The 72089-nt window shown below is 31.7% G+C and overlaps 2 long non-coding RNA genes across 5 annotated transcripts; one reads left to right on the forward strand and one right to left on the reverse strand.

The window, feature by feature from the left end:
* Positions 1-33535: 33535 nt before the first annotated feature.
* Positions 33536-41504, reverse strand: LOC147800791 (uncharacterized). Of its 4 annotated transcripts, none has more exons than XR_015431189.1 (4): positions 41219-41504; positions 38081-38114; positions 37408-37452; positions 33536-33705 (listed from the first exon to the last, which is right to left on the reverse strand). It is a non-coding gene; the product is annotated as an uncharacterized LOC147800791 (long non-coding RNA). The 4 variants fall into 4 exon arrangements; XR_015431190.1 differs by having other exon boundaries at positions 38081-39506; XR_015431191.1 differs by lacking the exon at positions 41219-41504 and adding an exon at positions 40808-41123.
* A 7431-nt stretch (positions 41505-48935) lies between these two features.
* LOC147800792 (uncharacterized) lies at positions 48936-57248 on the forward strand. The gene is made up of 4 exons (XR_015431187.1): positions 48936-49011; positions 50191-50272; positions 53627-53716; positions 57127-57248. It is a non-coding gene; the product is annotated as an uncharacterized LOC147800792 (long non-coding RNA).
* The last annotated feature ends 14841 nt before the right edge of the window (positions 57249-72089 follow it).

Here is a 72089-nt window from a genome sequence, read left to right on the forward strand (position 1 = left end):
GCTTCTCAGAACACTCTATTTCGCATAGGCATACATAGTAAATTTTAGGGTCACGCTGTGTACCACCTAATTGACCTATAATTATTTCCTGTGGTAAGGTACACTATTACCTTGTAATAAAATACGTGGTACAATTTAAAAATTATAGGTCAATCTTAAGGTCCGATACCGTGCCGTTAGTTAACATAGAAAAGTGTCTTCGTATTTCCTTGTTTTAATGCACTATTTAAAATATACATAGGGTACCCCCTAATTGACCTATAATTATTTCCTGTGGTAGGGTACACTATTACCCTGTAATATAATACCTGGTCCAATTTAAATATTATGGGTCAATATTAAGGTCTGATATTGCGCCTTGCGCTAGTTAACCATTGAAAGATGTCTTTGAATTTTTAAAACATTTTAGAACGCTTATTTCTTCATTTTAAGCTTCTCAGAACACTCTATTTCGCATAAGCATACATAGTAAAATTTAGGGTCACGCTGTGTACCCCCTAAATGACCTATAATTATTTCCTGTATTAGGGTACACTATTACCCTGTAATATAATACGTGGTCCAATTTAAAAATTATAGGTCAATATTAAGGACCGATACCGTGCCGTTAGTTAACATTGAAAAATGTCTTTGAATTTTTAAAGCATTTTAGAACGCTTATTTCCTCATTTTCAGCTTCTCAGAACACTTTATTTCGCATAGGCATACATAGTAAACTTTAGGGTCTCTCTGTGTACCCCCTAATTGACCTATAATTATTTCCTGTGGTAGGGTACACTATAACCCTGTAATATAATACGTGGTCCAATTTAAAAATTATAGGTCAATATTAAGGTCCGATACCGTGCCGTTAGTTAACATAGAAAAGTGTATTCGTATTTCCTTGTTTTAATGCACTATTTAAAATATACATAGTGTACCCCCTAATTGACCTATAATTATTTCCTGTGGTAGGGTACACTATTACCCTGTAATATAATACCTATTCGAATTTAAATATTATGGGTCAATATTAAGGTCTGATATTGCGCCTTGCGTTAGTTAACCATTGAAAGATGTCTTTGAATTTTTAAAGCATTTTAGAACGCTTATTTCTTCATTTTAAGCATCTCAGAACACTCTATTTCGCATAGGCATACATAGTAAAATTTAGGGTCACGCTGTGTACCCCCTAAATGACCTATAATTATATCCTGTGGTAGGGTACACTATTACCCTGTAATATAATACGTGGTCCAATTTAAAAATTATAGGTCAATATTAAGGTCCGAAACCGTGTCGTTAGTTAACATAAAAAAATGTCTTTGAATTTTTAAAGCATTTTAGAACGCTTATTTCCTCATTTTAAGCTTCTCAGAACACTTTATTTCGCATAGGCATACATAGTAAACTTTAGGGTCACGCTGTGTACCCCCTAATTGACCTATAATTATTTGCTTTGGTGGGGTACACTATTACCCTGTAATATAATACCTGGTCCAATTTAAATATTATGGGTCAATATTAAGTTCCGATACCGTGCCTTGCGTTAGTTAACCATTGAAAGATGTCTTTGAATTTTTAAAGCATTTTAGAACGCTTATTTCTTCATTTTAAGCTTCTCAGAGCACTCTATTTCGCATAGGCATACATAGTAAAATTTAGGGTCACGCTGTGTACCCCCTAAATGACCTATAATTATTTCCTGTGGTAGGGCACACTATTACCCTGTAATATAATACGTGGTCCAATTTAAAAATTATAGGTCAATATTAAGTTCCGATACCGTGCCGTTAGTTAACATTGAAAAATGTCTTCGTATTTCCTTGTTTTAATGCACTATTTAAAATATACATAGTGTACCCCCTAATTGACCTATAATTATTTCCTGTGGTAGGGTACACTATTACCCTGTAATACAATACCTGGTTCAATTTAAATATTATGGGTCAATATTAAGGTTTGATATTGCGCCTTGCGTTAGTTAACCATTGAAAGATGTCTTTGAATTTTTAAAGCATTTTAGAACGCTTATTTCTTCATTTTAAGCTTCTCAGAACACTTTATTTCGCATAGGCATACATAGTAAACTTTAGGGTCACGCTGTGTACCCCCTAATTGACCTATAATTATTTCCTGTGGTAAGGTACACTATTACCCTGTAATATAATAGGTGGTCCAACTTAAAACTCATAGGTCAATATTAAGGTCCGATACCGTGCCGTTAGTTAGCATAGAAAAATGTCATTGAATTTTTAAAGCATTTTAGAACGCTTATTTCCTCATTTTAAGCTTCTCAGAACACTTTATTTCGCATAGGCATACATAGTAAACTTTAGGGTCACTCTGCGTACCCCCTAATTGACCTATAATTATTTCCTGTGGTAGGGTACACTATAACCCTGTAATATAATACGTGGTCCAATTTAAAAATTATAGGTCACTATTAAGGTCCGATACCGTGCCGTTAGTTAACATAGAAAAGTGTCTTCGTATTTCCTTGTTTTAATGCACTATTTAAAATATACATAGTGTACCCCCTAATTGACCTATAATTATTTCCTGTGGTAGGGTACACTATTACCCTGTAATATAATACCTATTCGAATTTAAATATTATGGGTCAATATTAAGGTCTGATATTGCGCCTTGCGTTAGTTAACCAGTGAAAGATGTCTTTGAATTTTTAAAGCATTTTAGAACGCTTATTTCTTCATTTTAAGCATCTCAGAACACTCTATTTCGCATAGGCATACATAGTAAAATTTAGGGTCACGCTGTGTACCACCTAATTGACCTATAATTATTTCCTGTGGTAAGGTACACTATTACCTTGTAATAAAATACGTGGTACAATTTAAAAATTATAGGTCAATCTTAAGGTCCGATACCGTGCCGTTAGTTAACATAGAAAAGTGTCTTCGTATTTCCTTGTTTTAATGCACTATTTAAAATATACATAGTGTACCCCCTAATTGACCTATAATTATTTCCTGTAAAAGGGTACACTATTACCCTGTAATATAATACCTAGTCCAATTTAAATAATATGGGTCAATATTAAGGTCTGATATTGCGCCTTGCGCTAGTTAACCATTGAAAGATGTCTTTGAATTTTTAAAACATTTTAGAACGCTTATTTCTTCATTTTAAGCTTCTCAGAACACTCTATTTCGCATAAGCATACATAGTAAAATTTAGGGTCACGCTGTGTACCCCCTAAATGACCTATAATTATTTCCTGTATTAGGGTACACTATTACCCTGTAATATAATACGTGGTCCAATTTAAAAATTATAGGTCAATATTAAGGACCGATACCGTGCCGTTAGTTAACATTGAAAAATGTCTTTGAATTTTTAAAGCATTTTAGAACGCTTATTCCTCATTTTAAGCTTCTCAGAACACTTTATTTCGCATAGGCATACATAGTAAACTTTAGGGTCTCTCTGTGTACCCCCTAATTGACCTATAATTATTTCCTGTGGTAGGGTACACTATAACCCTGTAATATAATACGTGGTCCAATTTAAAAATTATAGGTCAATATTAAGGTCCGATACCGTGCCGTTAGTTAACATAGAAAAGTGTATTCGTATTTCCTTGTTTTAATGCACTATTTAAAAATATACATAGTGTACCCCCTAATTGACCTATAATTATTTCCTGTGGTAGGGTACACTATTACCCTGTAATATAATACCTATTCGAATTTAAATATTATGGGTCAATATTAAGGTCTGATATTGCGCCTTGCGTTAGTTAACCATTGAAAGATGTCTTTGAATTTTTAAAGCATTTTAGAACGCTTATTTCTTCATTTTAAGCATCTCAGAACACTCTATTTCGCATAGGCATACATAGTAAAATTTAGGGTCACGCTGTGTACCCCCTAAATGACCTATAATTATATCCTGTGGTAGGGTACACTATTACCCTGTAATATAATACGTGGTCCAATTTAAAAATTATAGGTCAATATTAAGGTCCGAAACCGTGTCGTTAGTTAACATAAAAAAAATGTCTTTGAATTTTTAAAAGCATTTTAGAACGCTTATTTCCTCATTTTAAGCTTCTCAGAACACTTTATTTCGCATAGGCATACATAGTAAACTTTAGGGTCACGCTGTGTACCCCCTAATTGACCTATAATTATTTGCTTTGGTGGGGTACACTATTACCCTGTAATATAATACCTGCTCCAATTTAAATATTATGGGTCAATATTAAGGTCTGATATTGCGCCTTGCGTTAGTTAACCATTGAAAGATGTCTTTGAATTTTTAAAGCATTTTAGAACGCTTATTTCTTCATTTTAAGCTTCTCAGAGCACTCTATTTCGCATAGGCATACATAGTAAAATTTAGGGTCACGCTGTGTACCCCCTAAATGACCTATAATTATTTCCTGTGGTAGGGCACACTATTACCCTGTAATATAATACGTGGTCCAATTTAAAAATTATAGGTCAATATTAAGTTCCGATACCGTGCCGTTAGTTAACATTGAAAAATGTCTTCGTATTTCCTTGTTTTAATGCACTATTTAAAATATACATAGTGTACCCCCTAATTGACCTATAATTATTTCCTGTGGTAGGGTACACTATTACCCTGTAATACAATACCTGGTTCAATTTAAATATTATGGGTCAATATTAAGGTTTGATATTGCGCCTTGCGTTAGTTAACCATTGAAAGATGTCTTTGAATTTTTAAAGCATTTTAGAACGCTTATTTCTTCATTTAAGCTTCTCAGAACACTTTATTTCGCATAGGCATACATAGTAAACTTTAGGGTCACGCTGTGTACCCCCTAATTGACCTATAATTATTTCCTGTGGTAAGGTACACTATTACCCTGTAATATAATAGGTGGTCCAATTTAAAACTCATAGGTCAATATTAAGGTCCGATACCGTGCCGTTAGTTAGCATAGAAAAATGTCATTGAATTTTTAAAGCATTTTAGAACGCTTATTTCCTCATTTTAAGCTTCTCAGAACACTTTATTTCGCATAGGCATACATAGTAAACTTTAGGGTCACTCTGCGTACCCCCCTAATTGACCTATAATTATTTCCTGTGGTAGGGTACACTATAACCCTGTAATATAATACGTGGTCCAATTTAAAAATTATAGGTCACTATTAAGGTCCGATACCGTGCCGTTAGTTAACATAGAAAAGTGTCTTCGTATTTCCTTGTTTTAATGCACTATTTAAGTTTTAATGCACTATTTAAAATATACATAGTGTACCCCCTAATTGACCTATAATTATTTTCTGTGGTAGGGTACACTATTACCCTGTAATATAATACCTGGTCCAATTTAAATATTATGGGTCAATATTAAGGTCTGATATTGCGCCTTGCGTTAGTTAACCATTGAAAGATGTCTTTGAATTTTTAAAGCATTTTAGAACGCTTATTTCTTCATTTTAAGCATCTCAGAACACTCTATTTCGCATAGGCATACATAGTAAAATTTAGGGTCACGCTGTGTACCCCCTAAATGACCTATAATTATTTCCTGTGGTAGGGTGCACTATTACCCTGTAATATAATACGTGGTCCAATTTAAAAATTATAGGTCAATAATAAGGTCCGATACCGTGCCGTTAGTTAACATAGAAAAATGTCTTTGAATTTTTAAAGCATTTTAGAACGCTTATTTCCTCATTTTAAGCTTCTCAGAACACTTTATTTCGCAACGGCATACATAGTAAACTTTAGGGTCACTCTGTGTACCCCCTAATTGACCTATAATTATTTCCTGTGGTAGGGTACACTATAACCCTGTAATATAATACGTGGTCCAATTTAAAAATTATAGGTCAATATTAAGGTCCGATACCGTGCCGTTAGTTAACATAGAAAAGTGTCTTCGTATTTTCTTGTTTTAATGCACTATTTAAAACATACATAGTGTACCCCCTAATTGACCTATAATTATTTCCTGTGGTAGGGTACACTATTACCCTGTAATATAATACCTGGTCCAATTTAAATATTATGGGTCAATATTAAGGTCTGATATTGCGCCTTGCGTTAGTTAACCATTGAAAGATGTCTTTGAATTTTTAAAGCATTTTAGAACGCTTATTTCTTCATTTTAAGCATCTCAGAACACTCTATTTCGCATAGGCATACATAGTAAAATTTAGGGTCACGCTGTGTACCCCCTAAATGACCTATAATTATTCCCTGTGGTAGGGTGCACTATTACCCTGTAATATAATACGTGGTCCAATTTAAAAATTATAGGTCAATAATAAGGTCCGATACCGTGCCGTTAGTTAACATAGAAAAATGTCTTTGAATTTTTAAAGCATTTTAGAACGCTTATTTCCTCATTTTAAGCTTCTCAGAACACGTTATTTCGCAACGGCATACATAGTAAACTTTAGGGTCACTCTGTGTACCCCCTAATTGACCTATAATTATTTCCTGTGGTAGGGTACACTATAACCCTGTAATATAATACGTGGTCCAATTTAAAAATTATAGGTCAATATTAAGGTCCGATACCGTGCCGTTAGTTAACATAGAAAAGTGTCTTCGTATTTTCTTGTTTTAATGCACTATTTAAAACATACATAGTGTACCCCCTAATTGACCTATAATTATTTCCTGTTGTAGGGTACACAATTACCCTGTATTATAATACCTGGTCCAATTGAAATATTATGGTTCCATATTAAGGTCTGATATCGCGCCTTGCGTTAGTTAACCATTGAAAGATGTCTTTGAATTTTTAAAGCATTTTAGAACGCTTATTTCTTCATTTTAAGCTTCTCAGAACACTCTATTTCGCATAGGCGTACATAGTAAATTTTAGGGTCACGCTGTGTACCACCTAATTGACCTATAATTATTTCCTGTGGTAAGGTACACTATTACCCTGTAATATAATACGTGGTACAATTTAAAAATTATAGGTCAATATTAAGGTCCGATACCGTGCCGTTAGTTAACATAGAAAAGTGTTTTCGTATTTCCTTGTTTTAATGCACTATTTAAAATATACATAGTGTACCCCCTAAATGACCTATAATTATTTCCTGTGGTAGGGTACACTATTACCCTGTAATATAATAGGTGGTCCAATTTAAAAATTATAGGTCAATATTAAGGTCCGATACCGTGAAGTTAGTTAACATAGAAAATCTTTCATCAAAGACATCTTTCAATGGTTAACTAACGCAAGGCGCAATATCAAACCTTAATATTGACCCATAATATTTAAATTGAACCAGGTATTGTATTACAGGGTAATAGTGTACCCTACCACAGGAAATAATTATAGGTCAATTAGGGGGTACACTATGTATATTTTAAAGAGTGCATTAAAACAAGGAAATACGAAGACATTTTTCAATGTTAACTAACGGCACGGTATCGTAACTTAATATTGACCTATAATTTTTAAATTGGACCACGTATTATATTACAGGGTAATAGTGTACCCTACTTAGGAAATAATTATAGGTCATTTAGGGGGTACACAGCGTGACCCTAAATTTTACTATGTATGCCTATGCGAAATAGAGTGTTCTGAGAAGCTTAAAATGAAGAAATAAGCGTTCTAAAATGCTTTAAAAATTCAAAGACATCTTTCAATGGTTAACTAACGCAAGGCGCAATATAAGACCTTAATATTGACCCATAAAATTTAAATTGGACCAGGTATTATATTACAGGGTAATAGCGTACCCTACCAAAGGAAATAATTATAGGTCAATTAGGGGGTACACAGCGTGACCCTAAAGTTTACTATGTATGCCTATGCGAAATAAAGTGTTCTGAGAAGCTTCAAATGAGGAAATAAGCGTTCTAAAATGCTTTAAAAATTCAAAGACATTTTTCTATGTTAACTAACGGCACGGTATCGGACCTTAATATTGACCTAATAATTTTTAAATTGGACCACGTATTATATTACAGGGTAATAGTGTACCCTACCACAGGAAATAATTATAGGTCATTTAGCGTTTACACAGCGTGACCCTAAATTTTACTATGTATGCCTATGCGAAATAGAGTGTTCTGAGATGCTTAAAATGAAGAAATAAGCGTTCTGAAATGCTTTAAAAATTCAAAGACATCTTCCAATGGTTAACTAACGCAAGGCGCAATATCAGACCTTAATATTGACCCATAATATTTAAATTGGACCAGGTATTATATTACAGGGTAATAGTGTACCCTACCACAGGATATAATTATAGGTCAATTAGGGGGTACACTATGTATATTTTAAATAGTGCATTAAAACAAGGAAATACGAAGACACTTTTCTATGTTAACTAACGGCACGGTATCGGACCTTAATATTGACCTATAATTTTTTAATTGGACCACGTATTATATTACAGGGTTATAGTGTACCCTACCACAGGAAATAATTATAGGTCAATTAGGGGGTACACAGAGTGACCCTAAAGTTTACTATATATGCCTATGCGAAATAGAGTGTTCTGAGATGCTTAAAATGAAGAAATAAGCGTTCTAAAATGCTTTAAAAATTCAAAGACATCTTTCAATGGTTAACTAACGCAAGGCGCAATATCAGACCTTAATATTGACCCATAATATTTAATTTGGACCAGGTATTATATTACAGGGTAATAGTGTACCCCTACCACAGGAAATAATTATAGGTCAATAAGGGGGTACACTATGTATATTTTAAATAGTGCATTAATACAAGGAAATACGAAGACATTTTTCAATGTTAACTAACGGCACGGTATCGGAACTTAATATTGACCTATAATTTTTAAATTGGACCACGTATTATATTACAGGGTAATAGTGTACCCTACCACAGGAAATAATTATAGGTCATTTAGGGGGTACACAGCGTGACCCTAAATTTTACTATGTATGCCTATGCGAAATAGAGTGTTCTGAGAAGCTTAAAATGAAGAAATAAGCGTTCTAAAATGCTTTAAAAATTCAAAGACATCTTTCAATGGTTAACTAACGCAAGGCGCAATATCAGACCTTAATATTGACCCATAAAATTTAAATTGGACCAGGTATTATATTACAGGGTAATAGTGTACCCTACCAAAGGAAATAATTGTAGGTCAATTAGGGGGTACACAGCGTGACCCTAAAGTTTACTATGTATGCCTATGCAAAATAAAGTGTTCTGAGAAGCTTAAAATGAGGAAATAAGCGTTCTAAAATGCTTTAAAGATTCAAAGACATTTTTCTATGTAACTAACGGCACGGTATCGGACCTTAATATTGACCCATAATATTTAAATTGGACCAGGTATTATATTACAGGGTAATAGTGTACCCTACCACAGGAAATTATTATAGGTCAATTAGGGGGTACACTATGTATATTTTAAATAGTGCATTAAAACAAGGAAATACGAAGACACTTTTCTATGTTAACTAACGGAACGGTATCGGACCTTAATATTGACCTATAATTTTTAAATTGGACCACGTATTATATTACAGGGTTATAGTGTACCCTACCACAGGAAATAATTATAGGTCAATTAGGGGGTACACAGAGTGACCCTAAAGTTTACTATGTATGCCTATGCGAAATAAAGTGTTCTGAGAAGCTTAAAATGAGGAAATAAGCGTTCTAAAATGATTTAAAAATTCAAAGACATTTTTCTATGTTAACTAACTTCACGGTATCGGACCTTAATATTGACCTATAATTTTTAAATTGGACCACCTATTATATTACAGGGGTAATAGTGTACCCTACCACAGGAAATAATTATAGGTCATTTAGGGGGTACACTATGTATATTTTAAATAGTGCATTAAAACAAGGAAATACGAAAACACTTTTCTATGTTAACTAACGGCACGGTATCGGACCTTAATATTGACCTATAATTTTTAAATTGTACCACGTATTATATTACAGGGTAATAGTGTACCTTACCACAGGAAATAATTATAGGTCATTTAGGTGGTACACAGCGTGACCCTAAAATTTACTATGTATGCCTATGCGAAATAGAGTGTTCTGAGAAGCTTAAAATGAAGAAATAAGCGTTCTAAAATGCTTTAAAAATTCAAAGACATCTTTCAATGGTTAACTAACGCAAGGCGCGATATCAGACCTTAATATGGAACCATAATATTTCAATTGGACCAGGTATTATAATACAGGGTAATTGTGTACCCTACAACAGGAAATAATTATAGGTCAATTAGGGGGTACACTATGTATGTTTTAAATAGTGCATTAAAACAAGAAAATACGAAGACACTTTTCTATGTTAACTAACGGCACGGTATCGGACCTTAATATTGACCTATAATTTTTAAATTGACCACGTATTATATTACAGGGTTATAGTGTACCCTACCACAGGAAATAATTATAGGTCAATTAGGGGGTACACAGAGTGACCCTAAAGTTTACTATGTATGCCGTTGCGAAATAAAGTGTTCTGAGAAGCTTAAAATGAGGAAATAAGCGTTCTAAAATGCTTTAAAAATTCAAAGACATTTTTCTATGTTAACTAACGGTATCGGACCTTATTATTGACCTATAATTTTTAAATTGGACCACGTATTATATTACAGGGTAATAGTGCACCCTACCACAGGAAATAATTATAGGTCATTTAGGGGGTACACAGCGTGACCCTAAATTTTACTATGTATGCCTATGCGAAATAGAGTGTTCTGAGATGCTTAAAATGAAGAAATAAGCGTTCTAAAATGCTTTAAAAATTCAAAGACATCTTTCAATGGTTAACTAACGCAAGGCGCAATATCAGACCTTAATATTGACCCATAATATTTAAATTGGACCAGGTATTATATTATAGGGTAATAGTGTACCCTACCACAGGAAATAATTATAGGTCAATTAGGGGGTACACTATGTATATTTTAAATAGTGCATTAAAACAAGGAAATACGAAGACACTTTTCTATGTTAACTAACGGCACGGTATCGGACCTTAATAGTGACCTATAATTTTTAAATTGGACCACGTATTATATTACAGGGTTATAGTGTACCCTACCACAGGAAATAATTATAGGTCAATTAGGGGGTACGCAGAGTGACCCTAAAGTTTACTATGTATGCCTATGCGAAATAAAGTGTTCTGAGAAGCTTAAAATGAGGAAATAAGCGTTCTAAAATGCTTTAAAAATTCAATGACATTTTTCTATGCTAACTAACGGCACGGTATCGGACCTTAATATTGACCTATGAGTTTTAAATTGGACCACCTATTATATTACAGGGTAATAGTGTACCTTACCACAGGAAATAATTATAGGTCAATTAGGGGGTACACTATGTATATTTTAAATAGTGCATTAAAACAAGGAAATACGAAGACATTTTTCAATGTTAACTAACGGCACGGTATCGGAACTTAATATTGACCTATAATTTTTAAATTGGACCACGTATTATATTACAGGGTAATAGTGTGCCCTACCGCAGGAAATAATTATAGGTCATTTAGGGGGTACACAGCGTGACCCTAAATTTTACTATGTATGCCTATGCGAAATAGAGTGCTCTGAGAAGCTTAAAATGAAGAAATAAGCGTTCTAAAATGCTTTAAAAATTCAAAGACATCTTTCAATGGTTAACTAACGCAAGGCGCAATATCAGACCTTAATATTGACCCATAATATTTAAATTGGACCAGGTATTATATTACAGGGTAATAGTGTACCCCACCAAAGCAAATAATTATAGGTCAATTAGGGGGTACACAGCGTGACCCTAAAGTTTACTATGTATGCCTATGCGAAATAAAGTGTTCTGAGAAGCTTAAAATGAGGAAATAAGCGTTCTAAAATGCTTTAAAAATTCAAAGACATTTTTTTATGTTAACTAACGACACGGTTTTGGACCTTAATATTGACCTATAATTTTAAATTGGACCACGTATTATATTACAGGGTAATAGTGTACCCTACCACAGGATATAATTATAGGTCATTTAGGGGGTACACAGCGTGACCCTAAATTTTACTATGTATGCCTATGCGAAATAGAGTGTTCTGAGATGCGTAAAATGAAGAAATAAGCGTTCTAAAATGCTTTAAAAATTCAAAGACATCTTTCAATGGTTAACTAACGCAAGGCGCAATATCAGACCTTAATATGGACCCATAATATTTAAATTCGAATAGGTATTATATTACAGGGTAATAGTGTACCCTACCACAGGAAATAATTATAGGTCAATTAGGGGGTACACTATGTATATTTTAAATAGTGCATTAAAACAAGGAAATACGAAGACACTTTTCTATGTTAACTAACGGCACGGTATCGGACCTTAAGATTGACCTATAATTTTTAAATTGTACCACGTATTTTATTACAAGGTAATAGTGTACCTTACCACAGGAAATAATTATAGGTCAATTAGGTGGTACACAGCGTGACCCTAAAATTTACTATGTATGCCTATGCGAAATAGAGTGTTCTGAGAAGCTTAAAATGAAGAAATAAGCGTTCTAAAATGCTTTAAAAATTCAAAGACATCTTTCAATGGTTAACTAACGCAAGGCACGATATCAGACCTTAATATGGAACCATAATATTTCAATTGGACCAGGTATTATATTACAGGGTAATAGTGTACCCTACAACAGGAAATATTTATAGGTCAATAAGGGGTACACTATGTATGTTTTAAATAGTGCATTAAAACAAGAAAATACGAAGACACTTTTCTATGTTAACTAACGGCACGGTATTGCACCTTAATATTGACCTATAATTTTTAAATTGGACCACGTATTATATTACAGGATTATAGTGTACCCTACCACAGGAAATAATTATAGGTCAATTAGGGGGTACACAGAGTGACCCTAAAGTTTACTATGTATGCCTATGCGAAATAAAGTGTTCTGAGAAGCTTAAAATGAGGAAATAAGCGTTCTAAAATGCTTTAAAAATTCAAAGACATTTTTCTATATTAACTAACGGCACTGTATCGGACCTTAATATTGACCTATAATTTTAAATTGGACCACGTATTATATTAGAGGGTAATAGTGTACCCTACCACAGGAAATAATTATAGGTCATTTAGGGGGTACACAGCGTGACCCTAAATTTTACTATGTATGCCTATGCGAAATAGAGTGTTCTGAGAAGCTTAAAATGAAGAAATAAGCGTTCTAAAATGCTTTAAAATTCAAAGACATCTTTCAATGGTTAACTAACGCAAGGCGCAATATCAAACCTTAATATTGACCCATAATATTTAAATTGAACCAGGTATTGTATTACAGGGTAATAGTGTACCCTACCACAGGAAATAATTATAGGTCAATTAGGGGGTACACTATGTATATTTTAAATAGTGCATTAAAACAAGGAAATACGAAGACATTTTTCAATGTTAACTAACGGCACGGTATCGGAACTTAATATTAACCTATAATTTTTAAATTGGACCACGTATTATATTACAGGGTAATAGTGTACCCTACCACAGGATATAATTATAGGTCATTTAGGGGGTACACAGCGTGACCCTAAATTTTACTATGTATGCCTATGCGAAATAGAGTGTTCTGAGATGCGTAAAATGAAGAAATAAGCGTTCTAAAATGCTTTAAAAAATTCAAAGACATCTTTCAATGGTTAACTAACGCAAGGCGCAATATCAGACCTTAATATGGACCCATAATATTTAAATTCGAATAGGTATTATATTACAGGGTAATAGTGTACCCTACCACAGGAAATAATTATAGGTCAATTAGGGGGTACACTATGTATATTTTAAATAGTGCATTAAAACAAAGGAAATACGAATACACTTTTCTATGTTAACTAACGGCACGGTATCGGACCTTAATATTGACCTATAATTTTTAAATTGGACCACGTATTATATTACAGGGTTATAGTGTACCCTACCACAGGAAATAATTATAGGTCAATTAGGGGGTACACAGAGTGACCCTAAAGTTTACTATGTATGCCTATGCGAAATAAAGTGTTCTGAGAAGCTTAAAATGAGGAAATAAGCGTTCTAAAATGCTTTAAAAATTCAAAGACATTTTTCTATATTAACTAACGGCACTGTATCGGACCTTAATATTGACCTATAATTTTTAAATTGAACCACGTATTATATTAGAGGGTAATAGTGTACCCTAATACAGGAAATAATTATAGGTCATTTAGGGGGTACACAGCGTGACCCTAAATTTTACTATGTATGCTTATGCGAAATAGAGTGTTCTGAGAAGCTTAAAATGAAGAAATAAGCGTTCTAAAATGCTTTAAAAATTCAAAGACATCTTTCAATGGTTAACCTAGCGCAAGGCGCAATATCAGACCTTAATATTGACCCGTAATATTTAAATTGGACCAGGTATTATATTACAGGGTAAAAGTGTACCCTACCACAGGAAATAATTATAGGTCAATTAGGGGGTACACTATGTATATTTTTAAATAGTGCATTAAAACAAGGAAATACGAAGACACTTTTCTATGTTAACTAACGGCACGGTATGGGACCTTAATATTGACCTATAATTTTTAAATTGTACCACGTATTTTATTACAAGGTAATAGTGTACCTTACCACAGGAAATAATTATAGGTCAATTAGGTGGTACACAGCGTGACCCTAAAATTGACTATGTATGCCTATGCGAAATAGAGTGTTCTGAGAAGCTTAAAATGAAGAAATAAGCGTTCTAAAATGCTTTAAAAATTCAAAGACATCTTTCAATGGTTAACTAACGCAAGGCGCGATATCAGACCTTAATATGGAACCATAATATTTCAATTGGACCAGGTATTATATTACAGGGTAATAGTGTACCCTACAACAGGAAATATTTATAGGTCAATTAGGGGTACACTATGTATGTTTTAAATAGTGCATTAAAACAAGAAAATACGAAGACACTTTTCTATGTTAACTAACGGCACGGTATTGCACCTTAATATTGACCTATAATTTTTAAATTGGACCACGTATTATATTACAGGGTTATAGTGTACCCTACCACAGGAAATAATTATAGGTCAATTAGGGGGTACACAGAGTGACCCTAAAGTTTACTATGTATGCCTATGCGAAATAAAGTGTTCTGAGAAGCTTAAAATGAGGAAATAAGCGTTCTAAAATGCTTTAAAAATTCAAAGACATTTTTCTATGTTAACTAACGGCACTGTATCGGACCTTAATATTGACCTATAATTTTTAAATTGGACCACGTATTATATTAGAGGGTAATAGTGTACCCTACCACAGGAAATAATTATAGGTCAATTAGGGGGTACACTATGTATATTTTAAATAGTGCATTAAAACAAGGAAATACGAAGACATTTTTCAATGTTAACTAACGGCACGGTATCGGAACTTAATATTGACCTATAATTTTTAAATTGGACCACGTATTATATTACAGGGTAATAGTGTGCCCTACCGCAGGAAATAATTATAGGTCATTTAGGGGGTACACAGCGTGACCCCTAAATTTTACTATGTATGCCTATGCGAAATAGAGTGCTCTGAGAAGCTTAAAATGAAGAAATAAGCGTTCTAAAATGCTTTAAAAATTCAAAGACATCTTTCAATGGTTAACTAACGCAAGGCGCAATATCAGACCTTAATATTGACCCATAATATTTAAATTGGACCAGGTATTATATTACAGGGTAATAGTGTACCCCACCAAAGAAAATAATTATAGGTCAATTAGGGGGTACACTATGTATATTTTAAATAGTGCATTAAAACAAGGAAATACGAATACACTTTTCTATGTTAACTAACGGCACGGTATCGGACCTTAATATTGACCTATAATTTTTAAATTGGACCACGTATTATATTACAGGGTTATAGTGTACCCTACCACAGGAAATAATTAGAGGTCAATTAGGGGGTACACAGAGAGACCCTAAAGTTTACTATGTATGCCTATGCGAAATAAAGTGTTCTGAGAAGCTTAAAATGAGGAAATAAGCGTTTTAAAATGCTTTAAAAATTCAAAGACATTTTTCAATGTTAACTAACGGCACGGTATCGGTCCTTAATATTGACCTATAATTTTTAAATTGGACCACGTATTATATTACAGGGTAATAGTGTACCCTAATACAGGAAATAATTATAGGTCATTTAGGGGTACACAGCGTGACCCTAAATTTTACTATGTATGCTTATGCGAAATAGAGTGTTCTGAGAAGCTTAAAATGAAGAAATAAGCGTTCTAAAATGCTTTAAAAATTCAAAGACATCTTTCAATGGTTAACTAGCGCAAGGCGCAATATCAGACCTTAATATTGACCCGTAATATTTAAATTGGACCAGGTATTATATTACAGGGTAAAAGTGTACCCTACCACAGGAAATAATTATAGGTCAATTAGGGGGTACACTATGTATATTTTAAATAGTGCATTAAAACAAGGAAATACGAAGACACTTTTCTATGTTAACTAACGGCACGGTATCGGACCTTAATATTGACCTATAATTTTTAAATTGTACCACGTATTTTATTACAAGGTAATAGTGTACCTTACCACAGGAAATAATTATAGGTCAATTAGGTGGTACACAGCGTGACCCTAAAATTGACTATGTATGCCTATGCGAAATAGAGTGTTCTGAGAAAGCTTAAAATGAAGAAATAAGCGTTCTAAAATGCTTTAAAAATTCAAAGACATCTTTCAATGGTTAACTAACGCAAGGCGCGATATCAGACCTTAATATGGAACCATAATATTTCAATTGGACCAGGTATTATATTACAGGGTAATAGTGTACCCTACAACAGGAAATATTTATAGGTCAATTAGGGGGTACACTATGTATGTTTTAAATAGTGCATTAAAACAAGAAAATACGAAGACACTTTTCTATGTTAACTAACGGCACGGTATTGCACCTTAATATTGACCTATAATTTTTAAATTGGACCACGTATTATATTACAGGGTTATAGTGTACCCTACCACAGGAAATAATTATAGGTCAATTAGGGGGTACACAGAGTGACCCTAAAGTTTACTATGTATGCCTATGCGAAATAAAGTGTTCTGAGAAGCTTAAAATGAGGAAATAAGTGTTCTAAATGCTTTAAAAATTCAAAGACATTTTTCTATGTTAACTAACGGCACTGTATCGGACCTTAATATTGACCTATAATTTTTAAATTGGACCACGTATTATATTAGAGGGTAATAGTGTACCCTACCACAGGAAATAATTATAGGTCAATTAGGGGGTACACTATGTATATTTTAAATAGTGCATTAAAACAAGGAAATACGAAGACATTTTTCAATGTTAACTAACGGCACGGTATCGGAACTTAATATTGACCTATAATTTTTAAATTGGACCACGTATTATATTACAGGGTAATAGTGTGCCCTACCGCAGGAAATAATTATAGGTCATTTAGGGGGTACACAGCGTGACCCTAAATTTTACTATGTATGCCTATGCGAAATAGAGTGCTCTGAGAAGCTTAAAATGAAGAAATAAGCGTTCTAAAATGCTTTAAAAATTCAAAGACATCTTTCAATGGTTAACTAACGCAAGGCGCAATATCAGACCTTAATATTGACCCATAATATTTAAATTGGACCAGGTATTATATTACAGGGTAATAGTGTACCCCACCAAAGGAAATAATTATAGGTCAATTAGGGGGTACACTATGTATATTTAAATAGTGCATTAAAACAAGGAAATACGAATACACTTTTCTATGTTAACTAACGGCACGGTATCGGACCTTAATATTGACCTATAATTTTTAAATTGGACCACGTATTATATTACAGGGTTATAGTGTACCCTACCACAGGAAAAATTATAGGTCAATTAGGGGGTACACAGAGAGACCCTAAAGTTTACTATGTATGCCTATGCGAAATAAAGTGTTCTGAGAAGCTTAAAATGAGGAAATAAGCGTTTTAAAATGCTTTAAAAATTCAAAGACATTTTTCAATGTTAACTAACGGCACGGTATCGGTCCTTAATATTGACCTATAATTTTTAAATTGGACCACGTATTATATTACAGGGTAATAGTGTACCCTAATACAGGAAATAATTATAGGTCATTTAGGGGTACACAGCGTGACCCTAAATTTTACTATGTATGCTTATGCGAAATAGAGTGTTCTGAGAAGCTAAAATGAAGAAATAAGCGTTCTAAAATGCTTTAAAAATTCAAAGACATCTTTCAATGGTTAACTAGCGCAAGGCGCAATATCAGACCTTAATATTGACCCGTAATATTTAAATTGGACCAGGTATTATATTACAGGGTAAAAGTGTACCCTACCACAGGAAATAATTATAGGTCAATTAGGGGGTACACTATGTATATTTTAAATAGTGCATTAAAACAAGGAAATACGAAGACACTTTTCTATGTTAACTAACGGCACGGTATCGGACCTTAATATTGACCTATAATTTTTAAATTGTACCACGTATTTTATTACAAGGTAATAGTGTACCTTACCACAGGAAATAATTATAGGTCAATTAGGGGGTACACTATGTATGTTTTAAATAGTGCATTAAAACAAGAAAATACGAAGACACTTTTCTATGTTAACTAACGGCACGGTATTGCACCTTAATTATTTCCTGTGGTAGGGTACACTATTACTCTCTAATATAATACGTGGTCCAATTTAAAAATTATAGGTCAATATTAAGGTCCGATACAGTGCCGTTAGTTAACATAGAAAAATGTCTTTGAATTTTTAAAGCATTTTAGAACGCTTATTTACTCATTTTAAGCTTCTCAGAACACTTTATTTCGCATAGGCATACATAGTAAACTTTAGGGTCACTCTGTGTACCCCCTAATTGACCTATAATTATTTCCTGTGGTAGGGTACACTATAACCCTGTAATATAATATGTGGTTCAATTTAAAAATTATAGGTCAATATTAAGGTGCAATACCGTGCCGTTAGTTAACATAGAAAAGTGTCTTCGTATTTTCTTGTTTTAATGCACTATTTAAAACATACATAGTGTACCCCCTAATTGACCTATAAATATTTCCTGTTGTAGGGTACACTATTACCCTGTAATATAATACCTGGTCCAATTGAAATATTATGGTTCCATATTAAGGTCTGATATCGCGCCTTGCGTTAGTTAACCATTGAAAGATGTCTTTGAATTTTTAAAGCATTTTAGAACGCTTATTTCTTCATTTTAAGCTTCTCAGAACACTCTATTTCGCATAGGCATACATAGTCAATTTTAGGGTCACGCTGTGTACCACCTAATTGACCTATAATTATTTCCTGTGGTAAGGTACACTATTACCTTGTAATAAAATACGTGGTACAATTTAAAAATTATAGGTCAATATTAAGGTCCGATACCGTGCCGTTAGTTAACATAGAAAAGTGTCTTCGTATTTCCTTGTTTTAATGCACTATTTAAAATATACATAGTGTACCCCCTAATTGACCTATAATTATTTCCTGTGGTAGGGTACACTATTACCCTGTAATATAATACCTGGTCCAATTTAAATATTATGGGTCAATATTAAGGTCTGATATTGCGCCTTGCGCTAGTTAACCATTGAAAGATGTCTTTGAATTTTTAAAGCATTTTAGAACGCTTATTTCTTCATTTTAAGCTTCTCAGAACACTCTATTTCGCATAAGCATACATAGTAAAATTTAGGGTCACGCTGTGTACCCCCTAAATGACCTATAATTATTTCCTGTATTAGGGTACACTATTACCCTGTAATATAATACGTGGTCCAATTTAAAAATTATAGGTCAATATTAAGGACCGATACCGTGCCGTTAGTTAACATTGAAAAATGTCTTTGAATTTTTAAAGCATTTTAGAACGCTTATTTCCTCATTTTAAGCTTCTCAGAACACTTTATTTCGCATAGGCATACATAGTAAACTTTAGGGTCTCTCTGTGTACCCCCTAATTGACCTATAATTATTTCCTGTGGTAGGGTACACTATAACCCTGTAATATAATACGTGGTCCAATTAAAAATTATAGGTCAATATTAAGGTCCAATACCGTGCCGTTAGTTAACATAGAAAAGTGTATTCGTATTTCCTTGTTTTAATGCACTATTTAAAATATACATAGTGTACCCCCTAATTGACCTATAATTATTTCCTTTGGTGGGGTACACTATTACCCTGTAATATAATACCTGGTCCAATTTAAATATTATGGGTCAATATTAAGGTCTGATATTGCGCCTTGCGTTAGTTAACCATTGAAAGATGTCTTTGAATTTTTAAAGCATTTTAGAACGCTTATTTCTTCATTTTAAGCTTCTCAGAGCACTCTATTTCGCATAGGCATACATAGTAAAATTTAGGGTCACGCTGTGTACCCCCTAAATGACCTATAATTATTTCCTGCGGTAGGGCACACTATTACCCTGTAATATAATACGTGGTCCAATTAAAAATTATAGGTCAATATTAAGTTCCGATACCGTGCCGTTAGTTAACATTGAAAAATGTCTTCGTATTTCCTTGTTTTAATGCACTATTTAAAATATACATAGTGTACCCCCTAATTGACCTATAATTATTTCCTGTTTTAGGGTACACTATTACCCTGTAATACAATACCTGGTTCAATTTAAATATTATGGGTCAATATTAAGGTTTGATATTGCGCCTTGCGTTAGTTAACCATTGAAAGATGTCTTTGAATTTTTAAAGCATTTTAGAACGCTTATTTCTTCATTTTAAGCTTCTCAGAACACTCTATTTCGCATAGGCATACATAGTAAAATTTAGGGTCACGCTGTGTACCCCCTAAATGACCTATAATTATTTCCTGTGGTAGGGTACACTATTACCCTCTAATATAATACGTGGTCCAATTTAAAAATTATAGGTCAATATTAAGGTCCGATACAGTGCCGTTAGTTAACATAGAAAAATGTCTTTGAATTTTTAAAGCATTTTAGAACGCTTATTTCCTCATTTTAAGCTTCTCAGAACACTTTATTTCGCATAGGCATACATAGTAAACTTTAGGGTCACTCTGTGTACCCCCTAATTGACCTATAATTATTTCCTGTGGTAGGGTACACTATAACCCTGTAATATAATACGTGGTCCAATTTAAAAATTATAGGTCAATATTAAGGTGCAATACCGTGCCGTTAGTTAACATAGAAAAGTGTCTTCGTATTTTCTTGTTTTAATGCACTATTTAAAACATACATAGTGTACCCCCTAATTGACCTATAAATATTTCCTGTTGTAGGGTACACTATTACCCTGTAATATAATACCTGGTCCAATTGAAATATTATGGTTCCATATTAAGGTCTGATATCGCGCCTTGCGTTAGTTAACCATTGAAAGATGTCTTTGAATTTTTAAAGCATTTTAGAACGCTTATTTCTTCATTTTAAGCTTCTCAGAACACTCTATTTCGCATAGGCATACATAGTCAATTTTAGGGTCACGCTGTGTACCTTCGCATAGGCATACATAGTCAATTTTAGGGTCACGCTGTGTACCACCTAATTGACCTATAATTATTTCCTGTGGTAAGGTACACTATTACCTTGTAATAAAATACGTGGTACAATTTAAAAATTATAGGTCAATATTAAAGTCCGATACCGTGCCGTTAGTTAACATAGAAAAGTGTCTTCGTATTTCCTTGTTTTAATGCACTATTTAAAATATACATAGTGTACCCCCTAATTGACCTATAATTATTTCCTGTGGTAGGGTACACTATTACCCTGTAATATAATACCTGGTCCAATTTAAATATTATGGGTCAATATTAAGGTCTGATATTGCGCCTTGCGCTAGTTAACCATTGAAAGATGTCTTTGAATTTTTAAAGCATTTTAGAACGCTTATTTCTTCATTTTAAGCTTCTCAGAACACTCTATTTCGCATAAGCATACATAGTAAAATTTAGGGTCACGCTGTGTACCCCCTAAATGACCTATAATTATTTCCTGTATTAGGGTACACTATTACCCTGTAATATAATACGTGGTCCAATTTAAAAATTATAGGTCAATATTAAGGACCGATACCGTGCCGTTAGTTAACATTGAAAAATGTCTTTGAATTTTTAAAGCATTTTAGAACGCTTATTTCCTCATTTTAAGCTTCTCAGAACACTTTATTTCGCATAGGCATACATAGTAAACTTTAGGGTCTCTCTGTGTACCCCCTAATTGACCTATAATTATTTCCTGTGGTAGGGTACACTATAACCCTGTAATATAATACGTGGTCCAATTTAAAAATTTATGGTCAATATTAAGGTCCGATACCGTGCCGTTAGTTAACATAGAAAAGTGTATTCGTATTTCCTTGTTTTAATGCACTATTTAAAATATACATAGTGTACCCCCTAATTGACCTATAATTATTTCCTTTGGTGGGGTACACTATTACCCTGTAATATAATACCTGGTCCAATTGAAATATTATGGGTCAATATTAAGGTCTGATATCGCGCCTTGCGTTAGTTAACCATTGAAAGATGTCTTTGAATTTTTAAAGCATTTTAGAACGCTTATTTCTTCATTTTAAGCTTCTCAGAACACTCTATTTCGCATAGGCATACATAGTCAATTTTAGGGTCACGCTGTGTACCACCTAATTGACCTATAATTATTTCCTGTGGTAAGGTACACTATTACCTTGTAATAAAATACGTGGTACAATTTAAAATTATAGGTCAATATTAAGGTCCGATACCGTGCCGTTAGTTAACATAGAAAAGTGTCTTCGTATTTCCTTGTTTTAATGCACTATTTAAAATATACATAGTGTACCCCTAATTGACCTATAATTATTTCCTGTGGTAGGGTACACTATTACCCTGTAATATAATACCTGGTCCAATTTAAATATTATGGGTCAATATTAAGGTCTGATATTGCGCCTTGCGCTAGTTAACCATTGAAAGATGTCTTTGAATTTTTAAAGCATTTTAGAACGCTTATTTCTTCATTTTAAGCTTCTCAGAACACTCTATTTCGCATAAGCATACATAGTAAAATTTAGGGTCACGCTGTGTACCCCCTAAATGACCTATAATTATTTCCTGTATTAGGGTACACTATTACCCTGTAATATAATACGTGGTCCAATTTAAAAATTATAGGTCAATATTAAGGACCGATACCGTGCCGTTAGTTAACATTGAAAAATGTCTTTGAATTTTTAAAGCATTTTAGAACGCTTATTTCCTCATTTTAAGCTTCTCAGAACACTTTATTTCGCATAGGCATACATAGTAAACTTTAGGGTCTCTCTGTGTACCCCCTAATTGACCTATAATTATTTCCTGTGGTAGGGCACACTATTACCCTGTAATATAATACGTGGTCCAATTTAAAATTATAGGTCAATATTAAGTTCCGATACCGTGACGTTAGTTAACATTGAAAAATGTCTTCGTATTTCCTTGTTTTAATGCACTATTTAAAATATACATAGTGTACCCCCTAATTGACCTATAATTATTTCCTGTGGTAGGGTACACTATTACCCTGTAATACAATACCTGGTTCAATTTAAATATAATGGGTCAATATTAAGGTTTGATATTGCGCCTTGCGTTAGTTAACCATTGAAAGATGTCTTTGAATTTTTAAAGCATTTAGAACGCTTATTTCTTCATTTTAAGCTTCTCAGAACACTTTATTTCGCATAGGCATACATAGTAAACTTTAGGGTCACGCTGTGTACCCCCTAATTGACCTATAATTATTTCCTGTGGTAAGGTACACTATTACCCTGTAATATAATAGGTGGTCCAATTTAAAACTCATAGGTCAATATTAAGGTCCGATACCGTGCCGTTAGTTAGCATAGAAATATGTCATTGAATTTTTAAAGCATTTTAGAACGCTTATTTCCTCATTTTAAGCTTCTCAGAACACTTTATTTCGCATAGGCTTACATAGTAAACTTTAGGGTCACTCTGCGTACCCCCTAATTGACCTATAATTATTTCCTGTGGTAGGGTACACTATAACCCTGTAATATAATACGTGGTCCAATTTAAAATTATAGGTCACTATTAAGGTCCGATACCGTGCCGTTAGTTAACATAGAAAAGTGTCTTCGTATTTCCTTGTTTTAATGCACTATTTAAAATATACATAGTGTACCCCCTAATTGACCTATAATTATTTCTGTGGTAGGGTACACTATTACCCTGTAATATAATACCTGGTCCAATTTAAATATTATGGGTCAATATTAAGGTCTGATATCGCGCCTTGCGTTAGTTAACCATTGAAAGATGTCTTTGAATTTTTAAAGCATTTTAGAACGCTTATTTCTTCATTTTAAGCTTCTCAGAACACTCTATTTCGCATAGGCATACATAGTAAATTTAGGGTCACGCTGTGTACCACCTAATTGACCTATAATTATTTCCTGTGGTAAGGTACACTATTACCCCGTAATATAATACGTGTACAATTTAAAAATTATAGGTCAATATTAAGGTCCGATACCGTGCCGTTAGTTAACATAGAAAAGTGTTTTCGTATTTCCTTGTTTTAATGCACTATTTAAAATATACATAGTGTACCCCCTAAATGACCTATAATTATTTCCTGTGGTAGGGTACACTATTACCCTGTAATATAATAGGTGGTCCAATTTAAAAATTATAGGTCAATATTAAGGTCCGATACCGTGAAGTTAGTTAACATAGAAAAATGTCTTTGAATTTTAAATCATTTTAGAACGCTTATTTCCTCATTTTAAGCTTCTCAGAACACTTTATTTCGCATAGGCATACATAGTAAACTTTAGGGTCACTCTGTGTACCCCCTAATTGACCTATAATTATTTCCTGTGGTAGGGTACACTATAACCCTGTAATATAATACGTGGTCCAGTTTAAAAATTATAGGTCAATATTAAGGTCCGATACCGTGCCGTTAGTTAACGTAGAAAAGTGTCTTCGTATTTCCTTGTTTTAATGCACTATTTAAAATATACATAGTGTACCGCCTAATTGACCTATAATTATTTCCTGTGGTAGGGTACACTATTACCCTGTAATATAATACCTGGTCCAATTGAAATATTATGGGTCAATATTAAGGTCTGATATCGCGCCTTGCGTTAGTTAACCATTGAAAGATGTCTTTGAATTTTTAAAGCATTTTAGAACGCTTATTTCTTCATTTTAAGCTTCTCAGAACACTCTATTTCGCATAGGCAATACATAGTCAATTTTAGGGTCACGCTGTGTACCACCTAATTGACCTATAATTATTTCCTGTGGTAAGGTACACTATTACCTTGTAATAAAATACGTGGTACAATTTAAAAATTATAGGTCAATATTAAGGTCCGATACCGTGCCGTTAGTTAACATAGAAAAGTGTCTTCGTATTTCCTTGTTTTAATGCACTATTTAAAATATACATAGTGTACCCCTAATTGACCTATAATTATTTCCTGTGTAGGGTACACTATTACCCTGTAATATAATACCTGGTCCAATTTAAATATTATGGGTCAATATTAAGGTCTGATATTGCGCCTTGCGCTAGTTAACCATTGAAAGATGTCTTTGAATTTTTAAAGCATTTTAGAACGCTTATTTCTTCATTTTAAGCTTCTCAGAACACTCTATTTCGCATAAGCATACATAGTAAAATTTAGGGTCACGCTGTGTACCCCCTAAATGACCTATAATTATTTCCTGTATTAGGGTACACTATTACCCTGTAATATAATACGTGTCCAATTTAAAATTATAGGTCAATATTAAGGACCGATACCGTGCCGTTAGTTAACATTGAAAAATGTCTTTGAATTTTAAAGCATTTTAGAACGCTTATTTCCTCATTTTAAGCTTCTCAGAACACTTTATTTCGCATAGGCATACATAGTAAACTTTAGGGTCTCTCTGTGTACCCCCTAATTGACCTATAATTATTTCCTGTGGTAGGGCACACTATTACCCTGTAATATAATACGTGGTCCAATTTAAAAATTATAGGTCAATATTAAGTTCCGATACCGTGACGTTAGTTAACATTGAAAAATGTCTTCGTATTTCCTTGTTTTAATGCACTATTTAAAATATACATAGTGTACCCCTAATTGACCTATAATTATTTCCTGTGGTAGGGTACACTATTACCCTGTAATACAATACCTGGTTCAATTTAAATATAATGGGTCAATATTAAGGTTGATATTGCGCCTTGCGTTAGTTAACCATTGAAAGATGTCTTTGAATTTTTAAAGCATTTTAGAACGCTTATTTCTTCATTTTAAGCTTCTCAGAACACTTTATTTCGCATAGGCATACATAGTAAACTTAGGGTCACGCTGTGTACCCCCTAATTGACCTATAATTATTTCCTGTGGTAAGGTACACTATTACCCTGTAATATAATAGGTGGTCCAATTTAAAACTCATAGGTCAATATTAAGGTCCGATACCGTGCCGTTAGTTAGCATAGAAATATGTCATTGAATTTTTAAAGCATTTTAGAACGCTTATTTCCTCATTTTAAGCTTCTCAGAACACTTTATTTCGCATAGGCTTACATAGTAAACTTTAGGGTCACTCTGCGTACCCCCTAATTGACCTATAATTATTTCCTGTGGTAGGGTACACTATAACCCTGTAATATAATACGTGGTCCAATTTAAAAATTATAGGTCACTATTAAGGTCCGATACCGTGCCGTTAGTTAACATAGAAAAGTGTCTTCGTATTTCCTTGTTTAATGCACTATTTAAAATATACATAGTGTACCCCCTAATTGACCTATAATTATTTCCTGTGGTAGGGTACACTATTACCCTGTAATATAATACCTGGTCCAATTTAAATATTATGGGTCAATATTAAGGTCTGATATCGCGCCTTGCGTTAGTTAACCATTGAAAGATGTCTTTGAATTTTTAAAGCATTTTAGAACGCTTATTTCTTCATTTTAAGCTTCTCAGAACACTCTATTTCGCATAGGCATACATAGTAAATTTTAGGGTCACGCTGTGTACCACCTAATTGACCTATAATTATTTCCTGTGGTAAGGTACACTATTACCCCGTAATATAATACGTGGTACAATTTAAAAATTATAGGTCAATATTAAGGTCCGATACCGTGCCGTTAGTTAACATAGAAAAGTGTTTTCGTATTTCCTTGTTTTAATGCACTATTTAAAATATACATAGTGTACCCCCTAAATGACCTATAATTATTTCCTGTGGTAGGGTACACTATTACCCTGTAATATAATAGGTGGTCCAATTTAAAAATTATAGGTCAATATTAAGGTCCGATACCGTGAAGTTAGTTAACATAGAAAAATGTCTTTGAATTTTTAAATCATTTTAGAACGCTTATTTCCTCATTTTAAGCTTCTCAGAACACTTTATTTCGCATAGGCATACATAGTAAACTTTAGGGTCACTCTGTGTACCCCCTAATTGACCTATAATTATTTTCTGTGGTAGGGTACACTATAACCCTGTAATATAATACGTGGTCCAGTTTAAAAATTATAGGTCAATATTAAGGTCCGATACCGTGCCGTTAGTTAACGTAGAAAAGTGTCTTCGTATTTCCTTGTTTTAATGCACTATTTAAAATATACATAGTGTACCGCCTAATTGACCTATAATTATTTCCTGTGGTAGGGTACACTATTACCCTGTAATATAATACCTGGTCCAATTTAAATATTATGGGTCAATATTAAGGTCTGATATTGCGAATTGCGTTAGTTAACCATTGAAAGATGTTTTTGAATTTTTAAAGCATTTTAGAACGCTTATTTCTTCATTTAGCATCTCAGAACACTCTATTTCGCATAGGCATATATATAGTAAACTTTAGGGTCACTCTGTGTACCCCCTAATTGACCTATAATTATTTCCTGTGGTAGGGTACACTATAACCCTGTAATATAATACGTGGTCCAATTTAAAAATTATAGGTCAATATTAAGGTCCGATACCGTTCCGTTAGTTAACATAGAAAAGTGTCTTCGTATTTCCTTGTTTTAATGCACTATTTAAAATATACATAGTGTACCCCCTAATTGACCTATAATAATTTCCTGTGGTAGGGTACACTATTACCCTGTAATATAATACCTGGTCCAATTTAAATATTATGGGTCAATATTAAGGGCTGATATTGCGCCTTGCGTTAGTTAACCATTGGAAGATGTCTTTGAATTTTTAAAGCATTTTAGAACGCTTATTTCTTCATTTTAAGCTTCTCAGAACACTTTATTTTGCATAGGCATACATAGTAAACTTTAGGTCACGCTGTGTACCCCCTAATTGACCTACAATTATTTCCTTTGGTAGGGTACACTATAACCCTGTAATATAATACCTGGTCCAATTTAAATTTTATGGGTCAATATTAAGGTCTGATATTGCGCCTTGCGTTAGTTAACCATTGAAAGATTTCTTTGAATTTTTAAAGCATTTTAGAACGCTTATTTCTTCATTTTAAGCTTCTCAGAACACTCTATTTCGCATAGGCATACATAGTAAAATTTAGGGTCACGCTGTGTACCCCCTAAATGACCTATAATTATTTCCTGTGGTAGGGTACACTATTACCCTGTAATATAATACGTGGTCCAATTTAAAAATTATAGGTCAATATTAAGTTCCGATACCGTGCCGTTAGTTAACATTGAAAAATGTCTTCGTATTTCCTTGTATTAATGCACTATTTAAAATATACATAGTGTACCCCCTAATTGACCTATAATTATTTCCTGTGGTAGGGTACACTATTACCCTGTAATATAATACCTGGTCCAATTTAAATATTATGGGTCAATATTAAGGTCTGATATTGCGCCTTGCGTTAGTTAACCATTGAAAGATGTCTTTGAATTTTTAAAGCATTTTAGAACGCTTATTTCTTCATTTTAAGCATCTCAGAACACTCTATTCACTCTATTTCGCATAGGCATATATAGAAAACTTTAGGGTCACTCTGTGTACCCCCTAATTGACCTATAATTATTTCTGTGGTAGGGTACACTATAACCCTGTAATATAATACGTGGTCCAATTTAAAAATTATAGGTCAATATTAAGGTCCGATACCGTGCCGTTAGTTAACATAGAAAAGTATCTTCGTATTTCCTTGTTTTAATGCACTATTTAAAATATACATAGTGTACCCCCTAATTGACCTATAATTATATCCTGTGGTAGGGTACACTATTACCCTGTAATATAATACCTGGTCCAATTTAAATATTATGGGTCAATATTAAGGTCTGATATTGCGCCTTGCGTTAGTTAACCATTGGAAGATGTCTTTGAATTTTTAAAGCATTTCAGAACGCTTATTTCTTCATTTTAAGCATCTCAGAACACTCTATTTCGCATAGGCATACATAGTAAAATTTAGGGTCACGCTGTGTAAACGCTAAATGACCTATAATTATTTCCTGTGGTAGGGTACACTATTACCCTGTAATATAATACGTGGTCCAATTTAAAAATTATAGGTCAATATTAAGGTCCGATACCGTGCCGTTAGTTAACATAGAAAAATGTCTTTGAATTTTTAAAGCATTTTAGAACGCTTATTTCCTCATTTGAAGCTTCTCAGAACACTTTATTTCGCATGGGCATACATAGTAAACTTTAGGGTCACGCTGTGTACCCCCTAATTGACCTATAATTATTTCCTTTGGTAGGGTATGCTATTACCCTGTAATATAATACCTGGTCCAATTTAAATTTTATGGGTCAATATTAAGGTCTTATATTGCGCCTTGCGTTAGTTAACCATTGAAAGATGTCTTTGATGAAAGATTTTCTATGTTAACTAACTTCACGGTATCGGACCTTAATATTGACCTATAATTTTTAAATTGGACCACCTATTATATTACAGGGTAATAGTGTACCCTACCACAGGAAATAATTATAGGTCATTTAGGGGGTACACTATGTATATTTTAAATAGTGCATTAAAACAAGGAAATACGAAAACACTTTTCTATGTTAACTAACGGCACGGTATCGGACCTTAATATTGACCTATAATTTTTAAATTGTACCACGTATTATATTACAGGGTAATAGTGTACCTTACCACAGGAAATAATTATAGGTCAATTAGGTGGTACACAGCGTGATCCTAAAATTTACTATGTATGCCTATGCGAAATAGAGTGTTCTGAGAAGCTTAAAATGAAGAAATAAGCGTTCTAAAATGCTTTAAAAATTCAAAGACATCTTTCAATGGTTAACTAACGCAAGGCGCGATATCAGACCTTGATATGGAACCATAATATTTCAATTGGACCAGGTATTATAATACAGGGTAATTGTGTACCCTACAACAGGAAATAATTATAGGTCAATTAGGGGGTACACAGCGTGACCCTAAAGTTTACTATGTATGCCTATGCGAAATAAAGTGTTCTGAGAAGCTTAAAATGAAGAAATAAGCGTTCTAAAATGCTTTAAAAATTCAAAGACATCTTTCAATGGTTAACTAACGCAAGGCGCAATATCAAACCTTAATATTGACCCATAATATTTAAATTGAACCAGGTATTGTATTACAGGGTAATAGTGTACCCTACCACAGGAAATAATTATAGGTCAATTAGGGGGTACACTATGTATATTTTAAATAGTGCATTAAAACAAGGAAATACGAAGACATTTTTCAATGTTAACTAACGGCACGGTATCGGAACTTAATATTGACCTATAATTTTTAAATTGGACCACGTATTATATTACAGGGTAATAGTGTGCCCTACCACAGGAAATAATTATAGGTCATTTAGGGGGTACACAGCGTGACCCTATATTTTACTATGTATGCCTATGCGAAATAGAGTGCTCTGAGAAGCTTAAAATGAAGAAATAAGCGTTCTAAAATGCTTTAAAAATTCAAAGACATCTTTCAATGGTTAACTAACGCAAATCGCAATATCAGACCTTAATATTGACCCATAATATTTAAATTGGACCAGGTATTATATTACAGGGTAATAGTGTACCCCACCAAAGCAAATAATTATAGGTCAATTAGGGGGTACACAGCGTGACCCTAAAGTTTACTATGTATGCCTATGCGAAATAAAGTGTTCTGAGAAGCTTAAAATGAGGAAATAAGCGTTCTAAAATGCTTTAAAAATTCAAAGACATTTTTTTATGTTAACTAACGACACGGTTTCGGACCTTAATATTGACCTATAATTTTTAAATTGGACCACGTATTATATTACAGGGTAATAGTGTACCCTACCACAGGATATAATTATAGGTCATTTAGGGGGTACACAGCGTGACCCTAAATTTTACTATGTATGCCTATGCGAAATAGAGTGTTCTGAGATGCTTAAAATGAAGAAATAAGCGTTCTAAAATGCTTTAAAAATTCAAAGACATCTTTCAATGGTTAACTAACGCAAGGCGCAATATCAGACCTTAATATTGACCCATAATATTTAAATTCGAATAGGTATTATATTACAGGGTAATAGTGTACCTACCACAGGAAATAATTATAGGTCAATTAGGGGGTACACTATGTATATTTTAAATAGTGCATTGAAACAAGGAAATACGAATACACTTTTCTATGTTAACTAACGGCACGGTATCGGACCTTAATATTGACCTATAATTTTTAAATTGGACCACGTATTATATTACAGGGTTATAGTGTACCCTACCACAGGAAATAATTATAGGTCAATTAGGGGGTACACAGAGAGACCCTAAAGTTTACTATGTATGCCTATGCGAAATAAAGTGTTCTGAGAAGCTTAAAATGAGGAAATAAGCGTTCTAAAATGCTTTAAAAATTCAAAGACATTTTTCAATGTTAACTAACGGCACGGTATCGGTCCTTAATATTGACCTATAATTTTTAAATTGGACCACGTATTATATTACAGGGTAATAGTGTACCCTAATACAGGAAATAATTATAGGTCATTTAGGGGGTACACAGCGTGACCCTAAATTTTACTATGTATGCTTATGCGAAATAGAGTGTTCTGAGAAGCTTAAAATGAAGAAATAAGCGTTCTAAAATGCTTTAAAAATTCAAAGACATCTTTCAATGGTTAACTAACGCAAGGCGCGATATCAGACCTTAATATGGAACCATAATAGTTTCAATTGGACCAGGTATTATATTACAGGGTAATAGTGTACCCTACAACAGGAAATAGTTATAGGTCAAGTTAGGGGGTACACTATGTATGTTTTAAATAGTGCATTAAAACAAGAAAATACGAGACACTTTTCTAAGTTAACTAACGGCACGGTATTGCACCTTAATATTGACCTATAATTTTTAAATTGGACCACGTATTATATTACAGGGTTATAGTGTACCCTACCACAGGAAATAATTATAGGTCAATTAGGGGGTACACAGAGTGACCCTAAAGTTTACTATGTATGCCTATGCGAAATAAAGTGTTCTGAGAAGCTTAAAATGAGGAATAAGCGTTCTAAAATGCTTTAAAAATTCAAAGACATTTTTCTATGTTAACCCAGCAAAAACAAATCTGTAGGTCCAGCTCCACAAAACTGCTGTTTGCCACCAGCTAAAGCGACGGGTCTGTGCCGGCAAAAGTCACTTTCAACTGTACTAAAGTGAATGGCTGGCCTTCTGTCGAGCCAACAATACCGGCCTATCGATGGCCGGTAGTACCTAACCCAGCAGTTACTGTCTAAAACGCGCTGGGTGAGTGATTGCCCGACATTTTCCAGTAGAGGGTAATCAATGAATCAATAATTGAGGGCCAGCAATTTATATACACCCAGCAGCATCCCTTTAGTTTATAGAGGTTTACGAGAGGTCATTGACCTAGTTACAGGAGTAATTAAAACCCACAAACCTAATTTTTATTTAATTCAATTAGCTAAATAAATATCTAGCTATCTAATACATTTCTGAATAAATTATTAATATATGAACTAAGAAAATATTTCTAGGTTAATTTTTTCATTTAAATTGTTTTATGCAAAGAATATTTTTTACACAGTTCAACCTCTTAGTCCTAAAGATTTGCTGTGCACAATCTATGCTTCCACTTATCAATACATTTTTAAACTAGGTAAACATATGTAATAATCTTTTCTTTACAGTGATATTCTACTTAAAAGCAGAATAATAAAACTGCTGTCCAGAATTATGAAAATTCTGTATCTCACAAGTAATTTTTCAAGTTTTAACTTGAAGTCAATATATATGTCTATAATAGCTTGTAGTCAGTATATATATGTTTAAAATAAAAGCTGTGTTCTTAAGGAATCTAGTGTGATACTATTGTACCCTATACAAAAATAAATACAACCTACAGCCGATAATATTAAGAGGCTGTCCAGAGATGATCATTTAGTGCGATACTGATCATGAATTCATGTTTTACTGATTATATTTAGTCTTGCAGCAAATTTAACAAAAAATAGGTGTATTGGACAAAAATGTACTAATGTAGATAGTCATGGAATGAATTGAATGTACCCTGAAATTAGTTAAATGAATAATCAACATTGTCTCTTGCAAACATTTTATTATACAAAGACATTTAAATACAAAGACATAATCTTAATCAATACAAATATTACACAAATTTCAATTTAATTTTAAAAATAATAAAAACAACAGAGAAATCATATCTTTGTCTACATAGAATCACTTGGAATAGCACAGAAGAGTTCTCCTGAAAGAGAGGATAATAAAATAAAAATTATGCAAATCGTATATTTTAAAAACATAAGTATTTTTGTGAAAATGAGCTTTTAAAATTAAAATTTCTATCGAAAAGTTTTTGCTTTTATCATTTCATTGATAAATTTTGACTCATCAAATTAGTCTTCAAATTAGTAACACCATGCAAAACATACACCTGTCTTATAATTTAGAAAGATTTTGAACATAAAATTCCTTTCTGAATGAAATTATTGAATATTGACCCACGAACCCATTAAGATTGACAACTAGTACATGAAAATCTAACTGTTAAATGAAAAGTTATTCAGGGTGTTTAATTTTGTGCTCACCTTTTCTCAGAAAATATTTAATTTTAAAAAACATGCAGTTTTTTCTTCATTAATTTTATGGTGCTCAATTTTATTGCATTTAATATTTAAAACAATTATGATATTCTAATGTAAATTATTGTTTCAAGGAAAGGTATAGTAGAAAAATTACTTTTAAATATATATTACTTACATGCACGAATGTATCAATAGTATTTCTTTTTCGCTTTACTTTTATGATTAAATTTTTAATTGTATACCCTTGACAAAAAAAATTTCAAAATTTACAACATTTTTCATATTAAAATAGGCATCAAAACAATAATATGTATTGAATTGAAACTAGAATTGAAACCATATGAAAAAAGGTTGCTCAAAATTTGCTAGTTAAAAAGGCAGATAATTTTACAATTCTGTAATAACTTTATAAATCAATAAATTCTTAAATTACTTTAATGGTGATGCTTTGTGAAATTAATGTTTTCCTCATATAAAAAACACAAGAACTAGATAAGAATAACGACAGATTTTACCAATGTCACGATTTCCGTAATGTCTTTATATAACTGGTATAGATGTAAGACAAAAAATGAAAAGTTTACATAAATATTAATAACATTGTTTACATCTCTGATGAAATTTCTTTTCTTCAAATTTTTTTATTAATTTAGTTCCTTCTTTTAACAAAAAATATTTGTTAAATACTCCATTACTATGCCTAGGAATAAAAAAGGGAAAGGTGCTTCCTAAAAAAAAAAGGGTACACCGTGTTTTTAAAGGGCTTTTAATTAACACCGTAAATAGTTAACAAAATGTGTACTATTATGTAACAGCTGAATTTGATTCTTAACAACTGTAAAATTACCATCCTATACCTACTATTTTACATGTATATTTCAAAAAGTAGTTCTCACCCTTTATCAAAATGAGAAAAATTTGTAGCTTACAAAGAAAAAAAACATGCTAATAGAAAATCATTGTGCAATAGAAAAAAATATTGTTAAACTTGAAGGCTTTTTCCATAATTTAAACTATTAACTAATAAACGATTAATTAAAAATAAATATTGAAAGGTACATATTTTTAAAAAAATATTCATTTCAAATTTTTTAAAAAATCTTTTAATAAACTTATTGATACTAAAAAAATCTTTTAAAAATTTAACCAGTTGAGAATTAACAAAGTAAATATTTGTAATGGTATCTGAATCAAACTTATTAACACAAATAATTTTAAAAGTGTGTAATCATCATTTACACATTAAATTTTTTAAAAGGAATATTATCAGACAGTGTCGTCAAAGGGCAGTGAGGACGGTTGGCCCTTCTCGAGGAGGCACACTGCATTTTTATTTGATACAGAAAAATTAGTTGTCATTTTCTGTAGATTAGAATAGCAGGAGTTGCACATTAACCACTTTCAACATATACTTTTCGAATTCTAGCAAATAAACTCTGTAATAGGATACACACATTATGGGCCACAAATAAAAAGAAACAAAACTTATTTAAATCTAATGAATAATTCAGAGAAAAATTAGACTGAAAACATTTAAACCTGTTTGATTGCCCAAGGACAGGAGCGTTACAATGGGCGTTTCCTTATTATAGACTTTTTCCCCTTTTTTTTTTTAAATTGCAGGCATTGGGGGGTTGTCCCATTGGCCACAGGAATGCCAGAACTACTACTTTCTTCTCGTTACCCAGTGGGCACCTGTGGTGAAGCAGGGTCGCCCACGTCACACAACCACAACCCGTTTATAGGGCGGAAAGTTAAAAAAGAATCTTTAAAAACTTCAACATTTCAATATGCAATTAAACTGGTTCTGATGTTTTTCATCTCGTTTAACTCATAAAATCGTAAGATTTCTATAATCTTTTTGCTTCTGTTGCACTTAAATGTTAGTTTAGAGATTCCTAATGTGTTTACATTTTAAACTTCTGTTTCAAGAAAACTTTTTTGTTTTTAAGAAGGTAGGTGTATATATTTTTGCCAAATAAAAATATTTTGTACTATTGAAGAATAGATAAATAAGTGAAATGTAGGTGTTATTAACATTATTTCTTAGTTACCATAAATTAAATTTACTTACACATTTTATTAAGAATTTTTTAACTTTTACGGGGCATTTTATTTGCTTGGACTAAAAAATTGTTCTTATCGCAAAAATTTTTTCTACCAAATAATGTCTTAGAAGGCATTCAATATTGTACAGGTTAGTTTCAAGATGCTTCAAATCAGTACTTTGTCGTTACTTTTTTTTTTCTCTTTAACCTACACGTTTTTAAGCTATGTTAACAAGGTAGGTTTTTAAATATGATTGTGTTTTCACAATCAAAATCTTACTGTACTTAATAAAATTTTAAAAAAAATATTTTCTATACATCAATAAAATTTATAAATATAACACTTTTTTTCATTGAATAGGGAAGTGAACGATTAAAATGAAAATTAATAACCATTATTAAAATATAAAACTACATACAGTGACCAATCACTTCTGCGCCACCTCTTTTATGTGCCTTTTGCATATATACAAAGGTTTTCAAAGGCCCTTGATCATTATATAGGAAATAATAATAATTATAATTCTTTATGCATCATTCAGAAAATAAATATTCAATTCAGCACACAATTTTTTTTTAAAAGTCTAAAATTTTGATTTTATTTTTTGTTTAAATAGAAAAAAATAATCCCATTTTTTAGAAAAAGTTTTCAGTTTAAAGCAAATAAACAATCTTCGTTACAGATAAAAGAGAAATAAGTTACTGGATCTAGTAATACAGTTCATTTTTCTTCCCTATGGGATTTTTTTCACCTTTATTGTTTCTAGGAAGACATTTTTTTTTATATGAATTTGAATAAGGTGTCTTATCTATCACACCACCCACATTGAAACCACCATATATACCACCCATATGCTTTCAAAATTTATCTAGCAGTGTCTTTCCCACCACCAATTAAAACGTTAGTTTTTGGTCAAGGAATGTAAAGCTATAGCGATTACTATTACTCAGTTTACGCGAAAACAGAGATGACAAAAACATTACTCGAAATCATTAAAAACAATTAGAAGGTTTAGCCGCTATTCACAACTATTTGTAGTTTTATTCAGCTATTGAAACTTTTCTATCTAGCTTTTCTTATTTGTATGAACTTACTGTTTTTAAAATCTTATGGACTTTTTCTCTTGGTCCCAAAGACTGAAGCATAATGAGAATTCACTGTATTTTATAAATGAATTCGCTTAATACATTAAAATGTCCCTAATCCTTCTTTAAAATCATAATTCAAATAATAATAATTAAAATAATACTTCTCAAAATAATAAATTATTTATGCACATCAAAGATTCTGCAGATGATAAAAGTAATAAAACTTACAGAAATTCATGGTGGACTGGCACAGGTTTACCAACATTTGAAGAGCTAAAAGGGAAAAAAAAGGGTCTTATTTTTATGTAAATATTAACTTGAGATATACAGTAAAAAAATTTTTCAGTAAACTTTTAGCAGAAATTTAAAAAACATTATACAACGGACACCCAGAAAGATTAAGTAAAAATTAGAATAATATTTTTTAGAAATTTGAATGAGAAAAATAACTTGCAGGCTACGAAATTTTATTAACAGAATCGTCATCAATAAAACAACAAAATTTTCTAAGTTCGCCTCTAGGATCACAAAATATAAGGCCAGCGTTTAAAATCTTCCAAAGAGTTAATTGAAATTTATTTTTTTATTTCCACTTAAAGATTCTCCACAAAAAATTATTGTAAATTTAGCTTTCGCTGAATCTGAAGCTTTTCTTATGTGCATGAACTTACTGTTTTTAAAATCTTATACACTTTTTCTCTTGGTCCCAAAAACTGATGCATAAGGGAGAATTCACTGCACTTTATAAATAAATTTGCTTTATACATTAAAATGTCCCTAATTCTTCTTTAAAATCATAATTCAAGTAATAATAATTAAAATACTACTTCTCAAAGTACCTAATATTAAAGTAATTATGTACATCCAAGATTCTGCATATGATAAAAGTTAAAAAACTTACTGAAATTCATGATGGACTGGCACAGGTTGAAAAGCTAAAAGGAAAAAAAAGGTCATATTTTTATGTAAATATTACCTTGTATACAGTAAAAATATTTTACGGTAAACTCTTAGCAGAAATTTAAAAAGTATTACCCAATGGACACCCAGAAAGATTAAATAAAAATTAAAATATTTTTTAGAAATTAGAATGAGAAAAATAACTTGTAGGCCAGGAAATTTAGAATGAGAAAAATAACTTTTCAACCAGGAAATTTTATTAACAGAATTGTCAACAATAAAAAAAAAACACAAAATATAAGGTTAGCATTGAAAATCTTCCTAAGAGTTAATTGAAATTTATTTTTTTATTCCCACTAATAGATTCTCGGCAAAAAATTATTGTAAATTTAGCTTTTGCTGAATCTGAAGCTTTTCTTATTTGCATGAACTTACTGTTTTTTAAATCTTATACGCTTTTTCTCTTGGTCCCAAAGACTGGTGCATAAGTGAGAATTCACTGTACTTTATAAATGAATTCGCTTAATACATTAAAATGTCCTTAATCCTTCTTTAAAATCATAATTCAAATAATAATAATTAAAATATTACTTCTCAAAATAATATTAAATTATTTATGCACATCAAAGATTCTGCAGATGATGAAAAAAAAAATAAGTTAATTGATAAATCATTTTAATTATTAATAAATTTAAAAATTTGTATCAGGGGAATTGGTTGGTAATAGTTGCTTTTCTCAATTTAATTTATGTAAAATAGAACAGTTTCACATAAAAGTCATTTTTGAAATTTAATTTATTTTGAAAAAAAACTTTTCAAATTGATTATAATCAAATTTTTGTCGTTTCCATATGGTTCGCCCCCTAGTACAATAATTTAAAATATGTGCGTTTAAACCCTCACTTTGCTGTGGTCAGACTGACAGGCAAACAACAACTATTTTGCTCAAGCCAAAACAGATTATGAAAATAAAATAAGAAAATTATCAATAAAAAAAAGCGGCTAGATTTTTTCGTTAAGCCGTGTTTCAAACTACTCGTAAATTTACGTTTAAATTAGTGTTCAATGGAATCTAATATTAAAGCATATTGTGTCTAATAAACTATTATTAATAATTACATTAGTCTAGCACTTCCATACAAAGCTCAATATAAGGATTTGATATTTAGTTTAAGAAAAAAAAAATTCCTTTAAGTGATAAGATGTAAGTTGTCAATGGAATAAGAGTTGAATTTGGAGCACTTCAGCTACTTGGAAAGTGAAGTTGATGAGAACAGAGGCGCAGTACTTCACCCAGTTGGAAAATAGTAGAAATTTCAATTGCAAGTTACCATTGTTACAAACATGAAAGCGAGATAATTCAATAAATAATAAATACATTAAGTAATAAAACTTACAGAAATTCATGGAGGACTGGCACAGGTTTTCTAACATTTAAAGAGGTAAAAGGAAAAAAAAGGTCTTACTTTCATGTGAATATTAACTTGAGATATACAGTAAAAAAAATTTCGCTTAACTTTCAGCAAAAATTTAAAAAGCATTACACAACGGGCACTCAAAACGTTTGAATGAAAATTAGAATAATATTTTTCAGAAATTAGAATGAGAAAAATAACTTGTAGGTCAGGAAATTTTCTTAACAGAATTGTCAACAATAAAACAACAAAATTTTCTAAGTTCGGCTCTAGGATCACAAAATATAAGGTTAGCATTGAAAATCTTTCAAGGAGTTAATTGAAAAACTTTTATTTCCACTGAAAGATTCTCTGCAAAAAATTATTATAAATTTAGCTTTCAGTGATTTGGAAGCAGTTATAACTTGTTTTCTCAATAGAATACAAGTTAAATTTGAAGCACCTCGGCTACTTCGAAAGTGGTCAAACATCCTTTTAAGAAGTTGTACTTGTAAATAAAATGGTATTATATTCTGTCTATAGCGGTCAGGAAATAATTGTAATTTAAATTGTCAACAAGTACAGAGCTCCTGTAGATTTTAGTACTCTAACTAGTCGAAAAGTAGAAATTTTGATCGCATGTTACCAATACGAGTGCGAGTTCATTAAATTAATAATAAACACAGCAAGAAATAAGAAAACCTATAGAAATTCATGGAGAGCGCTAACAGGTTTTCTAACATTTTTAAAACTAATAGAAAAAGAGTTGTTTGTTATTTTTATTGAGTATGAATTTTGTTTTCATATTGTATTGAACTTTTATATATTTTTGTAATCCCTATAAAAATCGGGCATTATTTTATATGAATATTAACTTGAAATTCACAATAAAAACATTATTCACTTAACTCTTAACAAAAATTATGAAGTAACCTAACATTGATTTCAAAATATAAAAGAATTTTGTAATATTTTTTTTTTGTATAAGTGGGGTTAGCCAATATACAATTAAGTATGAGCAACTGCGTGCTAAAAAACTTTCCATAATCTATATTTTTTTTAGGTTGTTTAAGAATTCACAGCACGATTCTTCGCGATTATTTATATTAACATGTACAAATAAATTTTTCATCTTAATTTAAACTATTTAGTATAAATTATTAAACCTTTACCTATTTTTACACTTGAATTTAGCTCAAAAATTTCATTAAAATGAAATACATATAACAGAAACAATTTTTAATATTACTAACAGCAATTAGTTAACTAAAATCTAAATATTATTTAACATAAAGAAATAAGTTTTAATGAAAATTCTTGATTATTATACAAACCTATTTTCATAATATACTTAGATAAACCTGATTTATATCATATGCTACAACATATTATGAATTGCACTTAAAGAGTCATCATACAACAGAATTTATATTTGTTTTTGGCGTGCTACTGCTCGATTGTCGCTAAAAATTTGGCGGCGATCTTGGTGTTGATAAAACATTTGTCTGTACATTTTCATTGAATTGAATTTAATATTTTTTATTATTCTATTTTAGAAAGGTGTTAATTATGATGTATTAATTGAATAAAGATGATTGCCAATCTAAAACATAGCGCCAAAACAGCACTTCAAACGCGGTTCTTTGTAAACCGAAATCTGCACGTTGTAAACATATTTGAACAATAGTAAATCAAAAATGATTAAAATAATAACTTCAATGTAATAGAAAAAAATAAAACCTTACCTTTTTTGAAAATTATAAGAATCCAACGTGCTTCTTTTTCTAAACAATAAATTCACAGTTACAGTTACTCGTTCGACCGCTTCACTGGCGGCAGCAGACAACTTTAACTTGGTGGCCCATTGGGTAGATACAGACTGACGGGATGCGGCTGTTTGTAATGTACAGGCCCAACACTTCCTACAATGTTGGCAAAAGTTCATAGGGTGGCCCAGCAATCAACCCAGCTGACAGTAATTTGCACCTTCACTTTTCAATCAGTACCGTCAGTAATTTCGAAGATGGCCAGAACTTAGGTTTTTGCTGGGAACTAACGGCACTGTATCGGACCTTAATATTGACCTATAATTTTTAAATTGGACCACGTATTATATTAGAGGGTAATAGTGTACCCTACCACAGGAAATAATTATAGGTCATTTAGGGGGTACACAGCGTGACCCTAAATTTTACTATGTATGCCTATGCGAAATAGAGTGTTCTGAGAAGCTTAAAATGAAGAAATAAGCGTTCTAAAATGCTTTAAAAATTCAAAGACATCTTTCAATGGTTAACTAACGCAAGGCGCAATATCAAACCTTAATATTGACCCATAATATTTAAATTGAACCAGGTATTGTATTACAGGGTAATAGTGTACCCTACCACAGGAAATAATTATAGGTCAATTAGGGGGTACACTATGTATATTTTAAATAGTGCATTAAAACAAGGAAATACGAAGACATTTTTCAATGTTAACTAACGGCACGGTATCGGAACTTAATATTGACCTATAATTTTTAAATTGGACCACGTATTATATTACAGGGTAATAGTGTGCCCTACCGCAGGAAATAATTATAGGTCATTTAGGGGGTACACAGCGTGACCCTAAATTTTACTATGTATGCCTATGCGAAATAGAGTGCTCTGAGAAGCTTAAAATGAAGAAATAAGCGTTCTAAAATGCTTTAAAAATTCAAAGACATCTTTCATTGGTTAACTAACGCAAGGCGCAATATCAGACCTTAATATTGACCCATAATATTTAAATTGGACCAGGTATTATATTACAGGGTAATAGTGTACCCCACCAAAGGAAATAATTATAGGTCAATTAGGGGGTACACTATGTATATTTTAAATAGTGCATTAAAACAAGGAAATACGAATACACTTTTCTATGTTAACTAACGGCACGGTATCGGACCTTAATATTGACCTATAATTTTTAAATTGGACCACGTATTATATTACAGGGTTATAGTGTACCCTACCACAGGAAATAATTATAGGTCAATTAGGGGGTACACAGAGAGACCCTAAAGTTTACTATGTATGCCTATGCGAAATAAAGTGTTCTGAGAAGCTTAAAATGAAGAAATAAGCGTTCTAAAATGCTTTAAAAATTCAAAGACATCTTTCAATGGTTAACTAGCGCAAGGCGCAATATCAGACCTTAATATTGACCCATAATATTTAAATTGGACCAGGTATTATATTACAGGGTAATAGTGTACCCTACCACAGGAAATAATTATAGGTCAATTAGGGGGTACACTATGTATATTTTAAATAGTGCATTAAAACAAGGAAATACGAAGACACTTTTCTATGTTAACTAACGGCACGGTATTGCACCTTAATATTGACCTATAATTTTTAAATTGGACCACGTATTATATTACAGGGTTATAGTGTACCCTACCACAGGAAATAATTATAGATCAATTAGGGGGTACACAGAGTGACCCTAAAGTTTACTATGTATGCCTATGCGAAATAAAGTGTTCTGAGAAGCTTAAAATGAGGAAATAAGCGTTCTAAAATGCTTTAAAAATTCAAAGACATTTTTCTATGTTAACTAACGGCACTGTATCGGACCTTAATATTGACCTATAATTTTTAAATTGGACCACGTATTATATTAGAGGGTAATAGTGTACCCTACCACAGGAAATAATTATAGGTCATTTAGGGGGTACACAGCGTGACCCTAAATTTTACTATGTATGCCTATGCGAAATAGAGTGTTCTGAGAAGCTTAAAATGAAGAAATAAGCGTTCTAAAATGCTTTAAAAATTCAAAGACATCTTTCAATGGTTAACTAACGCAAGGCGCAATATCAAACCTTAATATTGACCCATAATATTTAAATTGAACCAGGTATTGTATTACAGGGTAATAGTGTACCCTAAAACAGGAAATAATTATAGGTCAATTAGGGGGTACACTATGTATATTTTAAATAGTGCATTAAAACAAGGAAATACGAAGACATTTTTCAATGTTAACTAACGGCACGGTATCGGAACTTAATATTGACCTATAATTTTTAAATTGGACCACGTATTATATTACAGGGTTATAGTGTACCCTACCACAGGAAATAATTATAGGTCAATTAGGGGGTACACAGAGTGACCCTAAAGTTTACTATGTATGCCTATGCGAAATAAAGTGTTCTGAGAAGCTTAAAATGAGGAAATAAGCGTTCTAAAATGCTTTAAAAATTCAAAGACATTTTTCTATGTTAACTAACGGCACTGTATCGGACCTTAATATTGACCTATAATTTTTAAATTGGACCACGTATTATATTAGAGGGTAATAGTGTACCCTACCACAGGAAATAATTATAGGTCATTTAGGGGGTACACAGCGTGACCCTAAATTTGACTATGTATGCCTATGCGAAATAGAGTGTTCTGAGAAGCTTAAAATGAAGAAATAAGCGTTCTAAAATGCTTTAAAAATTCAAAGACATCTTTCAATGGTTAACTAACGCAAGGCGCAATATCAAACCTTAATATTGACCCATAATATTTAAATTGAACCAGGTATTGTATTACAGGGTAATAGTGTACCCTAAAACAGGAAATAATTATAGGTCAATTAGGGGGTACACTATGTATATTTTAAATAGTGCATTAAAACAAGGAAATACGAAGACATTTTTCAATGTTAACTAACGGCACGGTATCGGAACTTAATATTGACCTATAATTTTTAAATTGGACCACGTATTATATTACAGGGTAATAGTGTGCCCTACCGCAGGAAATAATTATAGGTCATTTAGGGGGTACACAGCGTGACCCTAAATTTTACTATGTATGCCTATGCGAAATAGAGTGTTCTGAGAAGCTTAAAATGAAGAAATAAGCGTTCTAAAATGCTTTAAAAATTCAAAGACATCTTTCAATGGTTATCTAACGCAAGGCGCAATATCAAACCTTAATATTGACCCATAATATTTAAATTGAACCAGGTATTGTATTACAGGGTAATAGTGTACCCTACCACAGGAAATAATTATAGGTCAATTAGGGGGTACACTATGTATATTTTAAATACCCCCTAATTGACCTATAATTATTTCCTGTGGTAGGGTACACTATTACCCTGTAATACAATACCTGGTTCAATTTAAATATTATGGGTCAATATTAAGGTCTGATATTGCGCCTTGCGTTAGTTAACCATTGAAAGATGTCTTTGAATTTTTAAAGCATTTTAGAACGCTTATTTCTTCATTTCAAGCTTCTCAGAACACTCTATTTCGCATAGGCATACATAGTAAATTTTAGGGTCACGCTGTGTACCACCTAATTGACCTATAATTATTTCCTGTGGTAAGGTACACTATTACCCTGTAATATAATACGTGGTACAATTTAAAAATTATAGGTCAATATTAAGGTCCGATACCGTGCCGTTAGTTAACATAGAAAAATGTCTTTGAATTTTTAAAGCATTTTAGAACGCTTATTTCCTCATTTTAAGCTTCTCAGAACACTTTATTTCGCATAGGCATACATAGTAAACTTTAGGGTCACGCTGTGTACCCCCTAATTGACCTATAATTATTTCCTTTGGTGGGGTACACTATTACCCTGTAATATAATACCTGGTCCAATTTAAATATTATGGGTCAATACCCACGTCAAAATTTATGCTGGTACCAGCAACAAAAATATGCTAGTTTTTGCTATGTTTTGCTAGGTCTGCTAGATTTTCATGCTAGTATATGCTTTTTTATGCTTGCCAGCATCGCATGCTAGATACCTAGCATACATCGTACTAGCATGATAAGCTATGTACAAGCATCTCATGCTTATTAGCTGTTTAAGCTGGCTCCCTAGCATGGTAAGGTAGGTACCTTGGCAAGCTATTATATGCTTTTTTATGCTTGCCAGCATCACATGCTGGATACCTAGCATACATCGTACTAGCATGATAAGCTAGGTACAAGCATCTCATGCTTATTAGCTGTTTAAGCTGGTTCCCTAGCATGGTAAGGTAGGTACCTTGGCAAGCTATTATATGCTTTTTTATGCTTGCCAGCATCACATGCTGGATACCTAGCGTACATCGTACTAGCATGATAAGCTAGGTACAAGCATCTCATGCTTATTAGCAGTTTAAGCTGGTTCCCTAGCATGGTAAGGTAGGTACCTTAGCAAGCTATTATATGCTTTTTTATGCTTGCCAGCATCACTTGCTAGATACCTAGCATACATCGTACTAGCATGATAAGCTATGTACAAGCATCTCATGCTTATCAGCTGTTTAAGCTGTCTCCCAAGCATGGAAAGGTAGATACCTTAACAATCTATTACATGCTTTTTTATACTTGCCAGCTTAATATACTCTATAGACAGCTTAGGCGAAAATAGCATTTTTTATTTTTATCAAATCCTTAGACCTTGTTATATTTATTTAAAGTAGGTCCCTAGAACTTATTAAGAATTTATTATGAAGATTATAAAATTGTTTTTATGGAGAGTAAATAAATATAAAATTTGTAAAATGTAAGAATAAAAAATGCAAAACAGTTTTCTTCTTCATAACGTCTCTTCAAGATGGTTATGTGTTAAAAGTAAAAAACTTACAGACTTTATCTTTAATTTGAAAAAGCGGTAAAAACTGTTCCACTTTGTTGTTATCATTCCAAAAACATTGTTTGTGTATTTATTAAGTATCATATAAGGCAAAATTCAGGCATGCTCATCAAAATTCAGACTTATAATAGCAACAAAAATATGCTGATTTCAAACTCATGCTGGAATAACAAAAATTCGTAGCAACGGATGGTAGAATTCTCTTGCTGGAATAGCAAAAATTCCTAGCAACCGATGGTAGAATTCTCATGCTGGAAAAGCAAAAATTCCTAGCAACCGATGCTAGAATTCTCTTGCTGGAAAAGCAAAATATCCTAGCAAGTGATGGTCGTGATTGTTGCTAGACTAGCAAGATATTCCAGCAACACAGCTGGTATCTGTATGCTAGACAAGCAAATAAAGTGTGCCAATACATACCATGACATGCTAGTAATTTTGCTGGTACCAGCAAATATTTTTGCTAGATCATGCTGGGGTTTTTTTCTTTCTTTTTTTGCTGGTATATTGCATTTCAAGCTTGTCTAGCAAATAAATAGCAAAAATTTTTACCTGAATCTAACTTTAATACTAGTTCATTATCGCTGGTATACATAATGTATTTAAATTTGCTTCATTTAGAAATATTTTTGGGATTACATTCAAATTAAATATTGCATTCGCTATAATTTAACCAAAACATATTATTAACAAGGTTTTCTGGAAACATGAGGATGCTTAAGAACTCGGGCTACCGAAGCGGGGATGCCATCCCTTCTGCAGAGGATCAAAATTGTGATGGCATGTCTTCGGATCATCCTTAGGGATGCTTCCCAGACCGTCGCCAATAGCCCATTGTGCAGCTCTAGTGCGACGTAAATGAACTACAACAACAACGTAACAAGTGAAAATTTAACCCACGTGGTTTTTCTTGCTTGGTCAATAGAGCTATTCACGCTGCATGCGAAAAAATAACATTTGCCAATTTGATGAAAATTCAAACAAAGCTCTATGATCAAATTCTTCGTCGGAAAATATATTTCACTAATCAGTTTCTTATTCTCATAACCAAAAATCATAAAAGAACATTTTTTTTATACAGTAGGAATGGTTCTTGAGATTTTCCACCTGTGTCAAGCATATAGTTGAGGTAGTATTTCAACTCTATAGTGAATGAATGTTGAAAAAATGAATATTGTGCTTTTTCGATTATTAAACTAGTTATCGTTTAAGGAATTTTGAAATTGAAAATAAAATCTAAAAAACTAAATAAAAAACAATAAAAAACTTTCTCTCTCATCCTTTGGGATGTTTCCCAAACAGTCGCCAATAGCCCGGGGAGCAACTCTGGTGCTACGACTCTGCCTAAATCATATTTTTATTTCCCATTTAGTTCTTTTCAAACTAGTTAATATATCTGTTGTGTTAACTTTATAACGAAAATAATATGTGATAGTTCACGTTTTCATTATTAAACATTTAAACCAAAATGAAAATGCCCTCTGGGGCAATTCCAAAGATGCGGTAAGGAATGAGTGCCTGTTTCAATTGCCATTGTGTTGTAAGAAACTGGGGTGTCTTAATAGTTGGCCAAACAGGACAATGCCCAGGGGATCCCAAAATACTTTTTCAATAAAAAGATATTTCATTACCTGTTAAAAGTATTTGGTATCCAGAGATTGAGGGTGCTCCACGTGTTGGCTCCACCTAATGTGTTTGCCCTGCTGGGTGCCCCAAAAGTAGCTACGCTACTATTTAGAAACCCATAAAAATCACCCACAGCTCTCGTACAGCTTTAGAAATCAAATGCTCAATACCTTGAATTATGTAACGTTTAAAATAAATTTGAAAGACCTGTACGTAACGAGCGTAGCTTGCTTCTCCGGCAAATCACACCGTAACATAAAAAAATTTTCGTGAAAAAATTATTAAAAGTACTTAAATTTTTATTAAAAATATGTTCTTCATTGTTCAATTTAATTAATTTTCGAGATCTTTGCAGTATCCAGCGTTAAGTATGATCACTGTGATTTTAAAAGTTTCATTTCGTCAATAAGCTTTAATAAAATCTTCATATTAGCCAGCATTTAATTAATGTGCAAGTACATAAGAAAAAAGAGAGAGAAAGAAAAACTGTTACAACAATGTTGTCCTTATTTTTTTTTTTTTTTTTTCATAATTGATGTCATTGTCACAATTCTGTCATTATTTTCGAAAGCAAATATCAAAAACTGTTTTTTTTACTGAATGTAAAGTTAAGAAATACAGTCCATTTTTGCGATAACTAGACAAAAAAATATATATTTATTTATTATCTATATGCATTTTATTAAATATGTTTATATAGAGTTATTAAATATGTAGATTTATTTTAAAATATTTATTTATTATTACAAGGAACATAGAACCCTTAATTATATATAAATAGCTGATAGAAAACAACTCGGAAATTAATACGAGATAGTCTAAAAAAAGAAAATAAATAAAAAAATTCATGTTTTTTTTATTTTTAATAAACTAAATAAATAACTGAATGTCATAATAAATTTGTTTCTTAATAAAATAAATAAATAAAAAGTTGAAAATTTTACTTAATAAAACTATTTTTTATCGATTATATTTAGTTAATTTGTTTGTTTTTTCTATTTGTTGCTTTTCTCATAAATATTTATATGCAATATAAAAAGCGCATTTCTAGTAATAACATAAGAAGAAAAAAAGAAAGAAATGTAAATTTTAATAAAATACTATTAAATACGCTCTCTGGGACTAAGTAGACTGAACGTTCTTTTACTCCCTTCCATTAGTGAATTTTCACTGAACTTTTTCAACTTTTGATCCGTAAAACTGGTGCGCTTTCTTGATGACTAAACTTGTTTGCACCTTGCTCTAATTGTTTACACATATGGCGGCGGCAGATTCATATGAATGAGGTGAGTTTTCTTTATGTTATTTATTATTATAACTTTTATTTAAATGTACTTTATCTGTATTATTCATAGTTGATTTGAGTTCCATTTAAATAATGCGTGCGCATTTATTATCTGTATTATAATGTTATTCGCATTGAATTGCACTCAAGTTAGGCTTAGCAGTCTATTTACATTTTTAATTCTTGTATTAGAAAAATTCTGTTTAAGTGTTTATTTTAGTTTACAGTAGAAATGTTACATCTTAAATATTTATATTACCGTCCTTATTTTTTTTTTGACAAAATTAGCTTTTAAATCATATATAATTTCTCTAATTGTTACATCATGTAGTATAATAATTTTAGCATTTGAAGATAATGTTAAAGTAACGTTTGTATAATTTCTATTAAAATAACTTTATTTTATTTTAAAATTTATTTATTCGCAGTTATGATTAATATTTTGGCTTGCTGTTATCCTATTCTATTGAAATGTAATGTTAAAATAAAGGCGTTTTGTAAAAAGAAAAAAAAAATTAACTGTTTTATTTTATTTAAGATAATATTTTCTAATAGAAATATTAAGTAAACAAAACTTGTGAGTTTTTAATTTCAGAGTATTTAATAATGAACAATATACTTACTAATTTTCAAATTTGTGATTTAGAATTACCAAAAATATATTACAAATTAGAGTCTATAAATGTCCATCAATTATTTCAAATATTTATTTTTAATCTAACTAAATTTATTTGAAACTTTTTTGAATAACATGCTTGATTTGTCAATGGCATTTGCATAATTTTAAATAAGTAAATACATTTAAAAAAAATTATTTTTAATAAATATGTAAGGATTAAAACATTTTAAAAATCATTAATTTTGTTGAACATTGTTATATCAATGTAATAAATTTTTTTTTTTTTTGTTATAGCTAACATTAGAAATGTTTAAATTGATTTATAATTAATTCATGAATTCACAGCAGGGATTTAAAAAATTATTTTGCAAAGTAAACAAAAAGAAAATGTAGGAAATTAAAAAAATTTTAAGTTGTTTGCTTAAAATAAAATCACTATAACAAAAGGCATTTTGAATTTATCTTCAGCTTTTTCATCTATAATTAGATTTCTTTTTATTAGTGTAGGTATCTACTTCTATTTATTTTAATGCTGTATCTTTTGCTCTATATTTGAAATAGAGTGGTGCACAGCCTGCGACTAGTGAGCCAGATGTAGCCTGCAGACTGTTGATATGCAACAAGGGAAAGCTTCTAAACACAAGTAAATCTATATTGTTTCTCAATTGCTTTTTCCATTGTTATTGCTCTGGAATTTCAAATGGGTTTAAAAAAGCAAAGATTTTTGTTGTGTTAATTTGCAAATTTCAATGATTACGCTTAGTTTTACCTTATTTCCTCCGATTTTTTATAAATTCAAATTGGGTTTTGACTGCTTTTAGGCAGTTAAAACTACTATTGCCATGTGGTTATTAAAATCCTGATTACATTTAATACGATATTCAGACTCTTGAATTGTGCTTTTAGTTATAATAACCACGTCTTCATGCTCTTTATTTGTGCTCTTTATTTTGTGTCTAACAATTAAAAGTATTTGATTTTCCGAACACATATTATCAAGTTTACTAATAAAAACATTACACTGAATTTACTGATAACAATTTGTAGAACATAAAAATTAACATATATGCTGTCTACATGAGCAAATACATGTGTGGCTCTTAGTTAATCTACCTGCTGTATTTTCACTTAAAAAGGTGACATTCCTATATTATAATGAAAATATGGTGTATAAGGATTGTATTTTATAGGAATTAGCTGAAATGCTTTTTGCAAAATAAATCCATTCTCTTTCAAATAATGTAATGAAGACGTAAATGAAGGATGAAAAAAAAAAAAATTTTACTTTGTTCGTAGTTCTAAAAAATTTTTACCAAAAATTTTTTTCTATTAAACTGTTATTTAGAAAATGCTATAATTTATTGCCGTCCGAGTATTAATGCAATTTTGCTTTATTAACACAGCAATATATTATCAAAAATTTTAAAGCTATGAATATCAGTGGATATTTGGAAAAACTTGTCTTTGAATGCTTCATGAATTTTGAAATAGCTGATTTCTCTAAAAAAAAAAATTTTAAGTTGAGACTTGAACCAATGAACAATACTTTTAAATTTCAACACTTATTCTTTATGTGTTCATTTGCTCTAATTGTGACTTAACTTAGAGTAACTAACTTATGTTTTCGACTTAGCATTTCAGTTAGAAATATATATATTCTCTCCCAATATACAATTCATATTAAATTTGGTTTATCACCCATTTTCCAATAACTATTTACAGGGTTGCCACAGGCGACTATGGTGACTTTTTTTGCCTAAAAAGGCTAGAAAAGCAACTATTTTCAGGAATAGGCGACTATTAGGAGACTTTTTTACTCTTAGCAAAGTTTTTTCGCATAAATGAACGTTACTTTTCAGAACGTTAATAAAAGAAAGCGAATTGTTATACAATTATTTATGTCCAAAAAGCCAAAAATTTATATTTCCTTTAGATTTAATAAAGTATACTTGTTATTTTTTCTCTCTGAGGGGCAGTTTTGTTATTTTTAATTGTTTTTTTTTTCCTTCTATTAACATTCATATTTTATTGTAATTCGACTCTTATTTAGGTACCTATTTTCTAAGATGTATACCTTTTTATATTTGTACAAAACTTTTTTGTACAAATATAAAAAGGTATACATTTAGAATTGCAGCATAGATAGGACTGGGCGATAAATTGATGTATCGCGAAATATCGATTTAACGCATATATCGGTAGGCCGATGTAGTGACTTTCGTTTTAGGCGATGCGTCAGAAATTTGATTTAAACAGCCGGAATAAGGCTACAATCGCGGTTTAACTATTTAATATGCAAGGATCCTTGACTAAGCTAGCGCTGTTACCGCACTGACGAAGACGATTTTAATTTCGTCTTGGTGCAGAGATGTAGATAGCGTTTTGCTATAAAGATGATGTTAGTTTCGTGATGTTGAATGACGAAGAGCGAATTGAATCCCAGTTTCGTGCGAGGATCAGCGTTGTTATGTAGGACGCAATGCACAGTTTCTTTATGTCCATTTTTGTCTTTTGGATTTTACGTTTTTTGAAGATTATGGGACTCAAGTCATTTTGCAATTGTTGTGCATTTTATTTTGTCAGAAATAATTGTCAGGTTCTTTGTAAATTATTTTCAGTCAGACTTACCATCAGATATACCATTTTTTTTCTGTCTGGGTTTAACGATTCTTGTCAATTATTTTTAGTAGACCTACGGTTACTTTGCGATTGCTGCACAATCGCTGTTATCTTAAATTTTCGTTCTGAACTCAATAGATCAATGAAACGAAAATATAAATGAAATAAAAAAAGATTTCCATTGATTTTTTTTCCATTATTGTGTTTCATTTTAAGCGATACAATTTAATAGGGGTATTTCGTATTTAACTTCATTATAAAAAGTTGGTTTTTTATTTAAATCTATTAAATGTAGGTAAGTATAATAATTTAATTATTGTTAAACCAATAAATGTCCAATCGTTTTTAACTATAAAAAAATTACAACAAAGCTTACATTTATTTAGTTTGCTTTCATTTTTGAGAAAATTAAAACGAAGTATAAAAAATTTGGCTATTAGTTAAAAAAAAAGAAAGAAACAACTAATTTTTTTTTAATTAAATAAAGAATTTAGTAATGTTTTGTCGCTTTTTTAATAATTCGGCATTAGTAATTTTTTTTTTTTTTTTTTTGAAATTCTTTCAATATTTGTTTGTTTTATAATTTGTTAGATAGTCAGTATCATTTTTAAACAAATAAATCTTTAGTCGATTTTATTTTCAAAGAAAATAATAATGAATAAGTATTTCTTAAGTACAGAATTTGACTATTAGTTAATACTACCTTTTATTATTTTGAATAATTAAATAAAATGCTTCAAAAGCATGTTTTTTTTCCAACAAATAATTTAAAAAAAATGTTTTTTTCTAAAGTAAACATTTCTTTGGTTTGTTTTCCACTTTCGTTTTTTTTTCCTTTAATTTTCATTGCATGTATGTAAAATATTTTGTTACAGTATTATTATTTTTAAAACAATAAATCTTAAATTATTTTTAATTCAAGAAAAATGAAATAAAGCTTGGGGTCATAGTAGAATATGTTTAGAATTAATATTTTCTTTCGTAATAGATTTATTCCTTTTTATTAATTTTTGATTGATTGAAAGATTTCCCATAGGTAATTTTTGAACATATGCTAAATCGCGATACATCACTTTAACGCGATGTCTAACTGACGATGTATCACAATTTAAAATTTCTGACATCACCCAGTCCTAGTCATAGTATTTTTCAATTAAGCTATAATTTTAGTTATTTGGCTACTATTTTTGATAGATTTTTATTCCTGTTCAGGCAACTATTTTCATTGTTTTAGGCAACTATTTTCATGCTTGAGGCTACTAAAAGCAACTATTTTGGTTCATTTTTTACTGTGGCAACCCTGTATTTATAAAACTTATTTTTTTATGAATATTTATAACTTTAAATTTAATTATGTGAATGTTTTATTTTGATTTAGTAAATCCATTGAAGAGGACATTATAGGAGCCAATAAACTGACAGCATGGACAGAAGGGTGTGAGAATTATGATGTTAGAATTAGCAGGAAGTAAGTAAAGTACTTAACTACCTTAAGTATTTAGTTTAAAATTATGTGTTAATCAAGGTTTTCATCACGATCTAGTGTTTGTGTTGAAGGGATGATTGTTTTTAATGAGGGTTTGCTGTGCTTAAGGAAACTTTAAACAAAATTATGTTGTGGAAAAAGAAAATTCTAAGATTTGTTTCCCCCGTTTTTTTTCTTTCTGTGATTGATAGCAACCTTTTCATTTAGACATTTTTTACTTAGTTTAAAATATATTTTTACAAAAGATTCATATTAGAGATAATATGACTATAAAAAGTTAATTTAACAATAAAAATATAAATATGTGAAAAATTAGTTAAACATACTAAATTAAAAGAACTTTTTTTTTAAATATTTGGAGAGGCAATATACATTTAATCTATTCCTTACAACTTTGAAATATGGGAATTGTAATGGAACTCTCCTTCCACATGAATCTTTCCAAACCAAATTGATGAATACTGAAGGATCAAAATTTTGATCCAAACTTCAGGAAAAAACGGTAGTTTCACAAAGTATTTTTTCTTAAAGTTTTATTATGTGTCTCGTGAGAAATGATAAATCCATATATTTATCATAATTTTGTGTTGATTTTTTAATATAATTTTTAATTTTCAAAAATTATGTCTAAATTTTCACGTAATAGGTACTGCTCAGAAAAATCTTGACTGACTACTGTACAAGTCATAATGGAGACATTGAATTGAAAATTCTGATATCTTGAGTCTCAATATTGATGTTTTTAGATCATTAAATGGTTATATGTATACTATATGCATATAACGATTGGGGAAAGATACTAGTTTTTTTTATTTAAGTTTCCTCTCTCTCTCTCTTTTTTTTATTTTCCCAGAGTGGTGAGTAGTTATTTTTCAGGTCTAGTTATGGAATTGAAACAAAATTTGTGAAGAAAAGTTACTCCCATGGTATGACATCCTCTTAAAAACGCAATGTAGCATTAGATTAAATATAAAATGAAAAGACAAATGAATTTTAAATATTTTTTGTTAAAATATCTTAATGTAAAAAAAAGCATTTTGAAAATATTAAAATAATTTAAAACTTAATGTTTGTATGACTTTGTAATTAAAAAAAAATTAAAATACAGTAGAGCATAGATTATCCGAACTGCTCGGGACTGAACGTGGTTCGGATAATTAAATGTTCGGATAATTGGAAAGTTGTTTAAAACCTAGTTTAAATGATTATTATTTATGCACCAACTTCCCTTCACACTTTTTCCCCCAATTGTAGAATTTCAGCACTTATCTATTCATAAACACATTCTGCTTTCCAACAATTGTAGATTGTCAGATTGTCAAAATGAAGCTCGCATTCTTTGATAATTTTCAGTTGAAGAGGGCTAAAGGGGTATGTTGGTTTAACTGTATAACAATACATGTATGTATGGCTACTATAAGAAAACTGCTAAAAAAGGTTGTAAATTAAATATGGTCTTCAGATGTAGTAGGTATTATCTATTCCTCTAAATTTAGAAAAATTGTCGATAAGTTAAAAAAAATTCTGAACTTTAAAAAGAGAAGAAAGAAAAAAAAGCGAATTCGGACATGTTTCGGGTAATAAGGGTTCGGATAATCGGCGCTCTACTGTATCTAATTTAAACCAACTAACCTTAGTATATACTAAATCAAGTAATATTTATTTTTCTTTAAATTTTACTTTTATTTTATTACTCAATCCATTTTACAGAAAATCTTTTAGAAAAAAAAGGAATTATAAAATAATTGTATTAAAATTAGAGAGCAGCACTGTGCAGCATAATCATTACAGATTAAATCAGTACTGATGTTCATAATGTTATATATCAATGAGATGATCTTTGCTGCCTGCAAATAATAATTAATGAATTTTCTTAAAAATAAAAAAAAATTTAAGCATATTTCTGTGAGTCTCTTGCTTTCCTGTGTCACAATTCTTACTTTTTTTTCTACACAACTGTATATTCCAGCGGTTCCTGATTTTTTTTAATAATATGGAACCCTAAAAGACCAACCATCTCTTGGCGGTACCTGCACATTTTTAAATAAAGTTTATAAAAACATCGGTGAATGTATTTACCAATAAAAAAAATATTAAATTAAACTCTTAAAGATTTTCCAAGAGGAATGAAAAAATTTTCATAATTTATCTTCATAATAATCTTGAATCAGGTATTATGTCAGACAGTTGAATTCATGGTCCTGTAGCTGCATTTAGTCTAGCTATGAATTTTTTTTTAATTAAAAACTAAGAAATGAAATAAGCCAAATTGTGTTTTTATTGAAATGGAAGCAAAAGGAACTGCTATAAATGTTAAAGAAAAAAGAGTCTCAAGGATGGGTCTTTTTATTAGTGAATCTATTCTAGTTATTTCAGTTTAATTTGAAAAGCACAATGGGAAATAATACAACAATTTTTTACAGATGCGTAGGATTTTCAATTTAATATATTATTAGAAAAATTATTTTTAAAAATGTCTTTTCTTTTTTATTGGCATTAAACTTTAAATAATTGAAAAAAAGCATCTGCAATATTAAGTAATCGATTATTGTTGGGCCTAAATATGATAGCAGGTGTTAAAAAAGTTTTTTATTTTTAGACTGCTTAAATTCCTATCACTTGGATCTCTTTCATTCTTCTAGGGTTCTGCAGAACAATGTTTAGGAACTGCTGGTATTTTTAATAAAAACAAGTTAATTATCAATTCTGATAAATAATTTGCTGGATAAATTTTGGTGAATGAAAGTGGAAAATCACTAAATAATCGCTTTCCCCCAAAAATACCACTTTTTTGTAAGAAAGAAATTCTACTGCAATATTTATAACAAATTTGTTTTGTTTTCCTAATCATAACATATTTTTAATACAGTTCTTTTAATAATGTTGGCAACAGGGCGAATTGTTAGGAATGAGCATGTTATTGAATGGAAATAGTGTAGTGGTTTTCTACGTTTGTGTTAAATTTGCTATATTGAGAACCAGCTTCTATTCTTTAGTCCGTCAGGTGCCTGGGAAATTGTATACCCTTACTTGCTACTCCTAGATTATATGCGTTTAGTTTAATCTTTGTTTTTGAATCTTTATCAAAATCAAGATAATAATGTTAATAAGAAATGTCAAACATTACATGCAAATTCCGTTGCAGCATATTTCATGCAGCAGCCTTTTTTGCTAACATTTTAGATTTTCTATGATTGTATATAAAATCATGTCTTTTTTAAAATGTAAGGTAATATGTGATGCTATCTTATAAAAAATATTACTTTGATTTAATTTTGTGCAAAACAAGTAAATATATTCAACTTTATTTTATAAAAAGTAGTAAGTTTAATTCTGCAGTCTTATATGATTTTGTGATTTAATATTGCTTAAATTTTATTTATTTTTTTAAGGTGCTGCAAAGCTTTATTATAAGGAGGCCATAACGGCGGAAATGTAGATATTGAAAATGAGGAAGAAAAAATATTGTATTATTAGTTGCATTGTATTTTTCTAAATAAATGTCTTTTTTTTATCTTTGTATTTTTATTTTTAAATAAATATTTTACATTTTGTTTGGGAAAGCAGCAACAGAAAGACCTTTAATTAACAAGCTTGACATTTAAAATTAGTTCGTTTACAGTTACAATATTTAGTTGTAAAATTGTTCAATTTAAATTTGAAATTCCATTTTCTTATTTCCTCCCTTTTTATGTAGAATTATACCAAAAGCAAGTTTTACCCCTTTATGTGAAATTAGACTTTAAGTAAAATTTTAATGATAACCAATAAATTATATTGCATCATAATGGATTTATTTTTTGTTAGCCCATTTTAAAAATCCATCATACAATATTGAATATGCTACGTTGGCCCAACATGAAAAAGTGCCAATTCCTAACTTTGGATGTTGGGCCCCAACATAAAGCATGATGGTTTGTGATGGAAAATTATAATGGTAACCTGTAAATTATATTGGATCATTATGAAAATCCATCATAGTACTATGTTGGGTATTCTATGCTAACCCAACATAAAATTCCATTATGCTATTTTGGCCCAACATAAAAATCCACCATACACTGTTTGGTACGCTTTGTTGGCCCTACTTAAAAGGTGTGAGTTCCTAAATGTGATACAGGGAATTTATGATGGTCTCATCAAGCTATATGTTGATCTTTGATGAGAATTCAAGATGGTAACCATCAAATTTATGTTGGTTCATCAAGGTTTTTTGCCTTGGAATGGTAGTAGAGAAATAATCTAAAAATAGCAAAATTTAAAAGCAACTGATGGTAATATTCTTATGCTAGAATAGCAAAAATTAAAAGCAACGGGACGTAGAATTTTAACAACTGAAAAGCATAAATTAAAAGCAACTGATAGAATTCATGCTGGAATAGAAAAAAATCCTAGCAACCGATGGTAGAATTCTCTTGCTGGAAAAGCAAAAATTCCTAGCAACCGATGGTAGAATTATCTTGCTGGAATAGTAAAAATTCCTAGCAACCGATGCTAGAATTCTCTTGCTGGAAAAGCAAGAATTCCTAGCAACCGATGCTAGAATTCTCTTGCTGGAAAAGCAAAAATTCCTAGCAACCGATGCTAGAATTCTCTTGCTGGAAAAGCAAAAATTCCTAGCAACCGATGCTAGAATTCTCTTGCTGGAAAAGCAAAAATTCCTAGCAACCGATGCTAGAATTCTCTTGCTGGAAAAGCAAAAATTCCTAGCAAACGATGCTAGAATTCTCTTGCTGGAAAAGCAAAAATTCCTAGCAACCGGTGGTTGTGATTGTTGCTAGACTAGCAAGATAATCCAGCAACACAAGCTGGTATCTGTATGCTAGACAAGCAACAAAGTGTGCCAATACACACCATGGCAAGCTAGTTTTTTTGCTGGTACCAGCAAACATTTTTGCTAGTTCAAGCTGGTTTTTTTTGCTAGTACATAGCATCTCATGCTTGTCTAGCAAACAAATTCCAGCAAAAATTTTAATCTGGGTATTAAGGTCTGATATTGCGCCTTGCGTTAGTTAACCATTGAAAGATGTCTTTGAATTTTTAAAGCATTTTAGAACGCTTATTTCTTCATTTTAAGCTTCTCAGAACACTCTATTTCGCATAGGCATACATAGTAAAATTTAGGGTCACGCTGTGTACCCCCTAAATGACCTATAATTATTTCCTGTGGTAGGGTACACTATTACCCTCTAATATAATACGTGGTCCAATTTAAAAATTATAGGTCAATATTAAGGTCCGATACAGTGCCGTTAGTTAACATAGAAAAATGTCTTTGAATTTTTAAAGCATTTTAGAACGCTTATTTCCTCATTTTAAGCTTCTCAGAACACTTTATTTCGCATAGGCATACATAGTAAACTTTAGGGTCACTCTGTGTATCCCCTAATTGACCTATAATTATTTCCTGTGGTAGGGTACACTATAACCCTGTAATATAATATGTGGTCCAATTTAAAAATTATAGGTCAATATTAAGGTGCAATACCGTGCCGTTAGTTAACATAGAAAAGTGTCTTCGTATTTTCTTGTTTTAATGCAATATTTAAAACATACATAGTGTACCCCCTAATTGACCTATAAATATTTCCTGTTGTAGGGTACACTATTACCCTGTAATATAATACCTGGTCCAATTGAAATATTATGGTTCCATATTAAGGTCTGATATCGCGCCTTGCGTTAGTTAACCATTGAAAGATGTCTTTGAATTTTTAAAGCATTTTAGAACGCTTATTTCTTCATTTTAAGCTTCTCAGAACACTCTATTTCGCATAGGCATACATAGTCAATTTTAGGGTCACGCTGTGTACCACCTAATTGACCTATAATTATTTCCTGTGGTAAGGTACACTATTACCTTGTAATAAAATACGTGGTACAATTTAAAAATTATAGGTCAATCTTAAGGTCCGATACCGTGCCGTTAGTTAACATAGAAAAGTGTCTTCGTATTTCCTTGTTTTAATGCACTATTTAAAATATACATATTGTACCCCCTAATTGACCTATAATTATTTCCTGCGGTAGGGTACACTATTACCCTGTAATATAATACCTATTCGAATTTAAATATTATGGGTCAATATTAAGGTCTGATATTGCGCCTTGCGTTAGTTAACCATTGAAAGATGTCTTTGAATTTTTAAAGCATTTTAGAACGCTTATTTCTTCATTTTAAGCATCTCAGAACACTCTATTTCGCATAGGCATACATAGTAAAATTTAGGGTCACGCTGTGTACCCCCTAAATGACCTATAATTATATCCTGTGGTAGGGTACACTATTACCATGTAATATAGTACGTGGTCCAATTTAAAAATTATAGGTCAATATTAAGGTCCGAAACCGTGTCGTTAGTTAACATAAAAAAATGTCTTTGAATTTTTAAAGCATTTTAGAACGCTTATTTCCTCATTTTAAGCTTCTCAGAACACTTTATTTCGCATAGGCATACATAGTAAACTTTAGGGTCACGCTGTGTACCCCCTAATTGACCTATAATTATTTGCTTTGGTGGGGTACACTATTACCCTGTAATATAATACCTGGTCCAATTTAAATATTATGGGTCAATATTAAGGTCTGATATTGCGCCTTGCGTTAGTTAACCATTGAAAGATGTCTTTGAATTTTTAAAGCATTTTAGAACGCTTATTTCTTCATTTTAAGCTTCTCAGAGCACTCTATTTCGCATAGGCATACATAGTAAAATTTAGGGTCACGCTGTGTACCCCCTAAATGACCTATAATTATTTCCTGTGGTAGGGCACACTATTACCCTGTAATATAATACGTGGTCCAATTTAAAAATTATAGGTCAATATTAAGTTCCGATACCGTGCCGTTAGTTAACATTGAAAAATGTCTTCGTATTTCCTTGTTTTAATGCACTATTTAAAATATACATAGTGTACCCCCTAATTGACCTATAATTATTTCCTGTGGTAGGGTACACTATTACCCTGTAATACAATACCTGGTTCAATTTAAATATTATGGGTCAATATTAAGGTTTGATATTGCGCCTTGCGTTAGTTAACCATTGAAAGATGTCTTTGAATTTTTAAAGCATTTTAGAACGCTTATTTCTTCATTTTAAGCTTCTCAGAACACTTTATTTCGCATAGGCATACATAGTAAATTTTAGGGTCACGCTGTGTACCCCCTAATTGACCTATAATTATTTCCTGTGGTAAGGTACACTATTACCCTGTAATATAATAGGTGGTCCAATTTAAAACTCATAGGTCAATATTAAGGTCCGATACCGTGCCGTTAGTTAGCATAGAAAAATGTCATTGAATTTTTAAAGCATTTTAGAACGCTTATTTCCTCATTTTAAGCTTCTCAGAACACTTTATTTCGCATAGGCATACATAGTAAACTTTAGGGTCACTCTGCGTACCCCCTAATTGACCTATAATTATTTCCTGTGGTAGGGTACACTATAACCCTGTAATATAATACGTGGTCCAATTTAAAAATTATAGGTCACTATTAAGGTCCGATACCGTGCCGTTAGTTAACATAGAAAAGTGTCTTCGTATTTCCTTGTTTTAATGCACTATTTAAAATATACATAGTGTACCCCCTAATTGACCTATAATTATTTCCTGTGGTAGGGTACACTATTACCCTGTAATATAATACCTGGTCCAATTTAAATATTATGGGTCAATATTAAGGTCTGATATTGCGCCTTGCGTTAGTTAACCATTGAAAGATGTCTTTGAATTTTTAAAGCATTTTAGAACGCTTATTTCTTCATTTTAAGCATCTCAGAACACTCTATTTCGCATAGGCATACATAGTAAAATTTAGGGTCACGCTGTGTACCCCCTAAATGACCTATAATTATTTCCTGTGGTAGGGTGCATTATTGCCCTGTAATATAATACGTGGTCCAATTTAAAAATTATAGGTCAATAATAAGGTCCGATACCGTGCCGTTAGTTAACATAGAAAAATGTCTTTGAATTTTTAAAGCATTTTAGAACGCTTATTTCCTCATTTTAAGCTTCTCAGAACACTTTATTTCGCATAGGCATACATAGTAAACTTTAGGGTCACTCTGCGTACCCCCTAATTGACCTATAATTATTTCCTGTGGTAGGGTACACTATAACCCTGTAATATAATACGTGGTCCAATTTAAAAATTATAGGTCACTATTAAGGTCCGATACCGTGCCGTTAGTTAACATAGAAAAGTGTCTTCGTATTTCCTTGTTTTAATGCACTATTTAAAATATACATAGTGTACCCCCTAATTGACCTATAATTATTTCCTGTGGTAGGGTACACTATTACCCTGTAATATAATACCTGGTCCAATTTAAATATTATGGGTCAATATTAAGGTCTGATATTGCGCCTTGCGTTAGTTAACCATTGAAAGATGTCTTTGAATTTTTAAAGCATTTTAGAACGCTTATTTCTTCATTTTAAGCATCTCAGAACACTCTATTTCGCATAGGCATACATAGTAAAATTTAGGGTCACGCTGTGTACCCCCTAAATGACCTATAATTATTTCCTGTGGTAGGGTGCATTATTGCCCTGTAATATAATACGTGGTCCAATTTAAAAATTATAGGTCAATAATAAGGTCCGATACCGTGCCGTTAGTTAACATAGAAAAATGTCTTTGAATTTTTAAAGCATTTTAGAACGCTTATTTCCTCATTTTAAGCTTCTCAGAACACTTTATTTCGCAACGGCATACATAGTAAACTTTAGGGTCACTCTGTGTACCCCCTAATTGACCTATAATTATTTCCTGTGGTAGGGTACACTATAACCCTGTAATATAATACGTGGTCCAATTTAAAAATTATAGGACAATATTAAGGTCCGATACCGTGCCGTTAGTTAACATAGAAAAGTGTATTCGTATTTCCTTGTTTTAATGCACTATTTAAAATATACATAGTGTACCCCCTAATTGACCTATAATTATTTCCTGTGGTAGGGTACACTATTACCCTGTAATACAATACCTGGTTCAATTTAAATATTATGGGTCAATATTAAGGTCTGATATTGCGCCTTGCGTTAGTTAACCATTGAAAGATGTCTTTGAATTTTTAAGGCATTTTAGAACGCTTATTTCTTCATTTTAAGCTTCTCAGAACACTCTATTTCGCATAGGCATACATAGTAAAATTTAGGGTCACGCTGTGTACCCCCTAAATGACCTATAATTATTTCCTGCGGTAGGGCACACTATTACCCTGTAATATAATACGTGGTCCAATTTAAAAATTATAGGTCAATATTAAGTTCCGATACCGTGCCGTTAGTTAACATTGAAAAATGTCTTCGTATTTCCTTGTTTTAATGCACTATTTAAAATATACATAGTGTACCCCCTAATTGACCTATAATTATTTCCTGTTTTAGGGTACACTATTACCCTGTAATACAATACCTGGTTCAATTTAAATATTATGGGTCAATATTAAGGTTTGATATTGCGCCTTGCGTTAGTTAACCATTGAAAGATGTCTTTAAATTTTTAAAGCATTTTAGAACGCTTATTTCTTCATTTTAAGCTTCTCAGAACACTCTATTTCGCATAGGCATACATAGTAAAATTTAGGGTCACGCTGTGTACCCCCTAAATGACCTATAATTATTTCCTGTGGTAGGGTACACTATTACCCTCTAATATAATACGTGGTCCAATTTAAAAATTATAGGTCAATATTAAGGTCCGATACAGTGCCGTTAGTTAACATAGAAAAATGTCTTCGTATTTCCTTGTTTTAATGCACTATTTAAAAATATACATAGTGTACCCCCTAATTGACCTATAATTATTTCCTGTTTTAGGGTACACTATTACCCTGTAATACAATACCTGGTTCAATTTAAATATTATGGGTCAATATTAAGGTTTGATATTGCGCCTTGCGTTAGTTAACCATTGAAAGATGTCTTTGAATTTTTAAAGCATTTTAGAACGCTTATTTCTTCATTTTAAGCTTCTCAGAACACTCTATTTCGCATAGGCATACATAGTAAATTTAGGGTCACGCTGTGTACCCCCTAAATGACCTATAATTATTTCCTGTGGTAGGGTACACTATTACCCTCTAATATAATACGTGGTCCAATTTAAAAATTATAGGTCAATATTAAGGTCCGATACAGTGCCGTTAGTTAACATAGAAAAATGTCTTTGAATTTTTAAAGCATTTTAGAACGCTTATTTCCTCATTTTAAGCTTCTCAGAACACTTTATTTCGCATAGGCATACATAGTAAACTTTAGGGTCACTCTGTGTACCCCCAAATTGACCTATAATTATTTCCTGTGGTAGGGTACACTATAACCCTGTAATATAATACGTGGTCCAATTTAAAAATTATAGGTCAATATTAAGGTGCAATACCGTGCCGTTAGTTAACATAGAAAAGTGTCTTCGTATTTTCTTGTTTTAATGTACTATTTAAAACATACATAGTGTACCCCCTAATTGACCTATAAATATTTCCTGTTGTAGGGTACACTATTACCCTGTAATATAATACCTGGTCCAATTGAAATATTATGGTTCCATATTAAGGTCTGATATCGCGCCTTGCGTTAGTTAACCATTGAAAGATGTCTTTGAATTTTTAAAGCATTTTAGAACGCTTATTTCTTCATTTTAAGCTTCTCAGAACACTCTATTTCGCATAGGCATACATAGTCAATTTTAGGGTCACGCTGTGTACCACCTAATTGACCTATAAATATTTCCTGTGGTAAGGTACACTATTACCTTGTAATAAAATACGTGGTACAATTTAAAAATTATAGGTCAATATTAAGGTCCGATACCGTGCCGTTAGTTAACATAGAAAAGTGTCTTCGTATTTCCTTGTTTTAATGCACTATTTAAAATATACATAGTGTACCCCCTAATTGACCTATAATTATTTCCTGTGGTAGGGTACACTATTACCCTGTAATATAATACCTGGTCCAATTTAAATATTATGGGTCAATATTAAGGTCTGATATTGCGCCTTGCGCTAGTTAACCATTGAAAGATGTCTTTGAATTTTTAAAGCATTTTAGAACGCTTATTTCTTCATTTTAAGCTTCTCAGAACACTCTATTTCGCATAAGCATACATAGTAAAATTTAGGGTCACGCTGTGTACCCCCTAAATGACCTATATTTATTTCCTGTATTAGGGTACACTATTACCCTGTAATATAATACGTGGTCCAATTTAAAAATTATAGGTCAATATTAAGGACCGATACCGTGCCGTTAGTTAACATTGAAAAATGTCTTTGAATTTTAAAGCATTTTAGAACGCTTATTTCCTCATTTTAAGCTTCTCAGAACACTTTATTTCGCATAGGCATGCATAGTAAACTTTAGGGTCTCTCTGTGTACCCCCTAATTGACCTATAATTATTTCCTGTGGTAGGGTACACTATAACCCTGTAATATAATACGTGGTCCAATTTAAAATTATAGGTCAATATTAAGGTCCGATACCGTGCCGTTAGTTAACATAGAAAAGTGTATTCGTATTTCCTTGTTTTAATGCACTATTTAAAATATACATAGTGTACCCCCTAATTGACCTATAATTATTTCCTTTGGTGGGGTACACTATTACCCTGTAATATAATACCTGGTCCAATTTAAATATTATGGGTCAATATTAAGGTCTGATATTGCGCCTTGCGTAAGTTAACCATTGAAAGATGTCTTTGAATTTTTAAAGCATTTTAGAACGCTTATTTCTTCATTTTAAGCTTCTCAGAGCACTCTATTTCGCATAGGCATACATAGTAAAATTTAGGGTCACGCTGTGTACCCCTAAATGACCTATAATTATTTCCTGCGGTAGGGCACACTATTACCCTGTAATATAATACGTGGTCCAATTTAAAAATTATAGGTCAATATTAAGTTCCGATACCGTGCCGTTAGTTAACATTGAAAATGTCTTCGTATTTCCTTGTTTTAATGCACTATTTAAAATATACATAGTGTACCCCCTAATTGACCTATAATTATTTCCTGTGGTAGGGTACACTATTACCCTGTAATACAATACCTGGTTCAATTTAAATATTATGGGTCAATATTAAGGTTTGATATTGCGCCTTGCGTTAGTTAACCATTGAAAGATGTCTTTGAATTTTTAAAGCATTTTAGAACGCTTATGTCTTCATTTTAAGCTTCTCAGAACACTCTATTTCGCATAGGCATACATAGTAAATTTTAGGGTCACGCTGTGTACCACCTAATTGACCTATAATTATTTCCTGTGGTAAGGTACACTATTACCTTGTAATAAAATACGTGGTACAATTTAAAAATTATAGGTCAATCTTAAGGTCCGATACCGTGCCGTTAGTTAACATAGAAAAGTGTCTTCGTATTTCCTTGTTTTAATGCACTATTTAAAATATACATAGTGTACCCCCTAATTGACCTATAATTATTTCCTGTGGTAGGGTACACTATTACCCTGTAATATAATACCTGGTCCAATTTAAATATTATGGGTCAATATTAAGGTCTGATATTGCGCCTTGCGCTAGTTAACCATTGAAAGATGTCTTTGAATTTTTAAAGCATTTTAGAACGCTTATTTCTTCATTTTAAGCTTCTCAGAACACTCTATTTCGCATAAGCATACATAGTAAAATTTAGGGTCACGCTGTGTACCCCCTAAATGACCTATAATTATTTCCTGTATTAGGGTACACTATTACCCTGTAATATAATACGTGGTCCAATTTAAAATTATAGGTCAATATTAAGGACCGATACCGTGCCGTTAGTTAACATTGAAAAATGTCTTTGAATTTTAAAGCATTTTAGAACGCTTATTTCCTCATTTTAAGCTTCTCAGAACACTTTATTTCGCATAGGCATACATAGTAAACTTTAGGGTCTCTCTGTGTACCCCCTAATTGACCTATAATTATTTCCTGTGGTAGGGTACACTATAACCCTGTAATATAATACGTGGTCCAATTTAAAAATTATAGGTCAATATTAAGGTCCGATACCGTGCCGTTAGTTAACATAGAAAAGTGTATTCGTATTTCCTTGTTTTAATGCACTATTTAAAATATACATAGTGTACCCCCTAATTGACCTATAATTATTTCCTTTGGTGGGGTACACTATTACCCTGTAATATAATACCTGGTCAATTTAAATATTATGGGTCAATATTAAGGTCTGATATTGCGCCTTGCGTAAGTTAACCATTGAAAGATGTCTTTGAATTTTTAAAGCATTTTAGAACGCTTATTTCTTCATTTTAAGCTTCTCAGAGTACTCTATTTCGCATAGGCATACATAGTAAAATTTAGGGTCACGCTGTGTACCCCCTAAATGACCTATAATTATTTCCTGCGGTAGGGCACACTATTACCCTGTAATATAATACGTGGTCCAATTTAAAAATTATAGGTCAATATTAAGTTCCGATACCGTGCCGTTAGTTAACATTGAAAAATGTCTTCGTATTTCCTTGTTTTAATGCACTATTTAAAATATACATAGTGTACCCCCTAATTGACCTATAATTATTTCCTGTGGTAGGGTACACTATTACCCTGTAATACAATACCTGGTTCAATTTAAATATTATGGGTCAATATTAAGGTTTGATATTGCGCCTTGCGTTAGTTAACCATTGAAAGATGTCTTTGAATTTTTAAAGCATTTTAGAACGCTTATTTCTCCATTTTAAGCTTCTCAGAACACTCTATTTCGCATAGGCATACATAGTAAAATTTAGGGTCACGCTGTGTACCCCCTAAATGACCTATAATTATTTCCTGTGGTAGGGTACACTATTACCCTCTAATATAATACGTGGTCCAATTTAAAAATTATAGGTCAATATTAAGGTCCGATACAGTGCTGTTAGTTAACATAGAAAAATGTCTTTGAATTTTTAAAGCATTTTAGAACGCTTATTTCCTCATTTAAGCTTCTCAGAACACTTTATTTCGCATAGGCATACATAGTAAACTTTAGGGTCACTCTGTGTACCCCCTAATTGACCTATAATTATTTCCTGTGGTAGGGTACACTATAACCCTGTAATATAATACGTGGTCCAATTTAAAATTACAGGTCAGTATTAAGGTCCGATACCGTGCCGTTAGTTAACATAGAAAAGTGTCTTCGTATTTCCTTGTTTTAATGCACTATTTAAAATATACATAGTGTACCCCCTAATTGACCTATAATTATTTCCTGTGGTAGGGTACACTATTACCCTGTAATATAATACCTGGTCCAATTTAAATATTATGGGTCAATATTAAGGTCTGATATTGCGCCTTGCGTTAGTTAACCATTGAAAGATGTCTTTGAATTTTTAAAGCATTTTAGAACGCTTATTTCTTCATTTTAAGCTTCTCAGAACACTCTATTTCGCATAGGCATACATAGTAAATTTTAGGGTCACGCTGTGTACCACCTAATTGACCTATAATTATTTCCTGTGGTAAGGTACACTATTACCTTGTAATAAAATACGTGGTACAATTTAAAAATTATAGGTCAATCTTAAGGTCCGATACCGTGCCGTTAGTTAACATAGAAAAGTGTCTTCGTATTTCCTTGTTTTAATGCACTATTTAAAATATACATAGTGTACCCCCTAATTGACCTATAATTATTTCCTGTGGTAGGGTACACTATTACCCTGTAATATAATACCTGGTCCAATTTAAATATTATGGGTCAATATTAAGGTCTGATATTGCGCCTTGCGCTAGTTAACCATTGAAAGATGTCTTTGAATTTTTAAAGCATTTTAGAACGCTTATTTCTTCATTTTAAGCTTCTCAGAACACTCTATTTCGCATAAGCATACATAGTAAAATTTAGGGTCACGCTGTGTACCCCCTAAATGACCTATAATTATTTCCTGTATTAGGGTACACTATTACCCTGTAATATAATACGTGGTCCAATTTAAAAATTATAGGTCAATATTAAGGACCGATACCGTGCCGTTAGTTAACATTGAAAAATGTCTTTGAATTTTTAAAGCATTTTAGAACGCTTATTTCCTCATTTTAAGCTTCTCAGAACACTTTATTTCGCAAAGGCATACATAGTAAACTTTAGGGTCTCTCTGTGTACCCCCTAATTGACCTATAATTATTTCCTGTGGTAGGGTACACTATAACCCTGTAATATAATGCGTGGTCCAATTTAAAAATTATAGGTCAATATTAAGGTCCGATACCGTGTCGTTAGTTAACATAAAAAAATGTCTTTGAATTTTTAAAGCATTTTAGAACGCTTAGTTCCTCATTTTAAGCTTCTCAGAACACATTATTTCGCATAGGCATACATAGTAAACTTTAGGGTCACGCTGTGTACCCCCTAATTGACCTATAATTATTTGCTTTGGTGGGGTACACTATTACCCTGTAATATAATACCTGGTCCAATTTAAATATTATGGGTCAATATTAAGGTCTGATATTGCGCCTTGCGTTAGTTAACCATTGAAAGATGTCTTTGAATTTTTAAAGCATTTTAGAACGCTTATTTCTTCATTTTAAGCTTCTCAGAGCACTCTATTTCGCATAGGCATACATAGTAAAATTTAGGGTCACGCTGTGTACCCCCTAAATGACCTATAATTATTTCCTGTGGTAGGGCACACTATTACCCTGTAATATAATACGTGGTCCAATTTAAAAATTATAGGTCAATATTAAGTTCCGATACCGTGCCGTTAGTTAACATTGAAAAATGTCTTCGTATTTCCTTGTTTTAATGCACTATTTAAAATATACATAGTGTACCCCCTAATTGACCTATAATTATTTCCTGTGGTAGGGTACACTATTACCCTGTAATACAATACCTGGTTCAATTTAAATATTATGGGTCAATATTAAGGTTTGATATTGCGCCTTGGGTTAGTTAACCATTGAAAGATGTCTTTGAATTTTTAAAGCATTTTAGAACGCTTATTTCTTCATTTTAAGCTTCTCAGAACACTTTATTTCGCATAGGCATACATAGTAAACTTTAGGGTCACGCTGTGTACCCCCTAATTGACCTATAATTATTTCCTGTGGTAAGGTACACTATTACCCTGTAATATAATAGGTGGTCCAATTTAAAACTCATAGGTCAGTATTAAGGTCCGATACCGTGCCGTTAGTTAACATAGAAAAGTGTCTTCGTATTTCCTTGTTTTAATGCACTATTTAAAATATACATAGTGTACCCCCTAATTGACCTATAATTATTTCCTGTGGTAGGGTACACTATTACCCTGTAATATAATACCTGGTCCAATTTAAATATTATGGGTCAATATTAAGGTCTGATATTGCGCCTTGCGTTAGTTAACCATTGAAAGATGTCTTTGAATTTTTAAAGCATTTTAGAACGCTTATTTCTTCATTTTAAGCATCTCAGAACACTCTATTTCGCATAGGCATACATAGTAAAATTTAGGGTCACGCTGTGTACCCCCTAAATGACCTATAATTATTTCCTGTGGTAAGGTGCACTATTACCCTGTAATATAATACGTGGTCCAATTTAAAAATTATAGGTCAATAATAAGGTCCGATACCGTGCCGTTAGTTAACATAGAAAAATGTCTTTGAATTTTTAAAGCATTTTAGAACGCTTATTTCCTCATTTTAAGCTTCTCAGAACACTTTATTTCGCAACGGCATACGTAGTAAACTTTAGGGTCACTCTGTGTACCCCCTAATTGACCTATAATTATTTCCTGTGGTAGGGTACACTATAACCCTGTAATATAATACGTGGTCCAATTTAAAAATTATAGGTCAATATTAAGGTCCGATACCGTGCCGTTAGTTAACATAGAAAAGTGTATTCGTATTTCCTTGTTTTAATGCACTATTTAAAATATACATAGTGTGTACCCCCTAAATGACCTATAATTATTTCCTGTGGTAGGGTACACTATTACCCTGTAATATAATAGGTGGTCCAATTTAAAAATTATAGGTCAATATTAAGGTCCGATACCGTGAAGTTAGTTAACATAGAAAAATGTCTTTGAATTTTTAAATCATTTTAGATCGCTTATTTCCTCATTTTAAGCTTCTCAGAACACTTTATTTCGCATAGGCATACATAGTAAACTTTAGGGTCACTCTGTGTACCCCTTAATTGACCTATAATTATTTCCTGTGGTAGGGTACACTATAACCCTGTAATATAATACGTGGTCCAGTTTAAAAATTATAGGTCAATATTAAGGTCCGATACCGTGCCGTTAGTTAACGTAGAAAAGTGTCTTCGTATTTCCTTGTTTTAATGCACTATTTAAAATATACATAGTGTACCGCCTAATTGACCTATAATTATTTCCTGTGGTAGGGTACACTATTACCCTGTAATATAATACTTGGTCCAATTTAAATATTATGGGTCAATATTAAGGTCTGATATTGCGAATTGCGTTAGTTAACCATTGAAAGATGTTTTTGAATTTTTAAAGCATTTTAGAACGCTTATTTCTTCATTTTAAGCATCTCAGAACACTCTATTTCGCATAGGCATATATATAGTAAACTTTAGGGTCACTCTGGGTACCCCCTAATTGACCTATAATTATTTCCTGTGTTAGGGTACACTATAACCCTGTAATATAATACGTGGTCCAATTTAAAAATTATAGGTCAATATTAAGGTCCGATACCGTTCCGTTAGTTAACATAGAAAAGTGTCTTCGTATTTCCTTGTTTTAATGCACTATTTAAAATATACATAGTGTACCCCCTAATTGACCTACAATAATTTCCTGTGGTAGGGTACCTATTACCCTGTAATATAATACCTGGTCCAATTTAAATATTATGGGTCAATATTAAGGTCTGATATTGCGCCTTGCGTTAGTTAACCATTGGAAGATGTCTTTGAATTTTTAAAGCATTTTAGAACGCTTATTTCTTCATTTTAAGCATCTCAGAACACTCTATTTCGCATAGGCATATATAGTAAACTTTAGGGTCACTCTGTGTACCCCCTAATTGACCTATAATTATTTCCTGTGGTAGGGTACACTATAACCCTGTAATATAATACGTGGTCCAATTTAAAAATTATAGGTCAATATTAAGGTCCGATACCGTGCCGTTAGTTAACATAGAAAAGTGTCTTCGTATTTCCTTGTTTTAATGCACTATTTAAAATATACATAGTGTACCCCCTAATTGACCTATAATTATATCCTGTGGTAGGGTACACTATTACCCTGTAATATAATACCTGGTCCAATTTAAATATTATGGGTCAATATTAAGGTCTGATATTGCGCCTTGCGTTAGTTAACCATTGGAAGATGTCTTTGAATTTT

The sequence above is a fragment of the Parasteatoda tepidariorum genome, unplaced genomic scaffold, assembly GCF_982258835.1.
Source record: "Parasteatoda tepidariorum strain Cologne lab strain unplaced genomic scaffold, Ptep-v5.0 scaffold_104, whole genome shotgun sequence".
Classification (NCBI taxonomy): domain Eukaryota; kingdom Metazoa; phylum Arthropoda; class Arachnida; order Araneae; family Theridiidae; genus Parasteatoda; species Parasteatoda tepidariorum.